We start from the raw sequence: 72,089 nt of genomic DNA, 5'->3' as shown, positions 1-72,089 counted from the left end.
TTTAGACAGATGTAAGTTTTGGGCTTCCAGGCCGTACAATAGGATATGGAAAGCCTTGCTTTAGTATATTGTATTTGTTGGTGTACTTTTTTCTATGTTTTGAAGTGGTTCTCTGTTAGGATAGCTTTAGTTCATTGTGTAATTGGTATGGATGGTATTTTAATTGTTTAGGGATGTAATTGATGTGTGGTAATTCATTGATGGTGAGTTTATTGTATTAAATAATATACTTCTTGTGATGTATGGCGATTTGAGTGGCATTATTGTATTGTTAACATTGATTTGCAGCGTGTACATGCAGTTTACATGTTATGCTACATGTATACACTGTAAATGCAATGTTTTATGAGGCATGTGAGCCTACAGATTGAATGATTAAATGGAATTTGGTTAGGCAATTGGTTTTTATTTCACTGAAGATGTTATGCATAACTGTTGTAGGCATTGCAGGATGGCTTCACCCCTTAATTACCTTTCAGGTTAGTACCCGATAAGGTGATTAAGGGGTTCAGTGTTATGTTAATGATATTGAAATGTTGTGGCTATTTCTAATGTTGGCAACGGACCCCAAGGATGATGCTGGCGACGGAGACTTCTTATTGATGAGGTTAGTACAATTTTATTTACATTTTAACGTTATTGAATGTGTTTAATAATGGCCAAATAATGTATTATCCCTATGTGGATAATAGTTATTTGGCACATTATTGTACTGTATGTGCTGGGGGAGGGGGTATTAGGCCCAAGGGTATTTGGTAGGACTCCCCTGTGGGTATTGGGTGAGGGTGGTTGGGGGGCTTTGTGGGGGAGGGTATGTGGGTGATGGTGGCTTAACCCCTTAATAACTGTAGCGGTTAATAACCGCTATGGTGATTAAGGGGTTAGGGGACATTAATTTGGATGTTGTAATTCTTGTGTTTGTTTTGCAGAAGCGGATGGGGCATGGGCAGGATGAAGATGAGGATGGCCTTCATCGTGGCAGTGGGACATGGGTGAGTGCTATATGTATTTAAAGTCTTTATTGTTGTGTAAGTATTGTAAATGGACAACTGCACTATTATCCATTTGTGGATAATAGTCATTCTGCCCATTACTATACTGTATGTTGTGTATTGCTGCTATGTTTATTGGGGGCATTTGTCCCCAATAAACATGCTACTATGCGTTAACCCCTTCATTGCCTTAGCGGCTATCCGCTATGGTAATGAAGCAGCATTAATGTATTTTAATAATATTGTGCGGAAGCAGGAGGCCCCCTGAGCTGAAGCGCATTTATTTGTGGCTCAGAGACCCCCTGCCTCCCGAGTTACAGGCCCCGGTTTGGGCCATCGGTTACAGTGTGGACGCCATGTTTATTGCTGGGACGCTATAAACATGGCGGCGACACTGCCACCCGATGACACATACCGGGGCCTGTAACTCGGGAAGCAGGGGGTCCCTGGTCCACAAAGCAATGCGGTTCAGCTCAGGGGACCCCCTGCTCACTGTACAGTATAATTAAAAAGACATTCATGCTGCTTCATTACCGTTGCACATAGCCGCCAAGGTAAGGAACGAGTCTTTATTGATGTGTGTGTGTTTTATTTATACTATACATGTGCAGAGGGTCTCCGGAGCAGAACAGCGTTGGTTTGAGGTCCGGGGACCCCCTGCCCCCCGAGATACAGGCCCCTTTATGGGGTGCCGGTATCCCTCTGGTTTGTTTACAGGCCGCGGTCACGTGATCGGGACCTTTAAACGCCGAGGGATACCGGCACCTCATAAAGGGGCCTGTATCTCGGGGGGCAGGGGGTCCCCGGACCTCAAACCAACGCGGTTCAGCTCCGAAGACCCCCTGCACATGTAGAGTATAAATAAAAGTTGTTTTTAAATACTTTTTTTGGTGCCGAAGTTTGCGCTGAGAGAGCGGCTTGTCTCTCTCAGCTGCAAACATCTATCGGCACCAAAGGCTTATCGGGAGCCTTATCGGGAGCCAGGCTGTATCGCCACAGCTCATCGGCAGCTTTGCTTTCGCAGTGCTTCAGCAGGGATCGGAGGGATTCGGCCCTTACTGAATACTGCGAGGGCAAATCGCCCAAAAAATACATTTTCGCAATTCGTGCCGAAAATTTTGTATCGGGGCTTACTGCATGAGGCCCTCAGAGCATTGAGATTCTGTTTGTAAGGGAAAAGAAAAGATACCTTCCCTCAAGACTGCACTCACACTTGCCCGTGTGAGTGACTGCAGTTTTCTGCTGTTATTTACCATCTAAGTTTGGCACTTACCATCATTATATGTATTTTCCCTAAACATCTGTTCATCTGTTTGTTTGTCCTGATGGGGACATTCCAATTGTGAGTTGCTGGCGAATTGAAGAAATAATCCGGATCAGAGGAGAAGAGACGTCACTCCAGCAGAATAGAGAAGTGAAGACCACAAAGATACCTTGATGTGACAGCATTTACACAAGGCCGTGTAAGTGTGTTTATATTTTTTTTATTGCCCGCACATTTAAATTACCCGCGGTGGCGGCCGCATTAGACTAAAGCGGGCCGTCACTGTACATGTGAAGTATCTCAAAGAAAATACACAAGGAGGAAAGCCAGAGAAAATGAATGCGCTCCTCCTCTTCAAAATATGCTGCACTGCAAATGAGAAAGGCATATACCAGACAATTTCTCGCAGAGATCATCCATGTAATATGGAGCATTATAGATTCAAGTAAAATATTTCAGCTTTAGTACTTGCAGCTACTTTACGTTAAGTTAAAAAAAAAATCCACGCAATGTGTAATAATCCTATATAAATAATGGAAGGCATATACATTTTTATATATAAATGGCATAGTTGCATAAAGAATATTTAACCAGTGTAGATGCCTATTTCTGGAAAATAAATGTAGCCAGGTCACCCTTTGTTGCCCTGCGACCCCCATCACCTCCGTGGCCGTGATCGATGGCGGGTGCTGCTGGAGCCAAGCGGCAGACCCGATGGCCATTCCGGAGTGTGGGGGCCAAGCAGGGAGCGCTCCGGAGGTTCCCGGCGGCTCCCGTGCAGGGCACCGCCATGTTGCGCAAGTTCGCGCATGCGCATTGAGTGCCGGCGGCCTTGAAGAGTTGCGCATGCGCAGTGATAAGGCGCAAACGCTAGCCTACCAGGGAAGGCTCTTGGAATGGACTACAAGTCCCATGAGCCTCAGCAGCACCCCATGTGATGCCAGAGAGCCAATAGGGCTACAGGAGCTCCCTGCTTGCAGGGAATGGATACAATTCGCGGGGTTATTGCAGAAAGGCAGTGCAGACCAGGAAGAGCTAGGGGAAGGAGGTGAGTGCAGGGGTCTGTGACCCGCTGCATTAGGCCAGCAACCCCCCTGGGCCCCAGATAGGTCCTGAGCCACCATATAGCTTGTGGTGCTGTAGGGACAGGCCCTAGGTTAGGGAACCTGCCCCATTAGCTGCTTGCTAGTTAGGGACACAGTGGACGCTGCGCTTCCCGCCAAAAGGCTTGGGCTCAAGCTTATGCCACTAAAGAGAGCTGGACTATCTTCACGGAGGCCACACCAGGCAGTGACTGCGGCCGGCCGGCTTCAGATGGATTCCCACCAAGGTACCGACGGTGCGGAGCTGCGGTGATATTATCCATGCCGGAATTCACCTCATGCGCAGGAGGACATCACGTCGGATCAGGCGGATCCAAACCCAGTTGTATAGCGGCACCCGTGGCTGGAGCCCGGGCAGGTATCGTTATAAAGTGCACCAACAGTGTATTCACACATAGTGGCAGCGCTGACCACGGGACAAGGGTTATACTGTGGACACGGTGTGGGGGTACACGGTGGGGAGCACTGGGTATACGCTCCTAAGTTGGAGTGATGGACAATTGAGACTTTGGTACAGAGTTGTACAGTTATTGAGTTGATACATATGGTTGTTGTGTTATGTTGATGCTGCATATAGTAAATAGTTATACCTATACTCCAGTGTATGTGATTACTATATGCGGGTCCTGTGTAGGGGACATTCTATACTCCTAGAATCCTGCACAGGTGGAGGCGCTGATCAAGAAACGTTCCAGAGAGCACACCAGGTTCCCAGCAAGCGGAGGCTCAGGCCTCTTGTGAACCTGCAGGTATACGCACCACACCTGGTAACACATAGGTTCCCCCTCACATACACTCTATATGCGGTTGGGTGTGGGAATACCCGTTACATAAACATTGTCTTTTATTCTTTCAGCTTGATCTTTAAAATATTTAAAAGAAAGTAGGAGTAAATATGTTTGCATCGTTCTGGAAAGCGGTTGTTGTAAACATTGTAATCTAAGTTTATAGTGTCTCCCATTAAGTCTCCTTGTAACTGAAAACAAAGAAAAAATTTCAAACCTGGAAGTATAATATTGAAATTCTTTCAACTGTTCTTTTTTTGTTCTAGCCATTCCATTCATCTAGCTCTAAAATATTAAAGATATTATTGTACTTACATCAGTAGGGTCGTAAAAGGCAAACTAACTTGAAGTGGGCTTAATTATTTCAGTATGCAAGGCTTTCAACGTTTTGAGTATAGATATAGTAAGAAACTGCAGCAGAAGTTTGCAAACCACGTAAAATTGGCACTTTTTTTTACTAGCAAAATATGTTGCAGCTTAATTAGTCACCGAGGATTTAGTCAATGTGCATTCAATTTCGCCTTCGCAAAATTCTCTAAAATCACTAGATTTGCCTAATGCTGAGCATATAAATAGGGCACTGGGACTATATATAGGGGACTATAAATATAAATAGGACAGCATGTTTTGTGCACTTTCTGGTGATATTTCACTTAATGTTTATGAAATAGCAAAATTGAAGACTCATTCCGCAACATTATTTGCCCTTTGTGGCTTTGTGAAACGTTTTGCAAAATTGAGAGAAATCCCCACAATAAATATTTTGTGACTACATTTTGGATAGTTTTGAACACCCCAGTAATGTTGGAAAGGTTCAAATATGTATTCCACTCTAGCCTTAACTTGCCCATTGCATGCAGATAGGAACCCGATGTAAATCGTTTAAGGACAACGTACATCACATGATAAACTAACACTGAGCTTATTTGCATTGTTATATTTAAACTCGTTCCCATCAGAAAAAAAGAGCCAGGGAGAAGTCCTTCTCAAGATTTTCTGCAACCTGCACTTCCAGAATCTAATAGTTCTTAAGAAGACCTCGCTTATGCCTAATGCTCAATTTCTGTTCAGAAAGAGCAAAGAGCTAATTTCACACTGGATCTCCAAGGAATCTCATGTAAAGCAAAGATTAATATATGCAAAACATGGGTAAATCCACAGAAGCGCCTCAGCCTAGCTGGAATATTTAAACTTTTAAATATTATTATATTATATGAAATATTAAACTTAAAGGCTTTTGATACGGTTTCACACGAGGTTGGTGTACAAAATAAAGAAAATTGGACTCAGTAATAATATATGCACCTGGATTGAAAACTGGTTAAAGGACAGACAACAGAGGGTTGTCATAAATGGAACTTTTTCAGGTTGGGCTAAAGTCGTGAGTGGAGTACTTCAGGGATCGGTACTGGGACCCCTGCTTTTTAACTTGTTTATTAATGACCTTGAGTTTGGATCGAGAGCAAAGTCTCCATCTTTGCTGATGATACTAAATTGTGTAAGGTAATAGAATCAGAGCATGGTGTAATTTCTCTTCAGAAGGACTTGGAGAGACTGGAAACTTTGGCAGGTAAATGGCAGATGAGGTTAAATACAGATAAATGTAAGGTTGTGCATTTGGGATGCAAGAATAAAAAGGCGACTTACAAATTAAATGGAGATATATTGGGGGAATCCTTGATGGAGAAGGATTTAGGAGTGCTTATAGACAGCAGGCTTAGCAATAGTGCCCAAAGTCATGCAGTAGCTGCAAAGGCAAAAAAGATCTTATCTTGCATCAAACGGACAATGGATGGAAGGGAAGTAAACATAATTTTGCCCCTTTACAAAGCATTAGTAAGACCACACCTTGAATATGGAGTACAATTTTGGGCACCAATCCTAAGAAAAGACATTATGGAACTAGAGAGAGTGCAGAGAAGAGCCACCAAATTAATAAAGGAGATGGCTGTCACGGTAGCTAGTGATAGGTTATAATATACACAAAATATCTGGGTTGAATTGAACACGACTTAGATATAATAAATATAGTTTATTCCTTAAAGACGGTGAACACACAAGATAAAGAACAAATAGGTAGCGCTATATCCTAATGAGCAGGCAGCCCGTGATATATCCCTGAACCCCAGTCAGGTAATGAACAGTACAAAAAAATATATCAATGGCGCTCTGCACTAGTATTGTGTAAATATATAATAATAAAAATATACAACCAGTGGCGTGGATGTTTCTCCTAGGAATGGATGTTCCACATGAGATGGGTAAACATGTAAGGAAAAAAATCACAACATAGTGTAATACTGTTAAACATACATACAAACATGTACAAATAACAGACAAAATATAGCACTTAGGGGTTGGGCAATGAAGCAATCAGGTACAGGATTGGCAATTCATTCAGAAATACAGGATACAAATGAAGACATCATGAAGACAATGGGTATAGGGTTTATACTGGTTTATATGGGATTTCATTCCTATACCCTGGCATTGAGTGCAAGACATTGGATGACAATTATCTGCACCCAATATCTCCTTGCCACCTCCCTTGAGAGGCAAAGTAATACCTGCCCACTGGGCGGGCATTATTCTAATCAGGGGCTCATTTCCCTAGCCCCCCTCCCACAAAACTGGCATCGCCCAGTCTGCTTGGGATAGGAAAATCTTTGTCCCTATGTGTGAAACACAACACTTATCACAAGTAACCACGTCCTGCTGCTTCTTTGTTCTAGCATACACAAGCAGGGTGGGGGTGCCTTTGATCAGGGGCTTAATGTAGACCACTTGTCTCCCCCCTGAGCATTAACATACCATATGGGCTCTAGCCTTCCTTGGCTTTTACCCTGGACCCAAAACATAGTACATTTTCACAATCATATTTATATTAAAATAATCCATTCTGTGGATCTGAGCGGGCTGAAATCTGCCAGGTCCTCATGCCGGAGGACCCTTGCCATAGTGGCCAAATATCAGCCCTCCACGACCCCCAGAACCGGAGATACCAAAACACAATTTTAAAAGCACTTTTGGAACATAAGGCTTTTTTCTGCCATGTAAGTCAATGGCAGAAACCCAAATTTTGTAATTACCCTGACTCCGTTTTGTTTCCCCGAGAGGGTCACTATTTGCCATGCAATCCTGCCGGAACTAGGACTACATGGTAACCGAATCTCAGTCCTCTAGGTTGAACAGAACCGGAGTTATGGGTTCTAGGTTTCTGCTCATTCCGACTCACCCGTTTTTTACTCGGGGCTTTTACCTCCGCCATTAGAGTCTATGGTGCGACCCTTATAACGAGCGCGACCCTTTACCGGGGTCATTAACTCTCAGACCCGGTTGGGGTCAAGTGAGGGGGTTCCTAAGGTCTAGGGGCAAAAAGAACTTTATTCCTGGGTGCCCTAGAACCTAAGTTTCCCACGCCAATTGAATTTGAACTTGACCGGTGAGTGATCAAAGCTCTCTTCAAGAAAATGTTTCCGCTCTTGCGGTCTGCGGTTTGGATGGCTGCCAACCCGTTCCTGGAGGTCAGCTTCGAGGAATCCCCATTGAAATGAATGGCTCCATTGACTTACAATGGGATCCGCCGCACCCCCTCTCGGGCGCCACCTGCAGGTCTTCTACGATATCAGGCCCAAATCGCCGGACTCTCCATAGGGTTATATGAAGCCCCAATGGCGACCTATAGAGAAACTGCAAAATGGAGCCTGCAAAGGCGGGAAAAGGGACAAAGGGCCATAAACACAAAATTAACATTAACCCTTTCCCTCCCACCTGGATCCCAGTGTATGTTGTTGCTGCATACACTGCACAGGTACAAGCACCATAATTGTACCAATATAAACAATTAGCAAATAAAATGGTTTGCCATGAGGCAGGGGAATAAAAATACATTAATTCCCTCTAAATGTGGGAATAGGATAACCAAGGGACATACCTTTTGGTTATGAAGCAGGGGAACATATGTATTGTACGTACATTTCTGGTTAACCCCTCACTTCCCAGATGGTGGAAGGGGTGCCTAATGGAGGTGACCCCTTTATTACACGCTTGGCACCCCTCCCCCGTCACAATGGACAATCTACCTTATGAGGAGAGGCTTGCTAAATTAGATTTATTTACATTAGAAAAGAGGCGTCTAAGAGGGGATATGATAACTATATACAAATATATTCGGGGACAGTACAAGGAGCTTTCAAAAGAACTATTCATCCCACGGGCAGTACTAAGGACTCGGGGCCATCCCTTAAGGTTGGAGGAAAGGAGATTTCACCAGCAACAAAGGAAAGGGTTCTTTACAGTAAGGGCAGTTAAAATGTGGAATTCATTACCCATGGAGACTGTGATGGCAGATACAATAGATTTGTTCAAAAAAAGGTTGGACATCTTTTTAGATGGGAAAGGTATACAGGGATATATCAAATAAGTATACATGGGAAGGATGTTGATCCAGGGATTAATCAGATTGCAAATTCTTGGAGCCAGGAAGGAATTTATTTTTCCCCTTATGAGATATCATTGGATGATATGACTCTGGGGTTTTTTGTTTGCCTTCCTCTGGATCAATAAGTAAGTATAGATATAGGATTAAGCATCTGTTGTCTAAATTTAGCATACAGTAGGTTGAACTTGATGGACCTACGACTTTTTTCAACCTCATCTACTATGTAACTATGTAACTATGTAACTTCCACTTCAGGATGAACAAAAAGAAACTCGCTGTCATACTGCACCGACACACTTTATTCGAGCAAATACCCGGTATGTACCTGGCAGATACCTGGAATGCGCCGCTCCTCACCTCTGACAAGCCCCGTTGCGTTTGCCTTCCCAGCCTGGGTTCATGCCTGGCTGATGGGCGGCTGATCTGTTAAATGATAATGATTAGGATTTAATAGGCTGCAATGCTTCGCGTGTCTACCAGATGGCATAAATTCATGAATTGTAATGCAGTATATATATATATATACTGTGCAGTATTGCAGCCAAGGGGAATAAAATGCTTCAATCCCTGCTGGAAAATAACCCAATGCACTCGGGCAGAAAACAGTCACAAACCTCAATACACCCGGGTTTACCCGAATTCGTGGGACTAGCCGAGCTCGAATAAAGTGTGTCGCCAGTGTATGTTTCGCTATAAAGAAAAGCAATAATCAACCACAGCATATATCAGTTATGCTCTGCAAGACATGAAGTTATCATCACTGCCACAGGTGCTGCAATAAGCACAGATGCTTGTGCCAACTAACTTGCACTGCTGAAAGCAGAATGAGCATCTCCACCAGCAGACCCACCTTGCCAGACATCACAGGCCAACTATAGATTAACATTTTCCTGAGTTAGTACAAGTAAAAACATTTTGTACCTGTCCTTCCTGCCTATATTTTCTCTTTTTTTATTCTGATTGTACATACCTGGATGTAAAATCATCCAGACATTTCCTGCAGGAATTTGATTAACTGTTTGCAGTTTTTTTTTCATTTTTAAATAGTTTTTATAACTGAACCATGACTGCTACAACTTTGGAATTGCTGCTGCATTCTATTCTCAGTTACCAGAAGTCTACTATCTGTATGTATCCTATGTCCTGGAGGGAGGTGGTTATTTTATGCTTTTATCATTTGAGTCTAGGCGCAAATTTAATCTCTCCTGTCTTGCCTTCAAATACTTTCTGTGCAAGCTACCCGTCTATCTGAACAAGCTCCTCACCGCTACCACATGCAGCACATATCATCTGAGTTCTGACTCCAAAAGATTGTTCATGGTCCCAAGGCTCAACAAAGTATCCAGCCGCTCCCCCTTCTTTTACCGTGCCCCCCAAAACTGAAACAATCTTCCAGGGACTCTCACATCCACCACCAGTTTAAGTTCTTTCAAAACTTAAGCTCTCACATTTTAATCTGGTCTGTAACTGTTACATACGCCTATGATATATATTATCTTTAACTGTGCATGCAATGTCTTGTATATAATGTATAACCCTGTTCACTTAATGTAAATGTATTTATAACCATGTCTTTGTCATCATAACTCTATGCTCAGGACATACTTGAAAATGAGTGGTAACCCTCAATGTATTACTTCCTGGTAACAAAAGGCAGAAAAGCCCAAATGCTACTGCTGCGGCCAAGCTTATTCTAAAGCTTCCTCATTCAGAGGTTTCATACTAGATTGGTATCTAGTGATTTCCTACAGCTGAGCACGGTGCTCTAGGAACGCTGTTTCCTAGTATCTATAATTATTCTAAAGCTTGCCTGCATTTGTCCCGGCCATTTCAATTTTGCCATCGGAATTGGCCGCGCGCCAGCCGCATCTCACGGCCGCGCGTGGCTGGTTCTCCAATCAGCGCCTAATGCCACTGAACAAAGGAAGCGCCTGCGGCGCTGGGAAAAAAAAAAAAGCCAGCGTCTTAACGCATTTAAAACTAATCGCGGAGGCGGCCGCTTTAGACTAAAGGCGGCCACCACTGTACATCCAATGTGACAAAAATACACAGTGAAAGACTTATTCTCTTGAATAAGGGTCATTTAGTTAAACCCTTTGGCCAAAACGTTATAAACCCTGCAGGCTATATAACGCTTTGGCTTATAACACTTTGGTCAAAGGGTTTAACTAAATTACCCTTATTCAAGAGAATATATAAGTATTTCACTGTGTATTTTTGTCACATTGGATGTTGCATGTTGCATTGGGCATTTCTGTCTTTTGTTGTATACATTTGGCCACGCTCAGTAGCACTCCTTCTCCTTTTGACACATACAGGTGCGCCGACGAGTATTCTAAAACGTGCCTTTAACTTGCCTTGGAAAATCTGGGGCTATCACCAACAAGATCTGGGTACATGCTGCAATCATTTCAGTGACATTTCTGCAGAGACTAAAGGCCCATCGGATTAACACAGCAGGGGTCCCTGGTAGTCCCATTCAGTTTGAATGGGACTACCAGGGACCTCCACTGTTAATCTGATGGGCCATTAGTCTGTCTGCAGAAATGTCACTGAAATGTTGCAGCATGTACCTGGGTCTTGTTGGTGATTGCCCCAGATTTGTTTTAGAATGCTTGTCGGCACTACATTCGATATTTTTTGAATGAAAGTCTAAAGAGTGCTGGATCTATTTTGAATTGATATATGTATATATTATAAATAGAAAACGTTTTGGAAATACTTGCAAACATTTGAAAAATGGCGAAAGTTAAAAAAAAGTTTAACAATTCTCCCCCCCCCATCATTTTTAACAAATCAAAAAGGAGAAAACAGTCGAGTTTTGGAAAAACAAAAACCAATAACTGCAATTTTTTTTTAAACAAACAAAAACTAGATAGAAGTGCAATTTTTTAAACTTTCCTAATGTTGTCTACAGTACATTGTGCTATTAAGCATTTTATGCAATTGTTACCAAAAGTAAATGCTACAATAATCTTGCTTCAGCAATGACTCCAAAGTGCATTTAAACATATAGTTAAATAATGGTGCAGTCCTGTTCCCAAAGCAATAGGATTTTCTTTTATTCTTCAAATGCCTAAACAAAGGAATTATTGATATTTTTCTTTTTCTTGATATAGTTCAAGAAAATTAGACCAACATTTTCAATATATATATATTCTGGCGGTAATTTCAAGTGTTAGCAATCATTGTATGAGGGAGCAAAGGACGTGCAGGCATTGGATGCCTTTATATCTTGCTGCCAATTCATGGTGAACCTGGGCTGTTTACATCCACTCTGCAAACCTGGGACTCACCCTACCACCGCAGATGACCAAAATAGAGATTTCTCTCCCACGAATGGTTCTGTTTGAAATCCTGTAAGTGCACATTCTTATGGGTTGCTGATTTTTTAAATAAATGTACCTTATTTTTTACTCAGTTACGTGCTATGGAGCTTGCGCTTTTGTTTGTTTTTTGTTCATATATATATATATATATATATATATATATATATATATATATATATATATATATTCTGGAGTTAAACAGCCTGTATTGCTGTTTCAAGTAAATCTCTTATACCAGTGATTGTAACCCGGAGGGCCTTTACGTAATGTGACTTGCAAGTTTGATCTTAGACTTGTGACAAAAGCCAGCATTTTTTTTTTTTGCCATGAAGGAAGCTTATTTACGTGTGAAGCCAGCTGTTTGCATGCCCTACGGAGAGAAAGTCTACATTGTGGCTATGTGTTAACCCACACACTGGATTAAAAAAAATCAAATGACTTCAATGTGCAATGTTCTTTTTTTGGGGCTTCCAGCAAAAAGGATAAATTTATCTGTGCTAAATCATAAGCAGCATGATTAAACACAACTACATGTGAATCATCCTTGGATTTTAGAAGAATGTGTTAATGTGTTAAAACAATGTTAATCGAGTTAATTAGACAGCATACAAATATAGCAGATATAATTATGTCTAAACTTCAGTGTTCTTGCTTTAAAACATCAATTTTCTGAGGAAATGTTTCCTGAGAGTAAAATATGGCACTGCATGAATGCTATACAGATGGATCCAATGCTATTGAATCTATTAGCACAAAGCTCTGCGTCAAAACTGGTGCTTCATTTAATGGTGACACGGTGCCATTGAAACAAATGTTGACACTGGGGAAATGGTGTGTTGCTGGGCCTCATTAAACATGTTTTTTTTTTTTTTTTTAAATAAGATTGATGCCTTGACAGGTGCAATCATGTTTGATCCATCTAAAAAACTATAGTCTTTATGTTTGCTATCATTATTTCAAAAGCATAGGTATTTTGCACATGTTCTGTCTATTTGTCACAAATTAAAATATGGGTGGTAAAAGGGTAGATGCAAGTAATTAAGGAGTTGCAATGCGCATGTAAAGGCATGTGCCAAATTCTGGAGTTCTTCTAAGCATCAAAAACATTCCCAGATATGAGACTGCGTTGGTCAAATTGATTCTTTAATTTGTTGTAAACAAAAGCAGAAAATAAACAAAAATAGAAACAGCAGCATGTCAAAGTACACTTCCCTTTACTTTGATACATAGGGGTAGATCCTCAGAAGTCCACCACTTTTGTGGTAATAACGATCATTCCCGAAATCGGGAACAGATGTTATTTTTCCTAAATTTAACGGCTATCCTAAAAGCTATTGAGATGCAAAATGAACGTCCGTTAGTCTGTATATGGCTAATGTTTCATTATCCGGCTAACGTCGGGGTAAGCACTAACCCTGCGCTAACTGGCTGTAATGCTGACTCGCGTTACCAATAGAATAAGGAGGAACATATACCAGACATCTTCATTCCCAATTCATTTTTTTTAAATGAACCCCTTGTAAGCCATAGTGGCCATGAAAACACTAAGGTAACCACATGGTTAATACAAACACCCTATAAACTACCCTACTACATCGTACTGTACATCCGCTATGGCATATAAGAGATTAACCCCCACCTTACCTTCCTGAGTTGCCTACCTCCCTCCCCAGGGCTCCAACCACCATAATTCACCCTCCCTACAGTAATGGCCAATAGGCCTATTAGTCAAATGTGGCTAATAGGGTTTTTGGTCTATATATATATATATATATATATATATATATATATATAACTTATTAAGGTTATGGTGGGTAAAAAAAAGTGACGAAAACCCTCCACAGTAAAGCATATAGCAACTGTAAATATTACTGTATGTTCATTTGCATGTCTTAGGTATGCAACCCTGTCTTCTGGGAAATAACAGCTTTAAACACAGCTTTTAAGCATAGGCTGGTGTGAGATGCAAAGCTCATTTGCATGTCATTTCCCAGAATCCTTACTGCAGTGGAAGTGCTGTGTGCTGGGCGATAATGGTGAAAGACAGGGTTGCAGACCTGTCTAAGGCATGCAAATGAACATACAGTAATATTTACAGTTGCTATATGCTTTACTGTGGAGGGGTTTTGTCACTTTTTTTACCCACCATAACCTTAATAAGTGTGGTGAATACCTACTCTTAGTCTCAAACCAGCAGAGCCAGCAACCAACCTCACACTGATGCTACCCATCAAGGTTGAAACATGTCTGTAAGTGGGTTTACTGGCTTTGCATCTCACCCCAGCCTATGCTTAAAAGCTATGTTTAAAGCAGCATGCATTGGTTTAAGGGTTGCTCGTGTAATATGAGCTTGAGACAAAAGGTGGCACTGTGTGCTCATTTGCATGTCATTTCCCAGAATCCCTTGCTGCAGTGGAAGTGCTGTGTGCTGGGCGATAATGGTGAAAGACAAGGTTGAAGACCTGTCTAAGACATGCAAATGAACATACAGTAATATTTACAGTTGCTATATGCTTTACTGGGGAGGGTTTTTGTCACTTTTTTTTACCCACCATAAATTTAATAAGTGTGGTGAATACCTACTCTTAGTCTCAAACCAGCAGAGCCAGCAACCAACCTCACACTGATGCTACCCATCAAGATTGAAACATGTCAATACACACGCACGCACGCGCGTCCGGAAATAATTGGACACTGATACAAGTTTTGTTATTTCGGCTGTGTACCAATATAAATTCAAGTTACAATTAACTAATAAATATGGGCTTAAAGTGCAGTCTATCAGCTTTAATTTGAGGATTTTCACATCCAATAGGGTTTAGGAATTACATCTCTTTAATATGTAGCCCCCTCTTTTTCAAGGGACCAAAAGTAATTGGACAATTGAATCAAAAGGTGTTTCATGGACAGGTGTGTGCTATTCCTTCGTTATTTCATCATCAATTAAGCCTGGAGTTGATTCCAGGTGTGGCACTCGCATTTGGAAGCTGTTGCTGTGAACCCACAACATGCGGTCAAAGGAGCTTTCAATGCAAGTGAAACAGGGCATCCTTAGGCTGCAAAAAAAAAAAGAAAATCCATCAGAGAGATAGCAGGAACATTAGGAGTGGCCAAATCAACAGTTTGGTACATTCTGAGAAAAAAAGAACGCACTGGGGAGCTCTGCAACACAAAAAGGCCTGGACGTCCACGGAAGACAACAGTGGTGGATGATCGTAGGATCCTTTCCATGGTAAAGAAAAACCCCTTCACAACATCCAGCCAAGTGAAGAACACTCTCCAGGAGGTAGGCATATAATTATCCAAGTCTACCATAAAGAGAAGACTTCACGAGAGCAAATACAGCGCCTGCAGCCCATATTCAAAGTGGCCCATTATAAGTGGCAAGACTACTGAAAACTCAAGTTTAAAAGGAAGTTCAAAAGAAGTGAGGAAGAAGTGGACACCCCAACAGGCCCTGATTCCTGCATTTGAACTACGCTGGAAAGGAGGATATCATCTATACCAGACTGCATCATTACTGCTTTGATGCTGCCTTTACCATTTGTATTTGCTGTGACTTCACTTCTCAAATTAAGCACTTCTTTTTTCCAGCCTCAGTATGTCTCTAACTCTATTCATATATCACCATCTCTCCTTCCTTCCCCACTTCTAAGCTCACATGAACTCCTTTCTTACCTACGTCCTCTGACACCACACAGCTATATCTCCTGCACTAAAAAACAGCCCTACAAATCATCCTCACACATTCTCTTTCTATCCATGCTTCTCCTCTTTGCTTCTGGGGATATCTCTCCCAATTCTGGTCCATGCCTTATTTCTACATGCGCTCGTCCTCGCCTGCCAATTGCAACCTCTACTCCTTCTGGTGTCAACCCCTCCAACCTCATACCCATCCCCTGCCACCCTCCCTCCTCTCTCCCTTTCTCCTGTGCCCTTTGGAATGCTCGCTCCCTTTCTAACAAGTTCCTCTCTGTACATGACTTTTTTCTCTCTCACTTTCTGCTCCTGTATGCTATAACTGAGACCTGGCTCACTCAGTCTGACACTGCTCTGGAAGCTGCCCTCTCCTATGGTGGCCTTTCCTTCTCCCAGACTCTGCGCACTGAAGGCAGGGGTGGATGCATGGGGCTCCTGCTCTCCTCTCTCTGCCATTTCCGAACCCTTCCTATTCCTCCATCTCTTGCTTTTCCCTCCTTTGAGACTCACACTGTCCAGATCTTCTCTCCTCTCCCTGTCCATGTGGCGGTCATCTATCGCCCACCTACCTCTATTCAGCCCCCTTCTGCCTTTCTCTCTCACTTTGAATCCTGGCTCTCTTTCTTTCTCTCCTCAGACGCCCCTGTTCTTCTCCTTGGAGACTTCAATTGCCACATTGATGACCCCTCTCTCACTTGGGCTTCCCTCTTTCTTTCTCTAACCTCTTCTTTTGGCCTTCAACAGTGGACTGCAGCCAGCACCCACAAGGATGGCCACTACTTAGATCTGGTTTTCACTAAAAACTTCTCTCTTTCCGATTTCTCCATTTCCCCTTTTCCTCTCTCTGACAATCATCTCATCTCATTCTCTCTATCTCGCTTCTCCCCTTCTCCACCTTCATCTACCCCCCGGTTCTGCAGAAACCTGCGCTCTATTCACTTACCTGACTTTGAGTCCACTTTACGCTCACCCTCTCCTCTCTCAGCTCTGCTACAGACCCTGACAACCTGGTCAGGAACTACAACTCTGTCTTGTCCTCGTCTCTTGATCTACATGCCTTGCTTTCTCTCTGCTGCCCTCGCCCTTCTAACCCTAGACCCTGGCTAAATTCCCACATGCCCATGCTGCGTTCCTCCACTCGTTCCTCTGAACGCCTCTGGAGGAAGTCTCACACTCTCGCAGACTTCCTTCACTACAAATATATGCTATCCTGTTTCAACTCTGCCCTCTCACAAGCTAAACAAGCCTACTTTTCTACTCTAATCAACATGCACAAGTCTAACCCACGCCGACAGTTCTCTGTCTTTGATACTCTACTCAAACCACCCTCAGCTGCCTCTCCTTCCTCCATCTCCGCTCAAGACTTTGCTAACTATTTTAAGGAAAAGGTGGAATCCATACGGCAGAACATCCCCTCTGTTTCTTCCTCCCATCCTACACCTCTTCCTAACTCTCCTCCTGCCTTCCTTGACTCTTTTTCCACTGTCTCAGAGGAGGATGTGTCGCTGTTGATCGCCTCTTCTCTCTACCACTTGCCCTCTTGACCCCATTCCCTCCCATCTCCTAAAACCTCTTGCTCCTACTATAATCCCTACGCTCACACACATTTTTAACTCCTCCATCTGCTCTGGAACCTTTCCATCCTCCTTCAAACATGCAACAGTCATACCATAACTCAAAAACAGCAAGCTTGACCCTACCTGTCTTTCTAACTATAGACCTGTCTCCCTCCTGCCTTTTGCCTCTAAACTCCTTGAACGTCTTGTATTCTCTCGCTTGCTCCATTTTCACAACACCTATTCTCTCCTAGACCCTCTACAATCTGGCTTCCGCACTGCTCACTCCACGGAAACAGCCCTCACTAAAATAACTGACTACCTCCATGTTGCCAAAAACAGAGGTCATTACACTCTGCTCATATTACTCAACCTCTCTGCAGCATTTGACACCATGGACCACCCTCTTCTCCTTCATATTCTCCATACTCTTGGTATTCGGAACAAAGCTCTATCCTGGATCTCATCCTACCTCTCCCATCGTACTTTCAGTGTCTCTTCTGCTAACACCTCCTCCTCTTTTGATCTCTCTGTGGGGGCTCTGTCCTGGGACCTCTTCTCTTTTCTCTGTACTCACTCTCTCTAGGTGACCTAATAACATCTTTTGGGTTTAAATATCACCTCTATGCTGACGATACACAAATATACTTTTCAACACCCGACCTTACACCAGCTGTACAAACCAAAGTTTCTGAATGTCTATCTGCTATATCATCCTGGATGGCCCTCCGCCGCCTTAAACAGAGCTCCTGGAACTGAAATTGTATCAATGGCGCTCACAAGGATATAAATATGTGAAATGACAAGTATATATATACAACCAGATGACGTATGTCGGATCCAATGATGATCTCAGCAGACGATGATCCGATATGAAAAGTAAAAGAAGGAAAACATAGTATAATACTGTAAACACTCAAAGACAAACAAAGACTAACAATGTTGCTGAACCACACAGATGACTAAATAAAAAACATTTAATATATCATAAAAACATGTATAAGACAAAAGTGACAATAATAAAGGTCCCAATGGTATCCTGTAACTGGCCGAAATGCCAGCTTACCGGAGCCTAGATGGTAATAAGCAGTGGATAATTAGAGAGTATCCCCTCTCATATAACGCTGGTACAGCTCCTGCACGTCTCTCTGGCGTCAGCCACATGTAGCTGTGTGCCGTCAGTAGAGTGAGCGTCCGTCCACGCAGACACAAGGGCAGGGGAAGCAGTCTGAATTCCCTGCCTCCGTCCTCGGTGGTTTGGACATGCGCAGAAGCGCACGGCATCAGAGGAGTTTAGCCGCAGAATCACCAGCTCCTCGCGGTGGCGTGGGGAGCTAATGGCGGCAAATTCAAAAGATGCTTCTGTGAAGAAGCAGCACAGCACGGCTTGCGGGGATCAGGACAGTTGATGGAACGCACAGTGATACCAGGGACCACCCAACGCGTTTCGGAAGCCTCTGCCTCCTTCCTCAGGGGTAGAATTGAATGAATAAAGTCCCTGTGTGTCCGTGTATTTATGGAAAGAATTTAAAGGTACATGGTACCATTCTCAAAGTCCCCGACATGCGCAGTGGAGTATTTCTCAAACTGCGTCATGTTTCAGCAACACATGACAAAACAAAACATAACATAATCATCAACATGAAATACAATACTCCTCTAATGCAATGAACAGACATAAATACTGAAAAGAGGATATCAACTAATAAAAAAACAGAAATATATATAGACATGACAATCTAGATACATTAATGTCAAAAGATGGAAAACATGCAATCTATAGTAACAAAGTGGATAGTCACAGTGGCCTAACTAATGCCTAATGTAAATAATATCAAATGATGAGTGAATATTAATATTTATATAAATATTTAATCAATTGACAAACTACATATATTACTGTGCATTTGTGTGACGAATGTGATCTATATAATACTTAATAATAATGTGTATAATATACATGAATACATGTATATAAAAGACGTATATACATACATATACACACACTCATGTATATATATATATATATATATATATATATATATATATATATATATATACATATGTGTATAATAATAAGTGTTGGTGTAAAATAAACAATAAAGATGATATTTATTTATCTAACCGGAAAGATTTAATATCGAATTCGACATTTAGGCCCTGTGGAACTAATGTACAGAGTTCATAAATCCAAAAGGATTCGCGTCTCCCTAATTGCATTGAAATATTACATCCACGCCAATTCGGAGTGATGGCTTCAATAGCCATACATTTGAGACCAACAGGACTTTTGCTATGCACCTGGAGAAAATGATTGGAAACGTTATGTGTAACCAAGCCTTTTTTGATGTTGTAATTGTGTTCATACAAACGGCGTTTGATGGGCCTAGTTGTCATACCCACATACTGCAGACCACAAGGACACTCAAGGAGATATATAACATTGACACTATTACAATTAATAAACTGTTTAATATTATATGTTTTTGCAGTATTTGTAGATTTAAAAGAAACACTTTTTGAACTATGTTTACAAGCTGTACAAGAATTGCATGGAAAATACCCTTTTACCGTGTTGTTAATACGATATTTTATGCGTGTTAAAGGACAACTGGGAGCTAGTTTTTGGCCAATATTCTGAGCTTTAGTGAAAATAATTTTAGGATTCAGAGGTAGTAGATCTACTAAATCCTTATCCTTTCTCAGAATAGGCCAATACTTACGTAAAGTTTGTCTAATGGCTGGAGCCATCTGATTGTACTGAGTGATGAATGGGATGTTCATATTAGTATTGTTTTTTTGTTTATATTGAAGAAGGGTACTTCTATCAATTTGTTCAACTTCAGAAATGACTCGATCTAATTCTATGGGTGAATAATTTCTATCAATGAATTTTTTCTTTAAGTCATATGCTTGTAAATGGAATGTCTCTAGGGTGGAATTGTTAAGTTTTAATCTTGTAAACTGCCCTTTAGGTATGTTATTGATCCATGTCGGGTTGTGATGACTGTTGGCATGCAAATAATTATTTGCCTGAACTTTCTTAAAAAATGTTTTCGGATGTAATATACCATCCATAACATAAATAACCAAATCTAAAAACTCAATCGATGTGCTACTTGAAGTGAAAGTAAATTTCAAATTAAATGGATTATCATTCATATAATGCTGGAAAAGTTCCAATTGATGTAAGGAACCTGACCAAATAAAAATAATATCATCGCTGTAGCGCAGCCAGAGTACCAGGCTTGCTCCAAAAGGACAGCTGGACCAAATATATTGGTTTTCCCAGCTGCCCATAAATAAGTTTGCATAACTGGGAGCAAACCTGGTACCCATAGCGGTGCCACATACCTGTAAATAAAATGAATGATTAAAATTAAAAAAATTATGTGTTAAAATAAACCGAATACTAGAAATTAAAAATGATTTAAATGAATCTGGAACCGAAGAATCAGCTTCCAAAAAACGGCCAACAGCTTCACAATCCTGATCAGGAACTTTTCCAGCATTATATGAGAATGATAATCCATTTAATTTGAAATTTACTTTCACTTCAAGTAGCACGTCGATTAAGTTTTTAGATTTGGTTATTTATGTTATGGATGGTATATTACATACGAAAACATTTTTTGAGAAAGTTCAGGCAAATAATTATTTGCATGCCAACAGTCATCACAACCCGACATGGATCAATAACATACCTAAAGGGCAGTTTACAAGATTAAAACGTAACAATTCCACCCTAGAGACATTCCATTTACAAGCATATGACTTAAAGAAAAATTCATTGATAGAAATTATTCACCCATAGAATTAGATCGAGTCATTTCTGAAGTTGAACAAATTGATAGAAGTACCCTTCTTCAATATAAACAAAAAAAAAATACTAATATGAACATCCCATTCATCACTCAGTACAATCAGATGGCTCCAGCCATTAGACAAACTTTACGTAAGTATTGGCCTATTCTGAGAAAAGATAAGGATTTAGTAGATCTACTACCTCTGAATCCTAAAATTATTTTCACTAAAGCTCAGAATATTGGCCAAAAACTAGCTCCCAGTTGTCCTTTAACACGCAAAAAATATCGTATTAACAACACGGTAAAAGGGTATTTTCCATGCAATTCTTGTACAGCTTGTAAACATAGTTCAAAAAGTGTTTCTTTTAAATCTACAAATACTGCAAAAACATATAATATTAAACAGTTTTTTAATTGTAATAGTGTCAATGTTATATATCTCCTTGAGTGTCCTTGTGGTCTGCAGTATGTGGGTATGGCAATTAGGCCCATCAAACGCCGTATGTATGAACACATTTACAACATCAAAAAAGGCTTGGTTACACATAACGTTTCCAATCATTTTCTCCAGGTGCATAGCAAAAGTCCTGTTGGTCTCAAATGTATGGCTATTGAAGCCATCACTCCGAATTGGCGTGGAGGTAATATTTCAATGCAATTAGGGAGATGCGAATCCTTTTGGATTTATGAACTCTGTACATTAGTTCCACAGGGCCTAAATGTCGAATTCGATCTTAAATCTTTCCTGTTAGATAAATAAATGTCATCTTTATTGTTTATTTTACACCAACACTTATTATTATACACATATGTATATATATATATATATATATATATATATATATATATACATGAGTGTGTGTATATGTATGTATATACGTCTTTTATATACATGTATTCATGTATATTATACACATTATTATTAAGTATTATATAGATCACATTCGTCACACAAATGCACAGTAATATATGTAGTTTGTCAATTGATTAAATATTTATATAAATATTAATATTCACTCATCACTTGATATTATTTACATTAAGCATTACTTAGGCCACTGTGACTAGCCACTTTGTTACTATAGATTGCATGTTGTCCATCTTTTGATATTAATGTATCTAGATTGTCATGTCTATATATATTTCTGTTTTTTTATTAGTTGATATCCTCTTTTCAGTATTTATGTCTGTTCATTGCATTAGAGGAGTATTGTATTTCATGTTGATGATTATGTTATGTTTTGTTTTGTCATGTGTTGCTGAAACATGACGCAGTTTGAGAAATACTCCACTGCGCATGTCCGGGACTTTGAAAATGGTACCATGTACCTTTAAATTCTTTCCATAAATACACGGACACACAGGGACTTTATTCATTCAATTCTACCCTTGAGGAAGGAGGCAGAGGCTTCCGAAACGCGTTGGGTGGTCCCTGGTATCACTGTGCGTTCCATCAACTGTCCTGATCCCCGCAAGCTGTGCTGTGCTGCTTCTTCACAGAAGCATCTTTTGAATTTGCCGCCATTAGCTCCCCACGCCACCGCGAGGAGCTGGTGATTCTGCGGCTAAACTCCTCTGATGCCGGGCACTTCTGCGCATGTCCAAACCACGGAGGACGGAGGCAGGGCATTCAGACTGCTTGCCCTGCCCTTGTGACTGCGTGGACAGATGCTCACTGTACTGACGGCACACAGCTACATGTGGCAGACGCCAGAGAGACGTGCAGGAGCTGTACCAGCGTTATATGAGAGGGGATACTCTCTAATTATCCACTGCTTATTACCATCTAGGCTCCGGTAAGCGGGCATTTCGGCCAGTTACAGGATACCATTGGGACCTTTATTATTGTCACTTTTGTCTTATACATGTTTTTATGATATATTAAATGTTTTTTATTTAGTCATCTGTGTGGTTCAGCAACATTATCCACTTAACAACTATCCACCTTAAGACACACTTGCTTAAAGAAGCATATGAATAGCACTGTGGATATTCTGAACACATGATACATAAAGCTTGGCCCCCCTGCAGATACACTTACCAGAACTCCCTCCTACTGTCTCTGTACGTTCTCCCTACCTACCAATTAGACTGTTATCTCCTTGGGGCAGGGACTCCTCTTCCTTAATGTTACTTTTATGTCTAAAGCACTTATTACCATGATCTGTTATTTATATTATCTGTTATTTATTTGATTACCACATGTATTACTACTGTGAAGCGCTATGTACATTAATGGTGCTATATAAATAAAGACATACAATCCAATACCACAAGGTGCAAACCATTCATAAGCCTCAAGAATAGAAAGGCCAGATTAGACTTTGCCAAACAATATCTAAACAAGCCAGCTCAGTTCTGGAACAGCATTCTTTGGACAGATGAAACTAAGATCAACCTGTACCAGAATTATGAGGGGAAAAAAAGAATGGAGAAGGCTTGGAACGGCTCATGATCTGAAGCATACCACATCATCTGTAAAACACGGTGGAGGCAGTGTGATGGCATGGGCATGCATGACAATGGTCACTAGTGTTTATTGATGATGTGACAGAAGACAGAAGCTGTCGGATGAATTCTGAAGTGTATAGGGATATGTTGTCTGCTCAGATTCAGCCAAACTCAGCAAAGTTGATTGGACGGCGCTTCACTTTACAGATGGACAATGACCCAAAACATACTGCAAAAACAACCCAGGAGTTTTTTTAAGGCAAAGAAGTGGAATATTCTGCAATGGCCGAGCCAATCACCTGATCGCAACCCAGTCGAGCATGCATTTCACTTGCTGAAGACAAAACCTAAGGCAGAAAGACCCACGAACAAACAACAACTGAAGACAGCTGCAATAAAGGCCTGGCAAAGCATCACAAAGGAAGAAACCCAGTGTTTGGTGATGTTCATGCGTTCCAGACTTCAAGCAGTCATTGCCTGCAAAGGATTCTCGACAAAGTATTAAAAATGAACATTTTATTTATGATTGTGTTAATTTGTCCAATTACATTTGAGCCCCTGAAATAAGGGGACTGTGTATGAAAATGGTTGCAATTTCTAAACGTTTCATACAATATTTTTGTTCAACCCCTTGAATTAAAGCTGAAAGTCTGCCCTACTATTGCATCTCGGTTGTTTAATTTCAAATCCATTGTGGTGGCGTACAGAGCCAAAATTATGAAAATTGTATCAGTGTCCAATTATTTCCAGACTTAACTATATACAGTATATATATATAATACATTACAAAGAAATACATTTATAAAATAAACACCGTATAACAATTAGGATTTTAATCCATTGTCGCTTTGGCTGTTGTGGGCCTAGATATCCACATTGGCAATCAATGTACACCCTAAATATTTAAGTGCCATCCTCAGGGACACATGCAGATAATTCCAAAGAAAGGGACAATGCCCAACCATGAAAAATATATATATATAAAATCCAAACTCAATGACCAATAAAAATGAAAAACCATGAAACATAATCCCAACCTGATGGCAAAGTAAAAAATAAAAAATAAAACAGAAAAGCACAAACAATTAATCCCTGCCTATGGCACAAAACTACAAATTCAGATAAAATTATTCCAGGTCCGATGGCATTCATCCAATCAGATGCCATCCTGGGTTGAAGTCTGGATCCTCAACTTGACCAGACGCCCTGGATCCTCCGTTGATAAAATATTAGTCTCCTGTGCACAGATCTTAATTTCTTCTTTTCGGATCAAGTTGAGGATCCACCAACATCCACCCAGAATGGATTTATTTTAGCTGCTTTTGTTCTTGTGTCATCAAGTTTTTTGTGTATTTAATTTTCATTGGCCATTGAGCTTGGTTTTTATTTTTTAATGGCTGGGCATCGGTTCGTTATTGGAATTATCTGTGGGTGCTCCTGAGTATGAGGAGGATGACCTTCATCCAGGCAGTGGTGAGTAATACTTTTTTTTATGTAGGGTGTATATTCATTGCCAATGTGGATATCTAGGCCCTCATTGAGGGCGCAGGTAGCCACAATGACAATCAATGGATTAAAATTCTAGTTTTTATATTGCGCGTTTTAAAAAATAAATAAATGTATTTCTTTGTTATGTATTTATGTAGTGTGTGTTATGGATTTTATATTCACAAACCCTACTAGCCACATTTGGCTAAAATTACTATTGTCAATTACTGTAGGGGGCAGGTTGTTCGTGCGGTGGTGATAGGGGGGTGGGGGTGGATAAAGGAGGTTAGGTGCCCTGGGGAGGGAGGTTAGGTCACCAGGGGGGAGGGGTTAACCCCTTTTATGTTATAGCATCTGTACCTCTATGACATACAATGGGTAGTTAGGGTGTTTGTATTAACCCCATGGCTAACTTTGTGACCATGAAGGCATACACAATGCATGCCTTCATGGCTACTTGTGAATACATTTTTTGGCCTAGTTCAGGGTATTTACTTTTGCTTCCTATATTGCCAAGGCAACATAGGAAGCCAAAGTGGCCTACTTCAGAACCCTGGACAAGGCCAAATCATTTTCTGGTGTTACAGATGCAGCGGCTGTTATTCGAACATTTCACACTTTGTATCCTTTTGCTTACCGGGTAATGGTGCATGATTTCTTAAAATATTCTCACGTTAAAATTTGAGATTACTAGTGTTTTGATCGAGGGCAGAAAAGAGCGTTTTAGCATTGTCTGCAATACCGTCGAGAAACTAAACTGGGCCATCGCGAGTTATCTTAAAAATCTAATTGCAATTGCCGTACAGTACTGCACCGACACACTTTATTCGAGCAAATACCCAGTATGTACCTGGCAGATACCTGGAATGCGCCGCTCCTCGCCTCTGACAAGCCCCGTTGCGTTTGCCTTCCCAGCCTGGGTTCATGCCTGGCTGACGGGCGGCTGATCTGTTAAATGATAATGATTAAGATTTAATAGGCTGCAATGCTTCGCGTGTCTACCGATGGCATAAATTCATGAATTGTAATGCAGTATATATATATATATACTGTGCAGTATTGCAGCCAGCGGGAATAAAATGCTTCAATCCCTGCCTGGAAAATACCTCAATGCACTCGGGCAGAAAACAGTCACAAACCTCAATACACCCGGGTATACCCGAATTCGTGGGACTAGCCGAGCTCGAATAAAGTGTGTCGCCAGTGTACTTCAAGTGTGTTTAATTGTAATTTGAAGATTAACCTTATGAGTTCATACAGTACTTATGGTCTGAGGCTCCTTAGCCACAAATACGTCGCCTCTTCTGCCGAATGTAAAATATGTTTTCAGCGAATTAGTGTTTCTCAAATTGGAACCTTGTTGAAGGGCATATTAGTGTCATCACATTTCTGCGCATGCGTGTCCTGATGTTCCTAATTAAATTACTGATACAGTGCATTTCCTCACAGAGTCACTAGATACTGTATCTGCTAGACAGTAGTACAGTTCTACTGCTGTTAGTGTATCTAAATAGTAGCAAACACTTTAATTGTCTAGTGTCACGGTTGTGCTCGCCACAAACCTGGGTCGGACCGCGTGGCTGAGGTGGGGTTGTATAAGCACCGACCTTAGACCGCGCAGGCTAATCCGGATTGCGCAGTTCGTAGTCGTACGTAGCAGGGTCGGGACTGGAGAAGGTAGCATCATCAGTGGACAAGTCATGGTCAGGACTGGAGAGATCAGGATAAACGTTATTCAAGCAGGAGTTCGGCAACAGGTAATCAGAAGTTCCCCGCTTCAGCTTAGGAGCATGACCGCGGGCGTGGGTTCTGCGCGTGCGGCGACCATGGCCCATGGTACTGGTCTCAGGAAGGGATAGGCAGACCAGAGTGGGCACACCGCCAGGCAGCACTGGTAAACCAGTGCTTCAGCGCAAGAGTCCAGAGCGGGCCTGTGCAAGGAGAGAGAGAGCTACATACCTCAGGACTCATAGACCGGCTTCTTCAAGGGAAGGACAGCAGGCCTCAGGAAACAGGAAGCTGAAGTACGCACTAGAGAGATCTCCGCTTCAGCACAGGAACCAGGACACGGCCTCTGCTATGTAGAATGAGCAGCAGGCCCCAGGAACCAAATAGATAGGCTCTGCAGAGAAAGGACAGCAAGCCTCAGGAAACAGGGAGCTGAAGTCAACACTGGAGAGACCCCCGCTTCAGCACAGGAGACAGGAACAGGCCGGTGCATGCGACTAGCAGCCGACCTCAGGGAACAGGGATCTGAAGTTAACATGAAGAGTACTCCGCTTCAGCACAGGAACAGGCCACTGCATGAGACTAGCAGCCGGCCTCAGGAAACAGGGATCTGAAGTTAACATGAAGAGTACTCCGCTTCAGCACAGGAGACAGGAACAGACCTCTGCGTGAACTAGGAAATAGAACTAGAGAGATTAGAACACAACAGAGCCAAGCCTTAGGGCTTGTGGCAGAACAATTGTGACAACCAGGAAGGGTTATGCTCGGCAGGGAAGCATTGTGGGCAAGGTGTCTTTAAAGGCCAGTGAACCAATAGCAGAAGGGGCGTGTGACAGCATTGCCTCAATGAGTGAACCCAGGGTGGAACTGCAGAAAAGATCAGGAGCAGTGTTCCAGGATTGCACAAGTCTGTAAGGTAAGGCAACCAGCAAACTAAGGTGTGGATCCGTTACATCTAGCTTTATACTGTATTTTGTACATCAATGACATTTTTATATATTTAAATGCCTTTAGAACATTAGGTATAGTAGGTGTCTATACAGTAAAAACATGAACACACAAAAAAGTATATTTAAAGACTGAACATTTTTATTTAGACAGGATATTAAAGGGAAAAATAATAATAGAACAATACAACATCGCCTCTTCTTCAAAATTTACATTCTTGACTTTTCTTTCTTCGTAACGGCTGTTCCTTTTTGGACATCTTGGTCTGTAAAGAAAGAGACAATATTCTATATTATCAATCACACCATACATTATGGTTAAAAAATGCCTACATATTCTCTCAAGTTTTCAGCATGATCTACTGTACGCCAAGAGTCACTGATTAATTGTAATTGGCTACTCATTCAGACCCTATTCAACCAGTGTGTATTAGTGCATCTACAGCAGAGACTGCTACTATTCTAACACAAACCAGTGGCAATCACCAAAAAGACCCAGGTACATTCTGAATACATGCCTTAAACTTGCCTTAAACTTGCCTTAGAATTGAAAAAATTGGTAGAACAGCAGGAACCCAGAAAAAGCACCGATCAACTCACCAGAGGTAGCAAAAAATAAAAAAGGTTTATTGAATTACATTGTTAAAAACAAAAAATAAACTAACATAAAAAACAAAATCTCCTACATGTTTCAGGCTCTCCAGCCCTTTCTCAAGGAGTATGAGAGGGGTCTAATGGAATGACCTCCTCTGAACTATCCAACACCAGAAATGCATGACAGGTGCTTAAGACATATAACAATTAACTCAAAAAGTGTGTCCATGTCTCTATATTGATAATGCACTAGGAAAATAATGAATCATAAATCAATATGGGAACATGTATCAATAAACAGCTAGGCAGTGGACAGAGAAATCTACAATATAAGTAAACTCAATGTCATACAAAGAAATTGATACAGATTGTGTTGAATAAAGGTGTATCCCACTAATTGATTAATTAAGATATCCCTATCACATAAGAGATGAGGACACACATAAACATGTTGATTGCATAAACATAGGAAAAGCTGGTATAACCTTCATGAAGTAATAGATATAATACAGAACAGAATACATTTCACAAAGATATAAACTACAATGTATATGAAAATAAACAAGGATATACATATAAACTATACACTTGCCTTAAACTAGCCCCAGCATTTCTGCATTGATTAATGGCCCATCAGATTAACAGCGGGGGTCCCTGGCAATCCCATTCAAACTGAATGGGACTGCCAGGGACCCCTGCTGTGTTAACCCTATGGGTCATTAGTCAATGCAGAAATGCCTTAAACTTGCCTTAAACTAGCCCAGCACATACCCAGAATAATAGTTTAAAGCAAGCTTTAGAATAGTCGTAGTCTCGTCTGTACAGTATACTAAGTGTCAGACTTTCAAGTTAGTATTGCCCCAACAATGTTGCATTCTAGTGCGAAAATTGTTTCTGTGTATCCTCGGCTAAAAGGCTAAAGTGTTGTACAGTACTGTACTTTAGTTAAAAATGTGGTTTGAATGTACAGTTACTATTAAATTATTCCTTATAATTACAGAGCATATCCTATGATAAGGGAGGCCAACAAGATAAAAAGAGTGGACCAATCACGGGCATGGTTCGGAAGTGGCGAGACTTTTCAGGATGTCATCTTTTCTGATGAGACAACGGTAGCTCTTGAGAGATTTGCCACTTTTGCATTCCTCAAAAAAGGATGGCTATCTCTGAAGCCGCGGCTTAAGCACCCACTGAAGATGCATGTGTGGTGTGCGATCTCTAGACGTGGACCAGGATGCATAATCATTTTTTAGGGTAAAATAATGCACACAGTCATATGCTGTAGCCTTATACACTGTACAACTGTAGTGTATTCTGTACCCTAATGTTCATGTTTTTCATAGTTTTTTCTTTTCTTGTTCCAGGAATCATGGATAAAGTATTTTTTCTAGAGCAATTTGTCACCTGTATTGCTCAATACATTAGGCATGATTTCCTATCTGGTGGTCACCGTTTTTTCCTGGACAATGACCCTAAACATAGCGCCTCTTCAACTATATTCTTGCCAGCAGGATCAACTGGGTTAAGACGCCACCGGAGTAAGTGTTCCAGTGTAGAGTAACTGTTTCAGTGTACAGTAACTGTTTCTCATTGTTTTAAACAGTTTTTATCTGATCAACTAATTCACCATTTTTTCCCCCTCCCATTCCAGATCACCAGTTTTGAATCCGATAGAATTGATCTGGCATGCGATGAAAGATCGTATAAGAAAGGTTGTTAATCCATCCGACAAAGAGGAATTAAGAAAAGGAATACTGAGTTTCTGGAACAACATACTCACTGTACAAAAATTAAACAATTATATTGACTATATTAGCAGCGTTTTGCCTGTACTTTTAGAGTGTAATGGGCAGGCCACTGGTATGTACACTGGCGACACACTTTATTCGAGCTCGGCTAGTCCCACGAATTCGGGTATACTCGGGTGTATTGAGGTTTGTGACTGTTTTCTGCCCGAGTGCATTGCGTTATTTTCCAGGCAGGGATTGAAGCATTTTATTCCCGCTGGCTGCAATACTGCACAGTATATATATATATATACTGCATTACAATTCATGAATTTATGCCATCTGGTAGACACGCGAAGCATTGCAGCCTATTAAATCCTTATCATTATCATTTAACAGATCAGCCGCCCGTCAGCCAGGCATGAACCATGGCTTGGAAGGCAAACGCAACGGGGCTTGTCTGAGGTGAGGAGCGGCGCATTCCAGGTATCTGCCAGGTACATACTGGGTATTTGCTTAAATAAAGTGTGTCGCAGCAGTAGTAAGGTACTAGTAAGGTTCTGTACTGTACTGTTGTAAGGTAAGTATAGTACAGGTAAGTATGGTACTGACAATAACATGTTTCAATGTTAGTCTTATATTAAAGTTACTGTAATTGAATGTTAACCATTTTATATCTGCGCTTACTCTCTCCACATTCACAGTATATATTACAGTATATACAGTACGTGCCTTATTTGTACTAGACGTGTGTATTACCTATTATTTCTAAAAATTAATTATAGTTTACAGGTACGGTTAGTTATAGTTTATTCATTTTATATGCCTGTCAATAGTGTTACACAGTCAACCTTCAATTCCCTAATCCTGCAGCCATTTTTTTTCTTTCACAGGTGATGAAGCACTACAAAAAGGGGGAGGGGGGGGAAGTCCAAGTTTATTGTACTGTGTGCATAATAACAGTCAATAGTTTGTCCTAATCCCCCCTCTCTCAATGAGAAAAGAAATCAAGGTTCGTTCACGCAGAGTGGTGTGACTCAGCTAAACCCCATGGCCGGGGGAGGTGTGGAGATCATGTATTGTACTGTAGAATGCCTTTTCCTCGGCTTTGGGAGGGTGAGTGGGTGGGGAAAGGTGCAATGAAGTTAAGCCGTCTTTGACTAAAGCTGTGATGACAATAGAATGAAAATTATTTGAACTGTTTTAAAATGTAATAAAAGTTAATACTCCCTTGAGAACATGTTTCTGTATGTGTGATATTTCCATAAACAGTATGAAAAGCAGACCAAGCCTACTCAAATTTGAAGGTTTTGAATAGTATTCCACCTCCTTAAAAAAATAAGTGTATGCCACCTCCTAAAGAAATAAAAAGGAAGTGATTTTATGAATGTAAAAATTGATAAAATATCTAAAAAAAATGCATCACATCATGTTTTCTTAAAATCAGTCATTTATTAAGCCTTGTCGAGGAAAAAAAATGATATGCCTTTTTTATTCTTTTTTTTGACTTGCAATTAACATTGGCAGTGAAGTCATTCTTGAGAAATCACAATGCAGGACTTTATTTATTTAGTTATTAATATTTATTTTTGGGGTTTCTTATCTGAATTAATTACACATGCAAAGTCTAATTACTGTATACTGCAAAATGCAATATCATTGATAAAAGAAAACGGTAACATACAGTAGTGTTTTCCATTAACCAGGAAGTGGAATACTGTAAAAGCAAAAAACATCTCGTTGTGAAATTTTAGTACAGGCTATGACATGTGCAGTAATTGAATCGATCACATACAGTACAGTACTACAGTGCATACTGTAGTGTTGTCAAAAATATTCGTGTGGCAATGTTTTAAAAGTGTGAAGCTGGTAGTATTGATGGACTATATAAAAGTAAAAAAGGCAACGTTTAAAAAAAGCAAATTAGAGTTCCATCGAACTTCATCCTTATCTTTTGCTGCTCGATTTCAAAGTTTCTTTTCTGGGGAAAAAAAATATGCTATTATTTCCTGTACTGTGCATGCGTCAACTTGTGCTATATGGTGCTTGTCTACAAGCATACTGTACACTACTGTAGTGTCATTGGAAATGAAAGCTAATACTGTATAGTGTAACATAGTGGTGCGCAAACTGGGGGCCGTGAGACTGCCGGCGGGGGGCGCGGTTTACAGAGGCCCCGCGCGCTTCCCGACAGAACTTAAATTAAGTGCCGGGGAAGCTGCAGGGCCTCTGTAAACCTTTACTTACCTTGGCTCCACACGCGTCGCCATGGCAACGCGGCGTCAAATTACACCGCAAGGTCGTGACATCATGTTGCCATGGCAACGTGACGTCATGACGCCAGAGCCGATGCCGTAAATGAGGTAAGTGGGGATGAGGGGGACGGGGGGGTGAGGTGACCGCCAGCAGGGTGGCGCAGGGAAAAAAGTTTGCGCCCCCCTGTTGTAACACTGTATAGTACAGTACATTATATTTACCTCCATTATTAACTTTGCCAAATGGGTGGAGATGAGCCAATGTCAGAGGTGTATTGTGCGTAGAAGCTGGGGTCACTCATGTCGTCTGCATTATAGTTGACAAGTGACTGCTGAAGATGGTAGTCAGACAGGGCCAGGTAGAAATCATTGTTGACCGGTGGGGTTAGGTAGCAAGGATTATAATCAGGCAGGTTCACTAGGTTTTCAGTGATGTCAGTGAAGATCGGCCCGTTATTGCAATCGTATTGGCAAGTCGGGGTTGGTACATTGCAGGGATGGGAAATACGAATCTTAAATGGATTAAACCAGACCTTTCTCCTTTTGAAGTTGCCATCAGCAAACATCCCGAAAAAACCTGGGAGCACAGACTAATAACCCCTAATATCTCCCGCAGGAGGGGCAGTGCGAAAAAACATCATCATCATTAGTTACATTTTGCCTTACCGAATGATTCCACCCACGAAGGTTAGGTGAAAATTTGAAATAATCGTTGTTCTCAATGATATGTTCCAGCATTAATTGCAGAAAATATTAGATATGCGTAACTGACTTTTGGTTTTGAATAAGACTTGTGTACAGGTTCTGTCTATTCAGTAATTGTGCGGGCATAGCAATTGAGAATAATGTACCCAACATTGTGTTTAGATAGAATGGGAAAATGGTGCTCAAAAGTACTGTGATCAGTGTTCTTGTATTAGAGGAAAATAGCAAATACGGGGTAATAAATGATAAAATAATCAAGCACTAAACTTATAAAGGGCCCTATAGTACCCTGAAGGTGGGGGTAAGTGCATGGAGACACCTCCCCTTCCTCATTGGGTAGGCACCAGGTTAACGTACTCACGAACTCCCAGTTGCTCAGTCCAAAGCGTGCTGCTGTATCCAGGTCAGGAGTATCCAAATGCAGTATGTGTGCAGCACACAGCAAAAAGTTGAAAGAGAGCAGGTCTGGCAAAATAAACTCTTTAATGACAAGCCATAAAATAGAGGGTAGCAACCCTTCTATGCGTTTCGTGCAGGTTATGCACTTTATCAAGAAGTGCCATACACGATATACACAGTGTTTAAATACAGCTGACTGCCGTTTTGGCGCCAAACCCGTGACGTCACTAATCTAGACTTAACCAATAAAAATCGCCCATCCAGTGCATGCACTATACAACCAGGTCCTGAAGGAACCCCCACCCCACGGCACAGCCAATCAATAGTCCCAGGTAGTAACACACACCTGTGTTCTATGACGAACCTAGCCGCATGTGGAGAAGGGCACCTTCGTTCCATCGGTCCGCGCATGCGCAGATGAACAAGGCTGGAGCTGATGTTCAGCTCCCCTCCGTCCCTTCAATATGCGCATGTGTGGAAAAAGGTAAATAATGCCATGAGTACCCGTAGTGACAACATGCGCGCGCATCCACATGACGCACAAGGCGATCAGTGAAAATAACGCATGCAGTGTCAAGTATGCAGGACCCAGAGATTTCCAATTCATACAAGCGGGGACAGAGGAGGCACCAATATTCGGCAGTCAGTATAAACAGTACAAAAATACACAAATACATGAATGAAATCAGTGAAGAAACAATTAAAAAGTATATGTATATATACCAATGTAAAAACATATAAGCAACCCTCTTGATATGACAGAGGTTATAATAGCAGTAGACACAATCAATTCACACATTGTTCTTTAAAGATGATTATCTACTGCTATTATAACCTTTTCGAAGCTGATTGCTGGCCCGAGTGCAGGAGCACTGGGCAGGTACCTTCATAAGTGCACCAACGAATCACCTAAATATAAATATATGTCTATACTCTCACATAGTGGCAGCACTGACCATGGGACACAAGGGTTAACTGTGGACACGGTTTGGGGGGGGGGGTACACGGTGGTGGGTATAAGGTACACTCCAAGTGGAAATAAAGGTGAACAATAGCGCTCATGCAAACAATGAATTACAAAAAACCTGTGATATAGAGTCCAAGGTAGTCCTGGAGCTGCCCAAAGAAGTGAATCTGGAATCTCCTACCCAGATTTGGTAATGTAGGGGAAAGACACCTCCTGTGGCGCTGAGGAATGGTTTAATTGTGATTGTAGACAAAGTCCTTTTCTTGATGGATTCCTCAAGAGAAAAAGAGAAAACAAGCATATTGCAGTGTGTATGCTTGTTTTCTCTTTTTCTCTTGAGGAATCCATCAAGAAAAGGACTTTGTCTACAATCACAATTAAACCATTCCTCAGCGCCACAGGAGGTGTCTTTCCCCTACACTCCTAGTGGAGTGAAAGACACTTTGGACTGCGTTATATGCTGTGGAGTTGCCCCCTAGGGGGAGTAGTATTATAAAGTGTGTGATTATTCTTGCATATATATATATATATATATATAAACTGGTTATATACATCTCCGTGTATGTATTTATTGTATATGTGGGTCCTGTGTAGGCAACCTTCTACATTCCTAGAACCCTACACAGGTGGAGGCGCTGTAAACCAGATCGAGCTGAAGGACTCACCCCAGGTTCCCAACAAGCGGAGGCTCAGGCCTCTTGTGAACCTACAGATATATGCACCACACCTGGTAACACATAGGTTCCCACCCACACACACTATATCTGTGATTGCGATAGAGGAAATACCCGTTACAATTGTAATGCCTAACACCTGCTTTTTCTGTGTGTGTGTGTGTGTTCCTTTTTTCTATGGCAGTGGCTTTTAACATTTCAATAACTGGGGAACCCTATAAGAATGTGACTCCATGGAACCCCTGTCTACCAATACTGTTTACCTAAAACATTTATCATTGTTATATGGTTTCATTTTGCTTTAAATAAAATAACATCTTTCTACAGTATGTATCATTTATAATAGTGGTTTTGACTCTTTACAAATGTATGGTGATTCCATGAAACCCCTTTAAAATGTATATATACACACACACACACACACACACACACACACACACACACACACACACACACACACACACACACACACACACTATATAATAAAAAGAAGTTCACGCTCAAAGGTGAAAAATATAACAAAAATCTAATTTTTATTCCATAAAATGGACAATTATCTCACTAAATAAGACAAAAAATTGTAAAAAAAAAAAAAAAGTTGTATCCATCAAGAAGCAACAGGTATAGAATCATTAATCCCATAGCCAATTAATAAATCAAGGGGTTTGAAAATAGTTCATAAGGTAGTAGGCTACAAATGCAAGCTTTCCCAAGCAATAGTTATATTAACTATTAGTGTCCAGAAAGTAAAGCTACATACTGTATGGGGCGGAACAGATGATAAAGGTTCAAAGATAAAGGTTCAAATTGTCAGAAAATCTCTGTGTACTCTTCCCGTGTCGGTATAGATTAGTACACACACACACACACACACACACACACACACACACACACACACACACACACACACACACACACACACACACACACACACACACACACACACACACACACACACACACACACACACACACGTCTCTCCCCATGCATACAGTAGTAGAGTTTTTGAATTATGAAATTGAAAAATATGGCAAGATTATATTATTGGTCTTGAAGAATAAACTATCAAACTTGGACTTAGGGACTCCCTTGTCTACAGAACCCAGTTTGGTAACCACTAAGAAAATCTTGTACTAAAATTTTAGAATATATACATTAAATAATGTTAAAAAAAAATAAAAAATTAAGGGTTTACCATTCTACATTTGTGTCGTAAATGTGCATTACATTTTCAGATTAAGGCCCACATTTACTAAATTATGAAGCCGTAAGGTAATGTACCTTTTGGTAAATTTAAACAAAAATGCTGTAAGGTGTATTAAGGCACTGCTTTAGTATGTATGGCTCTGTAGAAGATGTGTGCAGAGGTTTAAACAAGGAGACTGCATTTCGAAAATAAAATAGGCTTTATCTCTCCCCAAAGCTTTAACAACAAAAATAGAGGGTTTTCCTAGCAAAAAATACAGAAACAAAAAGAACAGCTTTCAATAGCAGATTAAAAGTCTATATGCGTGTATAGTTGTCTGTGCAGGTACCTGGTGTCCCTATGTATCAAGGACACACCTGTGGTCTCAGTGGCTTGGCCATCTTTGTCCAAAATCCAGGGTTCATGAGGCCAGAGTCCAGCAGCATAAAGGCCAGGGTTTTCAGTGACCAAAGTCCTTTTGTAACAAGGACTTGCAGAAACAGATGTGGTGTCCTGGTGTCCCTTTGTATCAAGGTCACATATATGCGGACTGTACGACCTGGTGTCCCTAGATAGCAAAGACACGTACATGTGATCTGTACACAGAACAGAGGAGAGAGACAAACATTTCCCTTTCCTGCCTTTTAAACCATTGCTACACACAGGTGGGCTTGTTAGTAGAACTGCCTTCCTCCCAGCAGAGATTAACTACTGCCTGGCCAACATCCAACAGCTCTATCTGTTGGTAACAGGCTTGCCCCTGTTACAGGCCCTAAATTAGAGTTAACACACCATTTACCACAACTCAGATCAGAAACCCTTCATTGTATTTAAAGCTGCAGTTCAGTCAATATCCTGCATGTGTGTGTGTGTTTTTTTTAATAAATCAGTTCTGTAGTAAGAAAAAATACTTTTAGCATTTTCTGTTTTTAAAAAAACAACTTTGAAAGACCAATTTTCTTGTATTCTATTTTAACAACCATTTGCTAAGGCACTGCCCCTTCATGTCCTGTCACAAGCCCTGGCACACCCCTTTGTCAGCCCTGCTAGCCCTTGAGCACATGTCAGTGCAGGAGTGCTCATGAATATTCATGAGCTTCCACTGACTGACAGAAGCAAATAAAAACATATGCCAGCTCTAATTATGTCACCAAATTTCGCCTATCAATACATGGAGAACGAATTGACCTGCAGCTATGCAGTTCTTTAGGTAAGTAGAGATTGCCCACATGAAACTATTGAAGTAAAAAAATAAATTAAAAAAAAAAAGACTGAACTGCAGCTTTAACTTCATAATATCAACCCATTTTTAGTTCTTTATAATACCTAACACTTTTACTACATTTTCACTTATCTTTCAATTAATTTCTGACAATTTAAAATTATTCTGGCTTTTGACTTTGTATCTATTTTATGTAGAACAAAAATCAGTTGCTTTTCTAGCTAGACTACCCTGGTGTGCACTAGTTTTGTTACTCAGTCAAATAAATCAATCAGATCAGTTTGACATTTTATGCTGCAGAGGATTTTGAAACACACTGTATTTACAGTATACAACAATTCTTTCTTTTAATAGTTTTCTATTATTTTGCCAAACAAAATGTCAGATTTAATTACTCAATTAATAACTTTGTCAATGAGTAATACAACATTCACAAATATGAAATCTAACATCAAATATTTGCAAATGTTACCTATTTACAAATAATGTATACTAACAGGCGTAGAAAACCTCCTACTACTACTAGTAGTTGGTCCATACGAGATGGAGATTTTATAAACTCCTAGTCTCCACTTTTGTATGTTCCAATCACATGGAGCGACTATGGGGCTGGAGTCCAGTAGTTGGAATGGTCTAACAGGCAGGTAGCAGTGGTAAGGGGACTGACAGAGGTAAGAGGCAGGTGGCCAGCAAGTAGCGATAAGTCAGTGGACAGGTAAAGGTCAAAGGCAGGCAGGGATCACAGGCAGGCAGTGTGCAGGTAATGATGATAAGGGAAGCAGACAGTGCTCAGGACAGCAGAGGAGGAACATAGTAAGGTCCGAATAGGGTCTGGTATACAGCAATACTAAATGACACAATGAGACAGACAGGGAGGAAAAGGAAAAAGAGGTTTATAAAGGCTGGCTGCAGGGAGAAAGCAGGTGCTGGAAATGTGGCAATAAGCCAACTTTTAGAAAGTTATCTGCAGAGAACCCCAGCAGTGGACAGCAGCAGTGGACAGCAGCAGTGGACAGCAGCAGTGGACAGCAGCAATGTACAGTAGTCCTGATGGCAGACCGGCAGAAATCCAGGCTGGCAGTGAGAGTCCAGGGTTCAAAACCAACCAGGTAAACTCCCGACATCATTCACCTCCATGCAAGGAGCTTCCTCTGGACCATCCCTTTCTTGGTATTGCGGGATGTTACTTGTTAAAGGCCCTGACTAACCGAGGGGCATGAATATTTCCCTCCCAGCATTCTTCCTCAGGCCTGAGCCCCTTCACTGGACCAGATACTGCAGTCCCCCTCAGTGTCATGGGAGACCAGGCATTTACACCTTTTTAAAGGGATCATAGCATTGACCAAAACGTGATATAAATTGGAATTTAGTCGCATTAAAAGGCAAACACACAGTGGAGCACAAAATACATGAGAAAGACACACTTACACTGGGCTACATAACTAGACATTTCAAGTTGAAAGAAATGAAAAACCAAAGTCTTTAGTTCACCGGGACTCAGCTGAAATGTCCTGGAACTCAAATCGGCATGAAGTTCCTGACGCCACTGCTCTCAGCTCTGGAGGTGCTGAAATCCCTTGACTGGGAGTTAGCAATATAAGGCTTGCAATCCATTTCGCGACCGCTACGTTCAATTCTCAGAAGTTGGGCGCAAAAAGTGGGACTTAGAAAATATTCTGCTTTGAAATTTCTGAAGCCGGCTCGCTGCTATGTCTCTGAGAGCATCTTTTGATACATTCAAATTTGCCGCTGATGTTCTGGAGCTTAAAATCTGATCAATCAATCAAGCTTAAAATCTTATAGTATTTCAGAGTTCATTCATGAAATATTACAGACAATCCAAGCATGGGAAATTTTCTACCTGCCAATCAGAGTGATGCCAGTCTTCTGAAGCCGGGCAAGCGGATCTTCTGAATCAGCCAAGGGCATGCGCAATCTTGCCACCTCTGCCACTTGGTATTCATAAGCCACCCAATGTTTTAGGCTCCTCACAGTCTGGGAAGGCAAATGGTAGTCCCGAGGACTTCCATTCATCCCAGGACATGGGTACTCAAGCCTAAACCTCCTGCTCAAATGCTCTTCACACCTCTGGCATTCTCTGTGGCTTTCATGTTCGATGTCTGAGTTGACACGCTGGCACCAAGCTGGTAGCCCAGTGACTCAGTCAGAACATCGGTCCAGAAAGACCAAACTCATAATACCATGCACAAGCATATATGTACTTTAAACACACTGTTTAATAAAATATACATTGGTTAATACAATGGTTTATAGAAAGTTACCTTACCTTTTTCGAAGTAGCAAACTATTTAGCCATACATTATATGTGTGTATATGGGAGATACCATTTGTATATATCTTCTTCCCAATATCATTCAACATGTGATTACATTTTGTGTTAAATATTAGAGAAGGGAAAGCGTTTCAAAATTAGCTTTGCATTCCCCCCCCAAATTTTTTTTTAACCCCCCACATTTCTAACTACAGTAATGCCCAATTTCACCCTATGGTTGTTAGCATAAAAAAATGTATAACTTTTTGTGACCTCTTTAAAAAGAGTTTAACAATTTTTATTTTAAACTGGTTATTTTGCAAAGTTAGTAAATGCCCCCAAAATCCATTTTTTGGAGCAAATTAAAAATTTGGAGAAAACTGTATCCATCTCTATTAAATAGGTGCCATGCTATAATTGTATCATTACTTCAGTTTCTTACAATATTAATACAGCGCATCACACGGAAAAGAAAGAGTGGCAAAATAAGATGCATTAAATACATTTTAATACCAGTTTTATGCTTTACATTGCTTTGCCTGTAAAACATAACTGATACAAATGTGGCTTCTAATAGATAAGGAAATAAGTTTTAGAAATATACTCTTTAGAGTTTGAACGTCAACTGGAAAAATACACATGACAGTGTATTGTTAAAATGGCTTAGAACAAACAAATATATTGGGGCCTATATGCAGAACTATGCATTGCAAACAGCTTTTTTTGGTGCAAAATTGGCACATAGAAATCTAGTTTTAAATAATAATAATATTAATAACTTTATTTCATATAGCCCTTTTCTCCCGATAGGAATCAAAGCGCTTCAAAATTACAGTATAGTGCATATTGAGCACATAGGGATTTTTACAGACACAGTTATGCTTGTGAGTGCCTACGTAGTTAACGGAAATATCTCCATTGCATCATCAGTGGCATTTTTTTTCTTTTTTGGGCGCATCAATGTGATTGCTATGTACTAAAAACAACCATTTCTGAAAGCCAAAAATTAAGTAGCAAGGACGTAAAAATTATCCGCTCATTTGATTGACTTGAACCCTAAAAAGTCTCTTCGTAGTGTTAAACTAAGTTGCTGCAGCATAAACCAAAATTGTATTTGACGCAGAATGTATGTGTAGCCAGGTCCCCCTTCTGCTTGTGACCCCCCCCCCTCTGGGTACTCACTGTGCGGCGGTCGGGAGTAGAAGCAGCCGTTCGTGAAGAGGTGCGGGGGCGTGTGCGCGCATCGAGCGCCTCTATCGAGGAGTGCAGGTTGCCAGGGAAGCTTGCGGTAGCGTTGCTAGGGCTCCGGCGGGTCCCAGTGCAGGGCGCCGCCATAGCGAATTGTGCACGCATGCGCAGTAAAGATTTCAGCGCGGGGAACTGGCAGGGAAGTTCGCGCATGCGCAGGACAAGCGCGCGAACGCTAGCCTACCAGAGAAGGCTCTTGGAAGGGACTACAAGTCCCATGAGCCTCAGGAGCGGCCCCATGACGCCAGGGAGCCAATAGGGCTGCAGGAGCTCCCTGCTTGCAGGGAATTGATACATTTCGCACGTTGAGCCACGCTAGTCAGTGCTGGACCGGGAGAGCTAGGGGAAGGAGGTGAGTGCAGGGGTCTGTGACCCACTGCAATAGGCCAGAAAACCCCTAGGCCCCAGATAGGTCCTGAACTCCCCCAACTTGTGGTGCTTAGGGACTGGCCCTAAGTTAGGGACTGATCCCGTTAGTTGTCTGTAGCTGTCAGTGATAGGGACACAGCGGACGCTGCGCTCCCTGAACGGAGGCTTGGGCTCAGGCCTGCACCCCAGAGACTGAGACTATCTCCAGGGTGGGATCGCCCCTGGCGGACCCCGTGTGAGGAGACCCGGGATCAGAAAGAATCACCAAGCGACTGATCCTTTGCGAAGTTGTTTGCTGGCCTGAGTGCAGGAGCGCTCGACAGGTACCCTCATAAGTGCACCAACCTATACCATTCTCACATTACCTATTCACATAGTGGCAGCGCTGACCACGGGACAAAAGGGGTTAGGCTGTGGACACGGTGTGGGGATACATGGTGGTGGGCGGGTATACTCCTAGTGGAGTAAGAGACACTGAGAGGACTGAGTTACATAGTGGAAATGCCACCTCGGGGGAAGTGTTAGTAGTGTACGTTATGAGTGTGTTATTGCCTGCATATATATTCTGCGTTACAGTAAACTGGTTATATATATATCCCTGAGTACGTGGTTATTGTATATGCGGGTCCTTCGTAGACAAGCTTCTATATCCCTAGAACCCTACACAGGTGGAGGCGCTGAACCCGAGAACGATCCAGAGGATTCAACCCAGGCTCTCACTGGCGGAGGCTCAGACCTCCTGTGAGCCTGACAGGTATAATGCACCACACCTGGTAACATATAGGTTCCCTGCTACATTCATAATATATATATGCGATTGGGTGGGGTGGAATACTCGTTACATATGTTTCATAATATAGGTTATCAAAATGTATTATTTTCATAGTATGGCTATTATAAATAGTATGATACTTATAATTTATATTTACTAACAATAGTTATAAATATTTTTTTTTACAGAATTTTATTTAAATTGCATCTATTAGGTATTCAACTGATCGCAATGGGTCAAAGCTAATGTCAAACAACTAATTACTGTATGCGTCATATAGTGTGTGTATATATATATATATATATATATATATATATATATATATATATATATAAATATATATATATACAGTATATATATATATATATATATATATATATATATATATATATACAGTGTTCGACAAACCTATACATTTGCTCGCCCCGGGCGAGTGGATTTAACCCCGGGCGAGTAAATATTGGCCCAAGCAGCACACGTTTGGTACTAGGTGGCGAGTAGATGTTTTTGTGTGGCGAGTAGATTTTTTGGTGATTTGTCAACCACTGTGTATATATATATATATACACATATACTCTGTACAGGCATACCCCGGTTTAAGGACACTCACTTTAAGTACACTCGCGAGTAAGGATATATCGCCCAATAGGCAAACGGCAGCTCGCGCATGCGCCTGTCAGCACGTCCTGAACAGCAATACTGTCTCCCTACCTGTACCGAAGCTGTGCGCAATCGGGGAGACTATAGAGCCTGTTACAAATGCGTTATTTACATCAGTTATGCTCGTATATGACGATTGCAGTACAGTACATGCATCGATAAGTGGAAAAAAGGTAGTGCTTCACTTTATGTACATTTTCGCTTTACATACATGCTCTGGACCCATTGCGTACGTTAATGCGGGGTATGCCTGTATAGGCTTCACATATGATCCACATTTTTTTGAAGTTTTGTATTACTTTTCACTATTGAAATTTTGATGCACAACATAACTGAAATATAATGTTTGTACTGTACATAGGCCCCCCTATATGTACAAATTGTGAAACAAATTCAACACTTTACTGAAATGGAAATATGTGTGGGTTGTTAACTAACAGAAACAGATGACCTGTTTTATTAGTGAAACCTGCTTTTGCCTTTTGCTGTAATAGCCAAACAATTGAAAGATTTGAATGTTGATGAGTTTTGTGGTCATCTTTGACTGGAAATCTACTGCTGCTTGTGTATTTTTAGTCTTTGTCTTGTGGCCTGTATATCAATTTACTGTAAAATATACACTGCAAGAAAGTGCTAATTATATTTAGACTTCTTTGAGGAGATTGTAAGAGCACATGATGTATAATTTACGTTACATCACAATACATAATACAGTTAAGAATAGTTACAGAAACATAATAATACATTTAAGGTATCCCACCTAGGAAAAACAAGGAAAAATATTGTGGGCTTTTACTCTAGGCTGTGTTGAGATACAATCACCAACACTGTTAGATGAAAAGTAGATATATTGATGTATGTTCATTTACTAAACATGATTTAGAGAAGGAATTTTCAATATATAACCTCTAACAGCAAGAAATGTACCCTTGTGGAGTAGGGCACTGTGGTGTTTCTCACTAAACTGGTCTGCTGGATAATTGGTCCACATTGAATGTAAGACTAATGAGGAAAAAAGGGAGAACATTGCCAAGATTAATTTACACTCCCTATACAATTATTATTATTATTTTTTTAGCAGTGCCCACAGAACAAGAAGACTGAGGGAGACCAAAGATACATGACAGGGGTGCAAGATGTCACTCCATCAAAAAAAAGTCGGAAAGTAAATGAGCTAACAGCGGGTTCGAATAGTGTGACAGCAAGAAGCCATTATTCAGAGTTTGGAAATATTAGGTTCAACATATGATGCGACCCAACCAATTTTTATAAGTAAAACTCATATTAACCCCATAGGCATAGTTTATATCGTTATCTATATTTAATGCTGATAATTCTTAGCATTTATTGAGGTTTAATACTTAAAGGGAAATGCACAGCTGAACACAAAATGAATAAGAAATAGGTGAAATCTCTGATGAGGTGTAGAATAAAAGAACCAAAGGTTGACAAATGTGATGAATATTTTTAGATTGTAGATTGCTTGGGACAATGCATCCTTTTCTTAAGATTAACTTTTCTGTGTGAAACAGTAATCGTGTTACCTTCCTTCCAACATTGTCTCTAAAAAGTGCTTTGTAAATATTTGGGGCTATACAAATATACTTACATACAAACATAGAGGGCTGATGAAATATATCACTACAATCATTGATGTTTTTTAGATAAAAACTGCCATTCATCAAGTTCTGATGTTGATTGGAATGGGATGAATGGCAGAAATACCACAAATAATTTATCATCTAATCCAGGCTGAAGTTAACTCTGTCTTGTGTATGTATATAAAGGCCAATCTATACATAGGCCAGATAAGCTGAACCAACCTGAACTAGTTGATAAAATAGTCATTAAAATACATTACAGTAAATATGAACCCCTTTGTAGCCTTTGTAGCATTGCCATTAAATGCTGTACTAATCGGTAAGGTAATGAAGGGGTTAACCCCTTTTGCAACCCCCATCACCCACCCCACTACCACCGACCACTCTACCCTCGCCCCCCGCTAGACTAATGCCCATGATCCACATAAGCCAAATGTAGTTAATAGTAGCAGGGAAATAACCTCAAGCGAGGGAAAAGCGGAGCACTGCAGTGGGGTATTGCGCAGAAGGAAACGGCACACCAATAATAAAATTCTAATTTATTGAGTGACTGCGTGAGACATCCAAAAAAAGAAACAACCTAACACACTCTGACGCGTTTCGGGCAAAGCTCTATACTCTTTGACAAAGGGCTTTGCCCGAAACGCGTCAGAGTGGGTTAGTTTGTTTCTTTTTTTGGATGTCTCACGCAGTCACTCAATAAATTAGATTTTTTATTATTGGTGTGCCGTTTCCTTCTGCGCAATACCCCACTGCAGTGCTCTGCTTTTCCCTCGCTTGAGGTTATTTCCCTGCTGTTATCTTCAATCATGCTGGACGCACGCACAGATGAGCCTATTTATATCTACTTTAGATGCCTGCTCAACAGAGCCTCCATCTCTAATAAAAGTGAGTCACCTTTGGAGTTTTCCTGTATTAGATAGATTGTGTAGCTAATATGCTCTAAGTGGCCTTATCTAAGTGTGGTGGTGAAAAGGGGGCACTTTACCTTTGGGTTGTTGTGCCTCCCCAGTACTCCATAAATCCCACTTTATGATTTAAGCCTGGCATGGAGGCGGCCACTATATCATGAGTCATAGCCTATTAATATCAAACTATCACTATCTATGCTCATTATACTTGAGCTAATATACAAGGATTACTACTGTACTCTCAGGATCAAGAAACTTTATATTGGAAAATGTGAGTTTCCTGATAACCTGTGCACAATACATTTTTATAGTTCATACTATTTGCACTATTTGTGGTTTTCTTTATTTTATTTTTCATATCATCCACTTCACTGAGAGGATACAGACTCCAGTAACACAAACATGCAGTGATTTTATACGATTTTTGTGAGTTCATTTCTTATGTTTTACATTGTTTAAAGTAGTGAATTACCATCTGTACTATATATATTTATATCTTTTTACATATCACGAGATCCAGCGCTCCTCCTCAACCCCAAGAAAAGAATACTTTATTTTTCATATCATCCACTTCACTGAGAGGATACAGACTCCAGTAACACAAAGGGCTCCAGTCAGAGAGAGAAGGATCTCTGACATGCAGTGATTTTATACGATTTTTGTGAGTTCATATCTTATGTTTTACATTGTTTAAAGTACTGTCTGTAATATGTAACTTTATGTAGTGTGTATGGTCACCATTTTTATTTAGCAGTTAGGGGAAAGTATCCTTTATCTAAGAAGGGTCACTAATAATGCAGGGTTATGAATTGGATCAGACAAAAACGTCTGCAGAGTATCTGTCCCCGTCCAAATTGTTTTCCTATGTAGGTAGTGCATGCACTGAGAAAAATCCCACTGACACAAAGTTCAGAATGATAATGCTTGCTTTATTGCTACAGCCTGCGTTTCTATATAGAGGCTCAGGGGAGAGATTGTATGCAGAAGGAGCTGTCTAAGGTCTAAAGGTTGTGTGCAAATGCACATGTCAGTGTCTCATTGGTTCTTGTTTGGTCTTTTCCTTATATGGTCTTGTTATTGTAATTTATGGTCTTGTTATTGTAGTTTTAGTGGACACATCAGCATTTGGGTGGAATTCCTGGGTTGGGTGCCATCTTGATGGGAGGGGGAGCTGCGGTAGCCATTTTGAGTAAGGAACATAGGCATAGCAAGGTACACATTACAGATGAAGAAATAGGTATTTTATTCAATCCATCACAGTTAGGTGCAGCCTACCCTTTTCTAAAGAGAATGTGCATGACACTCTTGGCAGGGATTCCTTGAGCAGGGACCCAGGATAGTGCCATACCTTTGGTTTGCCTACAACAAACTGAACACAGCACACCAGCCGGTCAAAGTTGATTGTAAGCTCTTCAGAGCATGGGCTCCCTTTCCAAAATGTTAGTTATGTCTGAAGCACTTCTCCCCTTTATATATTATTTATATTATTTGTTATTTCTATGATTGTCACGTGTATTACTGCTGTGAAGCGCTATGTACATTAATGGCACTATATAAATACATATAATACTTGCAGGGACATGCAGAGGATGAGAGGTAATGGGAGCCTTGATAGAAGGTGCACCCCACACACAGAGTCGTGGTAGGTGGCTGGAAAGGCTCATGTTCAATATTGCAAAGGATTGCCTATTATACACCAAAAATGTATGGAAAGGTGACAAGCCATGTGCCTCCCTAGGAAGCTGCCTGAGCACCCAGGGAAAAAGAATGTGTGACTCTAAGAAATAAAGAAAATCTGTTAGTTTAAATAAAGATCCTGCTGCCCTTTTATTCCACGAACTGCTTACACCACCAGCCAGCCGGGATGCCAGCACCCTGAGAAGGTACGAGAGACACTGAGCACCACCTGCACAAAATGTAAATACACTTTGATGATTCTTTTTTTAGCTGGGCAAAGAGGGGTTACATAGATAAAACTAAAAATGAAGTCACACCCAATTATGAACAAATTAAAAATAATTGGTGCTCAGAAAGGATTAAAAAAAACATATTACTGTATACATACTGTACAGTATATTCAGGCAAATCAGTAGAAGTGAGGTATTTTATGGGATTATCACATTGAACTTTTGATCAAGATTCACCTGACATTTCCACATCTGTGGAAGTCTTGGAACTGCTGGTAACAACTCTATTGTTATCTTACAGTTTGCCCACATTGATCATCCACAGATAAGCACAGGAGATATGCTGCTGATAAATTAATTTGTAAACATGCAAAAGTAAAAATGATTTAGTGTACCATTTAAAGGAGCAATTCATGGCGGCAAATTTTTGGTGTGTTTTTTTTAATTATAAATAAATGAGGCTGTGTGTCTCCGGAGCTGTATCCTATTTATTTCAGCTGCGGGGAACCCTACTTCCGGATATACTAACCTCCGAAGTAGGTGCCGGTAGCTGCTCTGGCTGAGCAAGCATGGCTTTAAAGTTTAAAGCTCCTGCTTTGCATGGGCCAATAGGAAGCAGCACTGATGACATCACAGCTTCCTATAGGTCCGCAGGGCACTAAATATTTGAACAGCGGAGATATTGTGAACCCTGGCAGCCGAGGAGAGCTGCTACTAGCACCTATTTCGGAGGTAAGTATCTCTGGACGCAGGGGGTCAACGGAGCTGAAATTAACGGGGAGACACCATGCTTAAACTAGATTTTTTTCTCACTGTGTTAAAGCATCAGCGCTGGGTATTACAACATTTCCAGAGAGACCTATGGGCTGTATAGTTTAAAAGCCAATGTCTCTTGTTAAAAGGACAGAATAAACACACGGCGGATGTTCAGATCTTTGGAAGATTGCATTTGACATCTTAAGAAGATACAGAAGAAGAAGATAGAAGACACTGGAGGAGCCAAAATTGGATTACAATTTACAGGAAGAAAAAGAAAGAAGAAAATGACTTTAGATTTTTTTTTACCTGTGGCCCGTTACTGTTTGGGATCATGGATTGGTTCGAGAGCTTGCAGTAACTACGGGAATCGATGGATGAAGACATCAAAAGGTAAGGAAAAAATAGAATGTATGTTATTTTTCTTTTACAGGTTTTTTTATTTTATTTTTTTGGTGATTCCATTTTTGCATTACAAGAGGTAATCTTGTTATCAACCAATAATAATTGTTGATATATTATATTTTTTATATTCTTTTAATTGCTCAATTTTATCACTAGAACATATACTATTTATATGTGATCACTATTTATGTACACAATTTTTCTTATATCAACAATTATGATTGGTTGTTAACAAGATTACTTCTCATTGGTATATACTGTAGGAGGATAGAAATCCCTATATATAGCGTATCTAACATCCACGGAGAGACATGACGGAGGAATTTCATCCTTGAAATGCGTAGGGCTGTCTCTTCCATAGACTATTAGCTGTGAGTCTCGTTGGAGCACTTGTGGTGTGGATCAGGCATCCTACGTGGGAATCAGCACCAGCCTAAACCCAACCCCCTTAGTGACGGAGCATGCATGAAGCCGAACGGAGTGACGTCTTCCGACACGTGACGCGGAAGTGGGACTGCTCCGACAGCAGAGGGAAGGCTATAGCGTTTGGAAACGCTTACTCAGTGGGAGACCGTGGACACTACAAGCCTCGCGGCATGGATGTCACAGCTCCCCTCACTACACTTACTGTATATGCCGGTTTACTACTGACGTCTTGTAAGGGATTTTTAACCATTCTCTGATTTAAGATTAAATTACGTTATACACTATGGGCGGTTGCGCTCTCTCTTTCTTTTTCTTTTTTTACCACAGTATACATACATACAAGCAATGGTTGTTTTGGCAAATGCTTATATTTTAAATGTATATTGGTTCATTGTTTTTAAATTTTTATGGTATTTATATTGCATATTGATGTAGTGTTCAGGCATTTTTGCTGATGTTTTAAATTGTTTATTTCTGGCTTTTGATTGGTGTTTGCTTTTTAATGTTGGATTCTTTTTTTACTTTTGATTTGGAGTGATGCAATTTACTTAGATATTTATTTTATTTATTTATGGTTTTGTTTTGGTGTTTTAATTGTTTATTCTGGTCTTTATTATGGATTGAATTAATTGATTGGTGGTAATTTTGTTCGGTTTACTTCTTTATTTGTTTTTAGTTTGAGATTGTTTTGAATGTATTGGATCTTGTTTGTGATTTTTTTTACGTTAACCATTAACCATTAACTGGTTTAGTGTTAAATCATGCCCATATTATATTGTTTGATTGGCATTAGTAATATGTTCATTTTGCATGTGCCTGTTTTTTTTTGTTCCTTCACCATTTCTTTCTATAGTGGTAAATCATGCCCATATTATATGAGCATGATGTAACCACTAAGTACAATATATATAGAGTAGACCGCACTCTCTAGAATATATAAATGAAATTGCAGGGACTAGGGGGACACAAATCCCCTAACCAATACTACCACACAAAAAGTCCCAGCACACACTGTCTAACGAAGAATGGTACTATGGAAAATGTCACTAAAAGATATTTAATGTGAACAAAAGAAAATGCAGAGAGTGATGCAACGCAGTAGTAAAATAATGCAACAACAATGATAATGGGGTAAATACAATAGGGAAAAGGGACAGGGGGGGGGAAACAGCAACAGTAACAAATAAATACACCAGGGGTAGGTTCACAAGAGGGGCAACGTAACATTTCGGGGGGATACCCCTTTCTCAAGCCCGTTCCCTCAGGTCATGAGGTACTTCCCTTTATCCCCACTGCCCCAATGTCTAATAAAGAACTCAGTACAAAAGTCAGTGTACTGCTATAAACTAGCAAGGTAAGATCTGGCTACACCAATAGTAATGAGCAAAAAATGAATGAAGATCAGACCATCAGGTGACACAACCCTTTCTCTCTCTGAAATCAGCTCTCGTCCTTCAGTGATGTGCTGCTGACCGTCACAGTATGCCTGGATATAAAGGGCTCCTCTCCTGATGACATCATCAGTATGGGACAGCCTCAGAAGTGGTGATTGGTCTGTGTGCTGTAATTCAGAGCTCCACAGTGGATACAAAATTACCACCAGGGTATGTTAATCAATATGCCATTCAATTGTTTGATTGGCATTAGTAATATGTTCATTTTGCAATGTAATGTTTTATTTGGGCCTGTTTTTTTTTATTCATTCACCATTTCTTGCTATAGCGGTAAATCATGCCCATATTATATGAGCATGATGTAACCACTGTACCAATGAATGGGTGAATGGTGGGGGTAGTTGTCTGGGGAGGGTGGTTAGGCCTCCTGAGTGGGTAGTGGAAGAGGGTGGGTTAACCCCTTAATTACTATAGTGGTTACTAACCACTAAGGTGATTAAGGGGTTAGGAGATATTAGCTTGTATTTTTGATTGTACTGCATTGTTTGTGGCAACTTAGGACATGGAAGGTGATGAGGATGAGGACGACCTTCATCGTGGCAGCCTGGAAGGGGTGAATGTAAGTTTTATTTCTTTTATTTCAGCTTAAAGTTTTATTTGTAATGGACAAATGCACTATTATCCATATCTGGATTATAGTAATTTTGACCATAATTGCATTATGTTATGGGGCAGGGGGAGTGTATTTATTGCAAAGTATTGGCTGTTATGTTTTTTTTGTCACACGATTGGTACCGCAGGTCAGCGGGGAACCCCGGGCTCCCACAGGGATCAACCGAGGGCCACGGACTCCCGCAGGGATTACCTGAGGGCCCCGGACTCCTGCAGGTATCACCCGGGGTTACCCACCGGCCTGTTGCATTAATTGTGTGGTGAAAAAAAGTAAACAATGATTTTTTTCATGGCTCTATTTCTTTTGCGCCAGCGTTTAGTTAATCCTTACTGTAATCGGGGCTATGAGTGGGGGCTCGAGTAGTGGACATCTAAAGTTAGGGGTCACGGTTAACGAAATGTTGCACACTGCTGGCCTAAGGCATCATAGATGTTATAATTCATCCTATTACATAACACGATAGTACCAACGTGTGACATTCCCCTTCCTCCCCCCGTTGCAGCACTAGCGAAATGAACCCATATTTTGATGAGTTAATGCTTATTTAATCATTTGAGTCAGTTATCGCAGGGCTAATATTGCACTAGGTATATGTTATACTATTTCTTGACTCAGGTGATATTTTTAGCGTCAGAAACGCGCATTTTTTTTTTTTACGGGTGTGATATTAAGTTATTAACTTCACTTGAACAGCATTTAGTGAATCAATGCTTATGTGTGAGATTCATTAAGCTCTGATAAGGGGTATCGAAGAATCCAATGTTAACTGCCACTCAAGTCAATGGTGGGATTGAGCTTCAATAACGCTTATTAGAGCCTAGTGCCACTCCCTCTCAAATTGGATCATGTGTATTTGCCCCATATTTACTGATAATTAATTAATTGGGCTCCTTAACCCTTACGCTGCCATGGTGTTTTGCAACACCTACCTTTTGCAGCAAGAGGGTTAAGCTCATTTGAAAAAACAATTAAGCTGGATCTAATGTGTTAACCTTCAATTTCTTCAATAAACCGATGAAATCATGTGCGTGCACTATGGGAAGGTTGGGAAATAGCTGCAGTGATTAGGGCTAATAATATTTTAAACTAATGCCAATGATAATCAATTTTTTAAAAGGAAATAGGCAGTAATAAAACCCATGATTTAGGGGTTTTATGTTATGTTCATTACAGCTGATTATCCTTACAAATCCATAATGATAAAGTATAAAAAAAATAGTTATTTTGAAAGAATAGCATTACTCCAGAATGAATGCATATTTTTGTTCATTTCCATAAGCAAAAACATATGGAATTTTTCCTGTCAGGCAGTTAGACTGTTGCTTTTTTCATACTGAGCCCTTTAATTCCCAAGGAAGATTGATTTGATTACGCTGGCACATTAAATGGCTTTATAAGCTTACATCAAGAGGAAATCATGTAAAAAGATAAATTCCCTCTGCATGGTGCCACCAAATTAAAATGTCTTTCAAATGTTTTCACCCCGGGAACACTCTACTATCAACCTTACTTATCAGAATCTTATTTCAATGGTAACTTTTTTAGTGCTGAAGAGGCTGCAACAAATGACTCTAGTTAGTTGCCTCACTATACTGCAGATGATAAAGGATAAAAGTTATATAGTGATTACTGTCGGAGCACCAAAAATCTACTCCTCATGTCCTCCAATACCTGGGAACTCTCTCCTCCTACCTTTCTGTCCATAAGACTTGAGTTGGATACCAATATCGCCTCCCTATTGCTGTTTCCTCACTTCTTTATACACTTTTCTACACTCTCCATCTTCCCCACTCTCCCCCTATCCACATTTCTTCATCTCTCCTTCCCTTCACCTTTGCCGGTGCCAAGACGCTGCACCACTATTTACATACCTGTATTCCAGAAACTTCTACACCCCTAAATTAAAAGCACAATTCCTCTTATCACCTCCCCCCGTTCTCTCTACTCCTCCTTCTTGCTGCTGGAGATATCGCTCCTAATCCTGGATCTATCCATATACAATACACACCTCCTCCCACCCACACCTCCTCTTCCCTCCCTGCTAAGGGTATTTACCCATTTAACTTAATACCTATTCCTTGTCTCCCTTCCTTTGCTCTTCCCTTCTTCTGCACTCTCTGGAATGTCTGATCTCTGACTAACAAGGCTCTGGTTGTACATGACCTCGTCTGCTCTCACTCTCCATATCTTTGCTCAAAACAGACACCTGGCTATCACAACCTGACTCTGCCATGGAGGCTGTTGTCTCATATGGTGGTCTCTCTTTCTCTCATACTCCAATCCCCAATGGCTGGGGTTGAGGGATAAGTCTCCTCTCGTGCTAATGTCAGCCCTGACCTATGCCTCTATTATTTTTTCTCTTCCTTTGAGGTTCACACTGTCCAACTTTTCTACCTTCTCTCTCTGCATGTGGCAGTCATCTACAAACTGCCTACCACTCCATCTTCTACCTCCATCTTCCTCTCTGACTTTGAATCCTGGCTTTCCTTCTTTCTCTCCTCTGAATCTCTTATCTTCAGTCTACTGGGCATCTCTCTTTAGCCTCCTCCTTTGGCCTCCACCAATGGACAAATTTCAGTACCCACAAGGGGATGGTCACTATTTAGACATGGTCTTTACTAAAAATGGTTCGCTGTCTGATTTCTCCTTCTCCCCATTTCCAATCTCTGACCATCATCTCATATCATTCTCACCACATATTCCCCTCATCCCTTCCTACCTGTTCTACTTGATACTCATGAGACCTTAGCTCTATTGACCTCTCAGCTTTGGCATCTACCCTGAACTATAACCTCTCTTCTATCTCTCCTTCCTCTGTACTGGATAATCTTGTCAACTCTTACAATTCTATCCTTTTCTCGTCTCTTGATCTATATGGCTCTTCTCGGCTCTGGCACACACGTTCCTCTAATGCAAGGCCTTGACTAAATTTATAAACATGCTTGCTTCGCACTTGCTCCCCTGAATGCTTATGGATGAAACAACACTACTTTTCCTCACTCATCAACACTCACTAATCAAATCCATGCTTTCTTTTCTATGTATTTGACTCTCCTCCGCTTTCTCCTCCAACTTCGCATCCTTCCTTGACTTCTCCTTAAGCATTTGCCGTCCACTTTATAGGCAAGGTGAGTGCTATTCACAATGAGATTCCTTCTGTACCTTTCCCGTCCTCTCTGCTTCTACCTAAACCTCCTTTTTTAACTCTTGACTCTTTTTCTCCTGTTACAGAATTGGAAGTTTTCTCTTCTCCTTCTACCACATGCCCTCTCGATCCCTTTATATTGTTCCCCGAACATAACAACTTCTGGTACCATATGGGCCTTTATGACATTTAGAGAACACGCTATGAATAATGTTACTCATTGAGCAAATTACTCTATGCAAGAGGGAAACAAAGCATAGTTGCTAAACTCTTTCGGTTTAGGAGCGAGAGGGAATGGCAAAAAATGCCAGCAACTCTATCCTCCTCTCTTGATCAATATGACTCTTCTCAGCTCTGGCACACACGTTCTTTCTAACCCAAGGCCTTGACTAAATTCATAAACACGCTTCCTTCGCACTTGCACTTGCTCCTCTGAATGCCTATGGATGAAATGTTATATTCATGCTGATTTAAGGCACTATGAAGTTCTCCTCTCCAGTTTTAACAGTTTTAAAAATGCCAGCAGATGCTGCTACTGTAGATGAGCAACTTTTTAAGCAAAAAATAATAAAGACTTCATGACAATGGTGGAAAAGTTCTTAAGGGCACAGAGAGAGACAGACTATGGACCAGGCTATGTGAGGAGGAAGGAACAATGAATGGTGAGTAATAATACCCGGGGATATAAGCACAGAAGGCGAGCCCGAGGGTATAGAAAGTGACAGCAGAGAAAGGAGTGGAAGAGATTCACCAGGAATAGTTGTGAAAGAACATCTAAGGGTGTAGAGGTGAGTCATTATATAATTGTGTAAATTATCCATATAACAGATGTTTACCACAATAAATACATTTACTTTCTATAAATCTAAGATATTTTGTACCTCACTTTGTAGAGCTCCAGTGGCCTTGTACACTATATTTTAATCATGTTGGTACCATACAAGTATTACAACTTTCTATGAATCTACATTTTTCAATGATCAATACGACCACTAGAACCTTAAACTACATCATAGCACAGATCATTATGTCACCCATGACATCATTATCAGAGGAACTCTCTTTACTCTTTTAGGTTTTGCTTAGGGAGTGAGAAGCGATGTGAATAACTGTAGTAATAACAAGGGTCAATAGTGTAGTCATTTTATGGTGTTGTGTAATTAGGAAAGATTGGTTGCAGGACATAAAACAGCCTCTTAAACAGCGGTGGATTTATGAACAAATTAGATGCTCTAAAGGCATTTTTCTGTAATTTGATACTTAACTCTCAGCAGCTAATTTACCCAAAGGCACCAAGACAACTGAAAATAAAAAAATATAAATGGGAGAGGTACAGTATATATTTAGAAAATTAGGAGAGCAGAAAAGTGAAAACATTTTGTGACACCAGAGAACAAGGGACAGAAAAAAATAACAAAACTCTGAGATTCTGTAAAAACAAATATTAGAATATGGTGAGGTGAAAAAATAGAAGTGGGAAAAATATTTCTGTATGAAATAAATAGTTATATAAATCAGGATATCCAGTACTACCAGTAGATAAGAAATCGTTTTGCTTGACAATCTAATCATGCTACTTGGACAGTTAAGAACTGATCACCTCAATTACACCACTGCACTTGTTAATGTTTATTTTTCTGACTTAATGGTACATACAGTATATGTAACACCCCTTCCCCCTCCCCCTCCAAGGGATAGTTGTGGGCAATGTGGTGTTACGGTGCTAACCTGTGTGATGTACAGGGGGCCTGAGTCTTTGTGTGTAGGAGCTTGGGGTGCAAAGTGCAATGCCCCACCTGTGAGGATCCTGCCACAGATGGGATGGCCCTCACAGGAAAATAGGGTCTTGGTGAATAACCACACACACAATAACATAATCATATAAACTTTACCAACAGGACCAGAACACAACATAAGAACAGCAATTATAACAATAGTAATGGCACACAATTATATGTCAGTTCCCCTTTCCCTTATCCCAAGCACCCTGGGATAACATGTGTCACCCACGTGGCGCAATAGTGTGTAGATGGTAGCGCTACCCCACTTAGTGTTGTTGGTGCGCGTTGGGTACGTTTCCTACGTGGGCCTCGCTCCCCGAATGGAGTCATATGCAGTGTTCCATGATACAGCACTTCCAACACCACTCCCCTCTCTCCTTACTACCGGCAGCCGCACTCGTAGTCTCTGAAGGTGAGGGGTTCTTTGCTGGAGTCTGTCCGGCTTCACAGAATCACTGGCGCTAGCTCTGTTAGGAAAGATCCCTAACTATGGGCCTTCCCTACAATACTGTGTTACAGGGATTGGGGCCTGTAAGAGATGTGTGCAGAGGCACATATAATGGAGACCGATTTGGGTGAAATTATATCTTGGCTTTATTGTGCCTGTTCCTTTATCCAGTCAAAACATACAAAAACAACAAAGTAACAACCCCCTATCCCTTTGTAAGGGCTAACTTACTTCCCCAGACCCTATCTGCAAGACTGGAGAGATATTCCGATTACCAGCCTATTACCCCAAATTCTCAGGAAGTACCTTAAGCAGGTATCTCTCCATGTAAGTCTCTGGCAGGTTCCTGGGGCCCATTAGTCAAGGAAATATAGGTCTCTGGGTGTCTTGATCCCAACACACCTTTGTGCTCAAGACAGTGTGTGTGCAGGCTTCTCTGCTTTCCTGCATCAGCCCAATTGTGAGCTAAGGAATCCCTCTCCTGTTTCTCACATCAGCCTTTTTCTAAGAGTTCTAATCAGCCAGATGGAGCCTGGTTGATTGCCTGTGTGCATTTAACTAGCACACTGCTGGATTTAGAGACAGTTTTTCTCAAACAGTGATAAGTCCCTGTTACGGGGCCTAGCTCGGGCCTAGGGGAAAACTCTGGCCTAATCCCAAGAACCCCGATGGGCTCCCAGGATACTACCTTTCTCTCTGCAGTCCCAGAGAGGCTTCCAGTGGCTTGAGGCCCTGGCCCACTCATATAGCGATTCTTAGTGTCTCTTTTTGGGGTGAACACGGCACTTCTCGGATTTAGGGACCTGTCTGTGGAATTAGATGGTGCAGGTGTAGGATGGTTAGAAACAGGATTAGGCCCTTCCTAGTTTGGAGTTTGCTCCTTATTGGATGGGCTGGCCTGGTTTTTAAAGGATCTTCCCTCTCCACTTGTGGCATATCAGTTATAGGTTCAGTCCCATCATTCTCATCTACTTGAGGAACAGGTAAATAAATGGTTTCTATGCCAGACTTTTAACCTACCCTCTGAATCTTTGATGAGGTATACAGGTATCCCAGGCAGCTGGGATTCCATTTCAATAGGAGCATTTCTCCAACGGTCAGCCAGCTTATGCTTCCCTGGTATTCCTAGATTTCTCAAGAGAACCTTGTCCCCAGGACAGAGTGCCCTATAGAGCACCTTGCAATCATATCGCCTCTTGTTATTTCAGTTCAGTTTGGCAGTAGTTTCTTCAGCCAACTGATAAGCTCTATGTAGGCTTTCTTTCAATCTCCTAATGTACTGGTAGTGGGCAACATTAGGTACTCTATCAGTGGATACTCTAAGACGAATATCCACAGAAAACCTGGCTTCTCTATTGAACATCATAAAGTAGGGGGAGAATCCAGTGGACTCATGCTTGGTTTAGTTGTAGGCATGCACCAGGTCTTAAACATGTTTTCTCCAGCTTGCCTTTTCGGAGTCCTTTAAGGTACGCAGCATGTCAAGCAGAGTCCTATTGAACCGTTCGGGTAACGCATCTCCTTCAGGATCATAAGTGGTCGTACGAGACTTCTCAATGTTGAGTAACTTCAGCAGCTCTTTTATGAGTCTAAATGTATCAAAATCACGACCCTGGTCTGAGTGCATTCTATTAGGCAATCCGTAATGAACAAAGAATTTCTCCCACAACACTTTAGCCACGGTTATTGCCTTTTGATCTTCGGTGGGAAAAGCCTGGTATAATGATCTGTTATTTCTAGAACATTTACAATGCCCCTAGAGTCTGGTTCTATACACAAAAAGTCCACACACACCAGATCCATGGGACCAGCAGTTTTTAGAAGGCCCAATGGGGCTGCATGGGTAGGCAATATTTTCCTCTGAGTGCACCTCAAGCATTTTTGGCAATGATGTTCTACCGATTCTGTCATTTTTGGCCAGTAGAGTCGATCTCTTAGGAGCCCAAATGACTTGTCCACTCCCAAATGCCCATGATCATCATGCAACGATTTTAGGACCATGTATTGAAATCTCTTCGATAAAGTAGACCATGTCTATTTAAAACTTGTCCCACTATCTCATGAGGAGGGCGACCGTGTCCGCGGGAGCCTTCTTCAACAATGTGAGATTTTTCCGTTGTATAGCCCACTTGAGAGGCCCGGCCACAGGGTCTTGCATCTGGGCTAAAGCAAGATCTTTCCATCGTATTATAGATTCTTGAGTTATTGACATTGATTCCGGATGACAGTACTTGGCTGGAAGCGCCTCTGACTGACTTCCCAGGGAATCCACCACACGGAGCTCAGAGTATGGCAGCCATGGAACACATGCCACGAATTCCTGGACCAGGAATCTCTTTCCATTCTCCGTCTTCAGGTGCTGGGTACAACCCAGGCCTTTTGGACAGGGCGTCAGCCCCAATGTTCTTGGGGCCAGGCATGTATTTTAAGGTAAAGCTGTAATTGGATAGAGCGGCCAACCTCCTGTGACCAGCGGCATCCAATTTGGATATATGTAAGCAGATTATTTTCTGTCCTTACTTCAAAGGCTACCCCGTAGAGGTAGTCATGTAGCTTATCAACAATGGCCCACTTAAGTACCAGAAACTCCAATTTGTGGACCGGGTAATTCTTCTTACTCGGAGTCAGGCTGCGACTCATGAAGGCAACAGGCCGGAGCCCTGTAGGATATTTCTGATGGAGTACCACTCCTACTCCATCAAAGCTGGCATCCACTTGCAGCACATACGGTTGATCTTGATCAGCATATGCCAGCACAGGGGCTTCGACTAGACTTTTCTTCAATTTCAAGAAGGCCTCTTCGCGGGCGGGAGTCCACTTTGCGCCAGCAGTGGTTTGGGATTCATCGCTTTCTGAGGGTGATCCTTGTCATGGGAGACCAGGTACTTACACATTTAAAACCGGGATCATATCATTGAGCAAAGCCAATAAGTAAAATAAATTGTAATTTATTCCGTAGAAACAGGCAAACACACATTGAATTATAATAGTCAGAAGAAGAGGGATCTTGAGGATCTGGGTTTGACAAACTGACTTTCCTAGTTGAAATAAAGTCTTTAATACAGTCCAGTGCTGAAGTGGGGACAGAAAATATTCCGGTTTAAAAAGGCCTGCAGCCTTTATCCTTGCAATCTCCTCAGGGTGTCTCTGGGTCCAGTCTTACCCGTTCTTGCCCTTATGGCAAATTGGACTTCTGGAATCACTTGGGAAAACGTAGAACCACATAGGAACACATGGAACACAAAAGAGAGAACAAAAACAGAGAGACTTCTGGGATGGCGACTAGATGTCTTTACACTTTGGGACAGGCAGTCCCACTGCTTGTCCTCCAACCCGTGGCGTGGGAGTTTCATCCCCAACCACTCACATACATTGCCAGGTTTGTGAAAGCTGGCACCTATGGCTTCAGAACAGTGAGAGAGCATATGCACAAACCACCATCTTGCCCACTCACTATGCAAAACCCCTGCAGGCTCAGTGCCTCTAAGTCTGGAAAAAGTGACAAAGGCCAAGATGGCCTGTAGTTCATCACAGGATTTGGGACAATTAATGCAGCTATCCTGTGTAGAGGGCTTTCCCACCTCTGCCAACATGTGTGACTTTGATCTAGAGAACTAGGCGTAGACTGGATGGCTCCACACCCTATTAGCATAAGATCCCCTCTGAGTCTTGCAGGACAAAAGCTCTGCTTGATTTAATGCATAAAGTTTAAACATATTTTAAAACACTGCTGCTTAATAAAATATACTTTTATACTCTTCTTTAATAAAATGTGCTAAGTCTATTTGGTGTGGGAGATAGAGTGAAAACTATAACTGTGTTTTTTCCCCACTAGCCATATCTCTGACACAATAAATAAGCTTCTTATTTTAATAAAAACCTGCTCAGCCTTATCTTTATAAAACCCTCGCAGTTTTATAAATGACTGTAGCATCCCTGAATCCTTATAGCAGAGTTAGGGTGACCTGGGCAAGAACTGGGCAGCCCTTCCTGTTTGGGACCTTAGGGACCCTTTGACTGTTTCAGGTACCCTTTTCCTCCCTGTGCCTCCTTTTACCTTTTCTGATCTGTGCTGAAGCAAGAACTCCTAGTGGTGAGTCGCAAGAACGCTTTTCATGGTAGGGTTTTGTCCGGAGCACTGCGCTTCAATGTAGCCGGGAATCTAACCTTAATCCTTGGTACATTGTTGGGGTCTCCAGTAACTTTGGAACCCCACTAAATAGACGCAATCTGAAAGAAGTTTCTCCGTCAAACCTACCCTGAAATGCACAGTCTAGAAATCCCCAGGTCCCAGCATCCCAGGAAAGGCGAAACACATAAAAATCTATATTGTCGCATAATTAGCACACAATCACCGTAATGCATGCACAAAAACGGGTCTAAGAGTTGAAACACTCTAGGACGCCAAAAACACAGTTCAGGGGCAACCAAGTGGACTTAACCTTTATTATAAAGCCTGGTTACCCCCTCACCGTCACAATCCTCATGGTAGATCTTCAGCAAGATATTCAGTGCTTTGGCGATACAAGCATATTCTTCTACAAATCTTCTGTAATAGCCGCAGAACCCTAAAAAGGTGTGGAGCTCTACCACATTCTCAGGACGAGGCCAGTTGAGCACCGCTTGCACCTTGATAGGGTCAGTCGCCACCCCTTCCGTGGATACAATATGGCCCACGTAAGTGACGGAGGTTCGGCAAAACTTGTCGAGGGACAGCTTCAGGACCTCCTGCTGCAATCGGTCCAGGACCTTCAGGAGACGCTCCTCAAGCTCCTCCAGCATCCGCCCAAAAATGATAATGTCATACAAGTAGACTAGACATTCTCGGGGGTTCACGTCACGAATGGTCTTTCCCATAATTTGCTGAAAAGTGTCAGGGGCTCCACAGATACCTTGTGGCATCTGGGTGAACTGATAGAATTCTAAAGGATAGATAAATGCAGTTTTTTCCTGGTCTTCGGGGCTCATGGGATTCTGATAGTATCCAGAACGCAGATTCAGCACACAGAACCATTGACTACTGGACAAGGCACTGAGGTTCTCCTCAATTCTTAGTAGAGTGTATTAATGCAGAACACTCCGGCGATTTAGGGTGCGGTAGTCCACACATAGATGCACAGAACCATTTTTCTTCTGCAGCACCACGATGGGTGATACATATGAACTATGGGATTCCGCTATAATGCCAGTGCCCTTGTGATGATGATTGGGTACCCAGGACATAAATAAAGGTATTATGTCTGATTGGGTGCCCCTAAGCCATATTGGGGAATTGTGAGTGTCAGCTCTTCAACACAATTATGGTATATAACTGCATGTATAATAAAGATGTATGTGGTTTTACTGTTCCAGGAGTGCCAAGCAGTTGGATGCGCCAGGCATGACCATCAGGGATGGTTTTACGGGAAAATGTTGTCAGGGTGTGTTTGGGTAGAAGGGGGCCCATGATGTGGGTTACCCGAAACATGCACTCGGGAATCGCCCCAGATTCCTGAGGACATGAGGAACACAGACCACCGGATAAAATCCCCCCCCTAGAACGCAGTTTGCAGCTCACCGCCAAATCCCCCTGCTTCAGCACAAACCAGAGAAGTACGACCGGGCAGGGAACTGGTTTACATTCCAGGTCCCGGGATATGCCCGAATCCCAGGACCCAGTGAGGGGTACTGTAACTCTCTTACCAGGAATAAGATGGAGAGAGTTGTAGGGGTTACATTTTAAGTTAAAGCATAGAGTGTCAGCTCTGCAGCCAACTGCTGGCTGCAAGCCTGTAAATGTGTTAGAATTGTCTGTGTGTCCCCCACCAGGGATAAGGTGGCAAGGATCTTATTATGAGTTACATTGTATATGTCTACCCAGTTATGTATCAGTTATAGGCCTTATAAAAAATTGATGAATTAAAGTTACCCTTGCTTAACTGTCTTAACATGATAGACCGAAGGGGGATTTTCCTTCATTTAGTCCAGAACAGGAGGTAACACTTAGGGTGTAATACTGGGCTTTAAACTGCATGGCAGGAAACTTCATGGAGTAAGCAATGCATAATTTAGACTTCAGAGCCCCCCTGCTGATTAGGTTCCCCTGTGTCTGGAAACAGCTCCCAGCTCAAAAGAATTAGCCAAGTAGAGTGTTAAGGGAGGAGGGGTGGATGCCAACACCTCCATCTTAGCAGATGTCCAGCTGTCCGGCTAGGGCAGACAAGATGATGCCAGGTGAGGGAGGCGTGGTCTGGTATGCTAAGTGGGGAAGGGCCAGGTTCGCACATGCTCAGTTGCTATACTGAAGCTCTCTGCCAGAATCTATAGAGACTGGCAGAACTCTGCTATAGGTGGGATGATTGGTCCCCACGCAAAAGATTGGCTGCACATGAAACAGATAGGCTTTTGGTGTTTTTAAAAAGCCCAGCGCAGCCAGTCAGGGTTTAATTCCATCTTGTAAGAAGTTCCATCAGATTCATCTGAGCTACACCGTGTGGTGCAAAGGTCATAACATCATTTCTAAGGATTGCACCCTGCTTCAAAAGTTCATTGGGACTAAGGATTGGCAAAGTATTCCTGCAAGGACAAAACGAAAAGTTTACTTTTGGCGGAGATATAGGGGTTGCCTCTTGCACCCCTAGCCAAGGACTATCACACAGCTCTTTTTGCGCATCAACCCCACTTCTGGGAATTGATGCCTAGAGACTTGATTTCTGAGGATTTCGTTCCGTGGACATTTTATTTCGTTTTGCCCCATCCAAGTAAGTGTTTATTTGTGATAATTTTGTAATTCAAGCTGTGAGTGTTCTTTATGTGAATAAATACAATTCATTTTATTTCATGCTTTATTTAATCAAAGGATCCAGATGGTAAAGTGTTAATAAGCTTGGTCTCTCGTGACAGCCCTTCATATCCTTAAGGATATCCTGGATATCATCCATGTCTCTGGGAGCTATTCGCCTAGATCATTCACGGAAGGGGGTGGAATCATTCAACCGAATTGTGTGCTGGGTGCTTTTACTACAACCCACATCCATCTCACTGGAGGAGAACTCTTCTTTCCACTCAGCAAGTTTATCACTAAGGCGCTTCTTCCATTCTGTCTGTAAGGATGATTCTCCAAAATCGAATTGTAGTTCAGAAGGAGCTTCCTGCACAGAAGTAGCGTTCACGTGAGCCAGAGGTTTCACGTCAGTTACAGGGTATATTCTACCCAGTTCTTGAGTGAAGTCAAGCTAGATAGGGTGAAGCGAAATATTCTGGATGGACACTGAAAATCGATGAAGGAACGTAGATTTCCATTCATTTACTTCCGGCACTACCTTCTATCCTCTTTTCTCATGCTCTTCAGGTGTTCACTCCAATAAGAAATACCAGTTACTTCCATGATTGGCAGGATAGTTGGCTGCCACCAACAGACACCACACTCCCCCGGGTAGAATCTCGGTCACCCCTCTTTCGCAGTTGAAGAATCGCCCAAATCGTTCTTGAGCAGAAATCCGGTGGCACTCTTCCATGAAGAAGAGATGAATATTCAGAGAAGACAAAGTTATTTCTCCTGCTTCTTTAAGAAAAGCCCTGACCACACATCTGCATTGGTTCCCAATATGATGGGGGAATTTGGGTCCAGGACACACCAACGCTTCTACCTTCATGGGGTGAGTCATATTAGTGTTAAGCTGCGGTATATCCATCCATACTCTGATCACTCCGAGTTTTTGTATGAGGGCATGCCAAAAATGAACGAATCTTGCAAATATTTTGTCTGAAATAAGTTGCAATTAAAATATTTATGATGTAACCAACCATTCTGTATGCTTAATAACCCATGTACTGTAGTGCCGACAGTTATTCTAAAACAAACCAGTGGTAATTACCAAAAAGACCCAGGTACATGCTGGGTACATGCTGCAACATTTCAGTGACATTTCTGCAGAGACTAATGGCCCATCAGATTAACAGCGGGGGTCCCTGGCAGTCCCATTCAAACTGAATGGGACTGCCAGGGACCCCTGCTGTGTTAATCCGATGGGCCATTAGCCTCTGCAGAAATGTCACTGAAATATACCCAGCATGTACCCAGCATGTACCTGGCTAGTTTAAGGCAAGTTTTAGAATACTCGTTGGCTCGTCTGTAACCAATTTATATTTCATATCCCTGACTCCAGGCACTGGGGTATCTACTTTAATTTGCACAGGAGCTCCTATTTGAAAAGGGGACTCCTGTACATACAGTATGTACCTTATAGTATGTAGGATTACAGATTCTGATGTCTTGTGTTTGCATTCCCACATGATCATGGCATCCTCTCTCACTCTGAACCACCATGCTGCAGCTTCCTGAGTCTCTAAATCAGACAATTGTGAGATTTTGTTGGGTAATACAGTCTTATTCTAGAAAAAAGAATGGGTGCAGAACAGCGCTAATAATACAACAAATTAATTAATATAGGCAGCCAGGTGAATAACTGGTAGTACAACCAGTCAGAGTGACATAACAAAAAAAGGGGTAACCGGCGCCAAAGGGGTTAAAAAATCAAACTGAATATGGTGTATAGTCCAAATGGAGTCCTTAGGATGATGGAATATGATGATTCTCACCTCAACGGGATATATGTGGAAAGAAGAGAAAAGAAAAACAAATAATAGTGCAGTAAATCAACACTGGGGGGGTTCCCTGGGAAGTTTCGAGTTTTTAGAGTGTTTCCAGATTGTGGTGAAGTCTGCAGTCCCAAGAGGAGAAACCTGCAGTCTTCTAAGTGCTACAACCGATTTGCGGTGATATCGCGGTTGCTGAGGAGGATTGGAGAAAGTGTGTCTGTGGTGGGACTACAGCGGAGGAGACGTCACGTCCGCCTAGAGGCCCCGTCATCCGAATGACCTGCCTTCCATCCCGGTCACGTGTGGACGCCAACCAGAGTGCTCCGGTCGCCATCTTGAGAGCCCAGCTGCATGCATCCAGTTCGTTGCCTTAACTTTTCCAGCATCTTGTGAGTAGGGTTGTAATTTTACCTCTCCGGATGTGGTTTATGCACCTTCCACACCCCAATAAATTTGCTTTTTATTAATACAAAGGCCGTGCTAGTGTTTTACGTTTGTATGTCTTGTATGTCTCATGTTGTTAGTCTTTGTCCACCCCCCCAGTGTTGATTTACTGCACTATTATTTGTTTTTCTTTTCTCTTCTTTCCACATATATCCCGTTGAGGTGAGAATCATCATATTCCATCATCCTAAGGACTCCATTTGGACTATACACCATATTCGGTTTGATTTTTTAACCCCTTTGGCGCCGGTTACCCCTTTTTTTGTTACAGTCTTATTCTGGAACACTGAAATTCCATTGTGAAATCAAACAAATTCAGTCAGATTTCTACAATAACATAGCAGTTTCACCTCGTCTCCTTCATCCCAGAGCACAGACTGTGAAGTTGTGTAAAAATTACTTTCCCACCCCACCAAGACCTAAGAGAATCTCTCTATCCTTTTTAGATATTTATAGCTGCAGCTGACATGTTCCTTGTGCATGTGTGCATCATAGAAATATAAATTACACAAATTCATAACACATCCAAAGCACTAACATGATCAAAACAATTCACCTCTGAAAGCCTTTGAAATTCTAGTTGGCCAAAAAGATTCAGTCATGCTTCTCATTGATCTGCACAAGACCTGAAAGAAGAAAAAAAGCACAGGATCAGTCCTTATAGAATAAGACCATAAAACATATAATTATCTAATTAATTACGTATCAAGATAAATGACTAATGAATATTTCAGCAAAGCAACAAGCTTAGTGATTATATATTATTTCTCATCCCTACATCATATCAAGATGAGGTTACAATCTTGCATACATTCATCGCATTGAAACCTAAATAAAAAATGTAGAATGTTAAAGATTTCAGCTTTGCCATGTATCTGCCGGTTATCAAAATCCTATTTGCTCTTTTCTATGTGCAGTTATAGTTTCTCCCAGGCATTCTGCATCCTAGCAGGTCATGCCTGTATGTCTTTTAACACTTGATCTTAGTTGGCATAATACAAAAGGTAACAAATCATCTCAATTACTGCCATTAGCATTGCAGATTTTATTCAGGTCTTTTTTAGCTGGCCATTGATTCTTTCCACAAGTAATTCTTTCTCAAGTTTTATTTGAAAACATGGAATCCATTCACCATTCCTCCCAGCACCTCTATTTCTGTCTTTTGCACAACCTTTGTCTCTGAACACATACCTGTTTTCTACAACACACCACCTCTTGTCACTATTTCCATACCTTACATCGACATTCCACACCCTACGCCATTTCTCAAGTAACTTTTGTTCATATCCTGCAGGCCAATTATCTCTCTATTTCAGTGCTTCAGCAATTTCCTTTACCTCTTGTCATGCAGTAATGGTAGCAGAGCAGCCATTTCTGCAAACTGAGCACCTGCATTCTTACAAGGGTAAGACAAACTGTCCACAGCTGTTTTGTTTTCCAGACATACTACTGCAAAGCCAGTCATTCTCTTGCCATTCCTAACAGACAAGCTTGCATTAGTATACCAACAAGGTTCACTTGTCACATCAGCCTGACTTCCCTCATGAAACACTGATGTGTGTGGTTCTTTTAACAGTTCCACAGTGATGTTGTCCATGAGCAGTGTAACCATCCATCTCATTACTCTCTCATTTCTGACATTGCCCAGAGTAACATTATGTTTATTCACCAGCAAGAGGGTGTTGTGATTGTATCTCAAAATAATATCCTATCCCCTAACAGCTATTTTATATGGTGTTTTGTCCAGTAGGACACAAGCACAATCTTTCCCAAATGCCAAATTGCAAACATTTTATTAATACAGTGCGTTAATGAGCTCAAGATGTAATACCACATAGGTTTTTTTTTTCTTAATCATTATTGTTATTAATGTTTTGCATATCTAAAACTAAAAGGAAAGAACAATTGTTAGTCATATTTAACCCTAAATCATTTAATGATATAAAGTGATATATTTCACTCCACAACAAGGAAGGATTATTTGTTCACACAATATTCTGTGAACTCTGTAAGACAAGTGAAAGATTGTTAGGGCTCACCGTTGTGGCCATTCCCCTTCGGCACTGACGCATCTGTGAAATTCTGACATTTCTGGATTCATTGCCTTAACAAAGCTGGCCAAATTTTGGAGGTGGCTTTCCCTTCACCTCTGCCAAGATGGGCAAGAATAGGAAGTGGTCTCATTCGCCCTGAACAAAAATGGAAACTGGAAATTGGCTACACCTGTCTTATGCCTATATATTGCGTTTGTTCTTTTTCCTGATAGTGTTATGACCTACTGTAGGACTGACCTGGACTTTGCCTGGCACTCTGCCTGCCCTGACCCTTTGCCTGTATTCTGATTTTGCCTTTGCCTTCCGCCTGCCATGACCGTGGACTGTGACCTTGACATCGATTTCTTACACCTACTCCAACCTTAGTGTGTGACCCAGATTATCCCCTCTGGCAGGACTCAGTCCCGAGGCCTGTGCTCAGTCTACACTATCCTGCCTCAGCCTTGAGAGTCGATTTTCTTGTCTTAGACAATCACCATCACAAAGATGAATAGAAAAGGGAAGGTGAAGATCCCTTTTGCAGCACAGCACTAACACTGCTGAAAACTGAAATCATAAGACCAATACGCATAAAGTTTATTTTCCTTCTGATATTAGCCAAATAATTAAATGTGATCACAACCAAAAATAAATTATACCTTTTTTTGTTATTGATAACATCTACAATACAGTGTTTATTCACACTCTTGGAGAAAGAAAGATTATTAACACAGCAGCTTATGATTCACATTTCTGTGAGAAAAGTTATAATAACTTCATAATTTTAACAACTCGATACTTTTATGATGCATTCATTTCTATAAAAAAACTAATTTAAAACTCCTTCATTTGAATTCTATCCATTTATAGAGTATTATTGTGGGCTGTTCATAAGGAACATAGCCCTGAAACAATTTAAAGGTTAAATTGCAATTTACGTCTGTGAACTGCAATTGGATTAAATTCGGAGGGGGAAGGGGGTTGGTGCTGCTGTGGGCATATTGGGACATAAAGCTTTGTTCTGTGATTCAATATAATCGCTCTCTAGTTTAGCATCAACCAATAATTTATCCCACTCATTACTTTCCTCATAATCCTTTACTCACAAATTGGAGTGTACAAAGTGGCAACATGTATCCACTTTTTTGATGATTTGTTAGGAGCTATGAAAACTCCATTCCCTATCTTCGTACCTTCCAATGTAATGCAAGATTTTCTCATGTGGTCTCTCTTCTGAAGAATCTCCACTAACAACAATTGCATATATCTACCTATCTAATGTTTCTCACCTTTAACTTTTACAGTTAAAGTCTTAGCTGACACCTTATCTGCAGTCTCGTCATCTATAATTCTCCAAGCAAATGACACGTCATGGCTCACAGAAACGTCATGTATCAAATTTACAAACTTAGTAGAACACCATCCCTCAACTCTATCCTGATTGGCAGTATCTCTAAGTTGATTGATTTTTTTTTAAAGCATTTATATGTATCAATTCTTATCGATCCAGTGATGGAGACAGAAATATGTTGCTATGAAACAATCCTTCACTACTTAAGTTACTTAAGTTACTACGCTGAAGGGACCTTATAGTAGACACACCACAATTTGACATCTCTGGAACTCTGGATCCACGATCTAATTAGAAATCCTCATTAGACTGGAAATTAGCAGCTGTGTTGGATATCTATCTCCCAGGAACAACCACTGGTACAGCCCCCAATATGTCAGAGATCTGGATGATGGATACTCGTTTTCTATTATTAGCAATAATCAATCAATTGCCATTTAGATGCCAACATACCCAGCACTTGGGTACTGTACAGTATATGGAGTTAGAAGTCAGTCCAATTACATGTTTCTAAAAGTATCTCACAAACAATAACCAAGTAGGGTTTGTCTCAATATATAATTTATTTTGCATCTCACAAGCAAACTGTCTCTCACAGGCAGCGAAAATCAAGGAAAAGGAACAAACGATTACAAAGACATATATGAAAGCAATCAAACGTATACACTATTCATTCCTAAAAGATTCTCATCATATTTGTCATGCATTTGAGTAACCCCTCCTCATCAATATTATAATTTCAATAGTTCACTAGACTTGGTTGTTCTTATTCTGGGTCTCCTTTCTGTCTGATCAAACCAAAATATATTACCATATTGACCTTGCTTTTTACCAGCCTCCTAGCTATCCTTATCTTTGTTTCACATTCCAATAGTCCTATTGAAAAAAAGATTACATATGATAAAAGTGCCTTATTAGTATACTAGAGTATAATAACTTCTGCAACTATAAATCAGTACTACTGAGCTAAAGTAAGCACGTTTAAAACCAGAGACAGAACATAAAACACAGACAGAGCTCAGTGCACATCCAGCGAAACTCATACACGGTACAGTGCCTAAATATATATGTATAAATATCTATTAAATAAAATGGTCTTTTAGTTTAACATTTTGGCCAAATTGTTGTAAGCCCTTGAGCCAACTGCACGGCAGACCACGTTTCAAGGGTCCCTAACACTAATATAAATTCTTAATAACCTGTGCAATACCAGGAAGAATGATTTATAATAAATCTGTCAATATTAGTTGCAAAGTTCTAAGTCTGATTTAAGCTTTTATTTACCTGTACATTACCAGGAAAAGCACTCTGTATTAGATTTGTCACAATCATACTGCAAGCAAGCAAGTTCCCCTGAGGGTGAGAGATGCTATGGAGTGAGCTTTTAACCATTTAAATGTGGGAGTGGGTAAGCTTCAATTAGGTAGGAGGTTGCCACCCTCCAATCAGCTAAGACTAGCTGAACAAGAATTGCAAAACATACTGGACACCTAACAAGCTCCTATTGAACCCCCAAAATAACCACAACATATATATAAGCATATGAGTGTCACAGATGAGTGCTACTGAGCATGGCAATATATATTTTTAAAACCAGAGACAGAACATAAAACACTCATAAAAAAGAGCTCAGTGCACATCCAGTGAAACTCATACACGATACAGTGCCTAAATATATATGTATAAATATCTATTAAATAAAATGGTCTTTTAGTTTAACATTTTGGCCAAATTGTTGTAAGCCCTTGAGCCAACTGCACGGCAGACCACGTTTCAAGGCCACGTTTTTTGGTAAAACAACACGCATGTTCAAGGAGCGGATGACATTACACCGCTCGACAATAAGAAAAGCGCTGCAAAACACGGACGAGAATGAGGATCTAAAACATTTACCTGTTGCCAGACATTTTAAAACACACTGGAATACTCTGTCTACTATGATATGTATGCCAATTTTTCAAGTTCAACCGCCAGCACGCGGAGGAGATAGAGGCAAACTTCTTCTACAACAAGAGGCCAGGTTCATTTTTGATCTGAAAACGATGGCACCCTATGGACTGAATGAGGAACTGAAATTTAATTGTTTTTTATAGATTGACTTTTTGGTGATCCCATTTTTGGATCCAATTTATCTATGTTTTTTTTTCTCTCTTTGCACACCCTTTTTATTCACATTGGGCTTTTTTTTCTTATTTGGTTATTTATGCAGACAACTGTCAAGCATTCCATACACATATGTCAAATGATATAGCAATACTTGGATACATCAGTACAATATTTTAATCTTTTCTACTTATTAAAATGATGTGTTTTATAATGTTCTTTTAAATTAGACTATAGTATTCACAAGGGCCATAATTGCTCATGTAGGTTACCATCAGCACTTCCCGGCATTGTAGCATATATAACCGTTTGAGTGATTACCTTATTTAGGTCTAAGGCATACAATGTAATAAGGTAGGAGAAGCAGGGAAGCCTGTTCTGATTTTCACATGCGCATTAACATTAAGGAAGCTAAGAGCGGTGGTGCCTTGAGGTTAGGTATGAGAGTACTGGGTGTACCAAGATGGCGATTTTGTTTGAGGTTAGGTATGAGAGTACTTGATGTACCAAGATGGCGATTTCGTTTGAGACTTGCACATGTGCAGTAGCTCAGTAAGGATCATAGAAGACACTCAGAGAGGTTTCTGTTGCCACACACTGATGTCATCAGGTGCCGTCGGCAGTCTGATCAGTGGAACTAAGGAGAAATGGTAATTGCAATCACTCCAGGTAAATGTCAAGCTTGACAGCTGCTACATTGTGTCATATGTTTTTTTATTAGGTTTTGATTGGTTTGTTGGGTGTTTGATTGCACTGGGTGGGGGTATAAGTAGGAGTCACGGTCATTGTACCATTGCACAGCCGTGAAGATCTCTCTCTGCAGACCGAAACATTGGCTGAGGTGCCTGTTTGTTTCTACAATACATACTACTTTGAATATACCCCTGGTGTGCTGTCTCTTTGTTGCTGGACCTCCATCTGGTAATATCTCATCTATTTAATTTTTTATGGGACTAGCATCTGGATACCTTGTGACATGTGAGTGCTGGTTGTTGCAATTATCTATATATATATATATATATATATATATATATATATATATATATATATATATATATATATATATATATATATATATATATATATATATATATATATATATTGAGAGAAAAAATAGTGCACACTGTATGGCAATTGCATGTAACTATTTAATTATAAAATAATTATGCTAGCATATACTGCTGCGGCCAAGTTTATTCGAGCATTTGCCCGTTCTTGGCCGCAGCAGTAGCCTGGCGCGCGCCTGAGAGTGACGGGCGCGCGCCGAAGCAGCGGAAGAGCGCCCTCCGATCGGGGCGCTCTCCCTACCGCTGCCGGGTCCGCCGGGTCCCCCGGAACCCCCTGCCGCTGTCCCGCGATCGCGGGACACCAGGGCTCCCTCGGGGAGCCCCTGGACGCGCGTGCAGGGGGCGCACGCTCCCGAAGACGCGTGACCGCGCGTCTATGACGCGCGGCACGCCGAGGGGCGGCCACTAGCAAGCCGGGAAATCTC

Source organism: Ascaphus truei, chromosome 1, assembly GCF_040206685.1.
Source record: "Ascaphus truei isolate aAscTru1 chromosome 1, aAscTru1.hap1, whole genome shotgun sequence".
NCBI lineage: Eukaryota > Metazoa > Chordata > Amphibia > Anura > Ascaphidae > Ascaphus > Ascaphus truei.
Note: the sequence above shows the minus strand (reverse complement) of the source record.